General features: G+C 41.2%; 2 protein-coding genes and 1 long non-coding RNA gene across 35 annotated transcripts in view; 1 reads left to right on the top strand and 2 right to left on the bottom strand.

The window, feature by feature from the left end:
* LOC143118678 (L-amino-acid oxidase-like) overlaps window positions 1-3,141 on the bottom strand; it is a 10,595-nt gene extending 7,454 nt beyond the window's left edge. Inside the window, exons 1-3 of the mRNA XM_076279730.1 lie at window positions 3,114-3,141; window positions 1,768-1,958; window positions 529-641 (exon numbers count right to left, since the gene is read on the bottom strand). Coding sequence (XP_076135845.1) covers window positions 529-641; window positions 1,768-1,958; window positions 3,114-3,141 — 332 coding nt within the window. The remainder of the gene's footprint in view (window positions 1-528; window positions 642-1,767; window positions 1,959-3,113) is intronic.
* Window positions 3,142-29,683: 26,542 nt separating this feature from the next.
* On the top strand, window positions 29,684-36,212 carry LOC143127368 (uncharacterized). 33 transcript variants are annotated; one of them, XR_012987626.1, is made up of 11 exons: window positions 29,684-30,819; window positions 31,090-31,264; window positions 31,447-31,679; window positions 31,877-32,007; window positions 32,300-32,554; window positions 33,394-33,415; window positions 33,467-33,853; window positions 33,949-34,043; window positions 34,124-35,305; window positions 35,357-35,487; window positions 35,758-36,137. It is a non-coding gene; the product is annotated as an uncharacterized LOC143127368 (long non-coding RNA). The 33 variants fall into 33 exon arrangements; XR_012987599.1 differs by adding an exon at window positions 32,971-33,043 and having other exon boundaries at window positions 32,300-32,788; window positions 33,226-33,853; XR_012987602.1 differs by adding an exon at window positions 36,171-36,212 and having other exon boundaries at window positions 32,300-33,853; window positions 35,758-36,097.
* A 56-nt stretch (window positions 36,213-36,268) lies between these two features.
* On the bottom strand, window positions 36,269-56,626 carry LOC143127363 (L-amino-acid oxidase-like). The gene is made up of 8 exons (XM_076288824.1): window positions 56,503-56,626; window positions 51,127-51,187; window positions 50,148-50,368; window positions 49,312-49,424; window positions 48,990-49,194; window positions 48,796-48,864; window positions 41,571-41,707; window positions 36,269-37,465 (listed from the first exon to the last, which is right to left on the bottom strand). The coding sequence occupies exons 2-8, from the start codon at window positions 51,155-51,157 to the stop codon at window positions 36,667-36,669; spliced, it is 1,575 nt and encodes a 524-aa protein (XP_076144939.1). The 5' UTR covers window positions 51,158-51,187; window positions 56,503-56,626; the 3' UTR covers window positions 36,269-36,666.
* Between the last annotated feature and the right edge of the window lie 15,463 nt (window positions 56,627-72,089).

Genomic DNA, 72,089 nt, shown 5'->3' with positions numbered 1-72,089 from the left:
ATTACTAATATATATATATATATATATATATAAATGGAATTGAACATTATGTCCAATACTTTAATATGTTGGTTTAATGTGCAGCATTGGGCCCAATATTCAGTATGTGGTTTAATGTTCTGCATTTCTCACTAGTGGGTCACTTTGACACTAAAAGTATGATTCTACGTCTGCATCATGACCCTGTGTGATATCTGTACAGTTCTTTTAAACATGATAATGTAAGGCGCCAGAGTGGATATCACTTGCTGTTGTCTATTCTGCGTCAACAGTCATTTTCGTGATTGATTAAGGTAGACTTAATGTCTCCTGGCTTTGCCACAGTCACTGTATGATTATCTATTTCTTACTGTCGGGTACTTAAACCCTGGATGATTCTGTGTCAAGTCAGAGACGCATATTCTGGAGTACGCTGTGCTACGGGTGTGCCTCTCTCCTGTATACAGCCTAATAAACCTTGCATCTTGATTTGTACTTCTTCGTGACTGGATCTAATATTTCACTTTGGTACATAATATTTTTACCAACAGGTGAAAACTTGGTATCCTCATGGCCCCCAGATCAGCATACCAGCCCTCTTCATCATTCCTGTAGGTCTCCACCCGTCCTCCAACTCTCCCACTGGCATCTAATATGGTTACCTTTACACAACACGGCACGAAGGGTTAGTTACTGTACAACACCTCTAATATGGTTACCTTTATACAATACAGCACGAAGGGTTAGTTACAACACCTCTAATATGGTTACCTTCATACAATACAGCACGAAGGGTTAGTTACTGTACAACACCTCTAATATGGTTACCTTCATACAATACAGCACGAAGGGTTAGTTACAACACCTCTAATATGGTTACCTTTACACAACACGGCATGAAGGGTTAGTTACAACACCTCTAATATGGTTACCTTCATACAATACAGCACGAAGGGTTAGTTACAACACCTCTAATATGGTTACCTTCATACAATACAGCACGAAGGGTTAGTTACAACACCTCTAATATGGTTACCTTCATACAATACAGCACGAAGGGTTAGTTACTGTACAACACCTCTAATATGGTTACCTTCATACAATACAGCACGAAGGGTTAGTTACAACACCTCTAATATGGTTACCTTTACACAACATGGCATGAAGGGTTAGTTACAACACCTCTATGGTTACCTTTACACAACACGGCATGAAGGGTTAGTTACAACACCTCTAATATGGTTACCTTCATACAATACAGCACGAAGGGTTAGTTACAACACCTCTAATATGGTTACCTTCATACAATACAGCACGAAGGGTTAGTTACAACACCTCTATGGTTACCTTTACACAACACAGCATGAAGGGTTAGTTACAACACCTCTAATACGGTTACCTTCATACAATACAGCATGAAGGGTTGGTTACAACACCTCTAATGTGGTTACCTTTACACAACACGGCATGAAGGGTTAGTTACAACACCTCTAATATGGTTACCTTCATACAACACAACATTAGTTTAGGATTAGGGTAAGTTGCAACCCCAGAGTTAGAGTTACAACCCTATATTTTGCATTACTTACAAACTTGTGGTTAGATTGGGTTAAAGTATGATGCAAAATACAAATTATGTGAAGAATTATTACTATTATTGTTTATATAATAATATTATTATTATTATTATTATTATTATTATTATTATAATATTAACACAGTTAAGACAAAGAAGACATTTGGTTTTTCCTTTCTACGAAACGGATCAGTCTGTTACATGTAGCATACCTCATGTCTTGCATCTTTAAGTAACTTGGCGGCTGTCAGGCCAGCCATGCCGGCTCCAACGATGGCAACATGGTGAGGTGTGGGTGTGGGGGGGAGGCCCTTCTTCATGGTCTCAAACAGCTCGTTATGGTCCTTATCTTCCAAAAAATCAGCCAGGTTGATGGGACATGAAGCAGGACCGGAACACATGACTGCAAACACAAATTGGGAAAAACATAAGAACTCAAATATACATTAATATGGTAATACTTTAGTTTAGGGATCTTAGACTGACATGACACTGTCATAAAGTGACATGACACTGTCATAACCCTAACACTAACCCTAACCTCATGGCAAAAACTGAATAACACTTGACAGAAGCGAGAGACAGAGGCGTTACAGTATGTCATAAACGTTTATGACTTGTTTATAATGTTTATGACATGTTCATGACAGTGTCATGTCACTTTTATGTAGATACCTTCAAGTAAAGTGTAACCATTAATACTATTCCACCTTGGAGGCTTAATCCATTTAATCATAATTTGTCAGATTAGACAAACAAAACGTAGATGGGTGATGAATAATAATAAAAAAAATGTAACCAGAATCAGATTCCCCAAACCACTGGACTATAGGGCAGAAAACCAGTATCCCATTGCATGTGTGCCTCCTCTCGTATGGACAGTATTTCTGATACATGTATTTAAAATACAAATATAAAATACAAAATATAATTTTGTAATTTGTATTTGATTGGGATGATGGAAATGCCTTGATATTTTGTATCAAAACACTTCAGTGTTTTGTATTTTTAAAAATATGTACTAAAATATTTTCTGAGACATAGCGTGATGACATCATACCCTGTACAAAATTAAAAGTTAGGGCTGTCCAATTTATCCCTATGTATTGCGTCCTTCTGTCCTCTGCCTCTTCCGACTCGAATAGATGGGGGGGAGCTCTTTTATACATCTCCATAGAGCAGGGCATCACATGGTTTCAAAGAAATCCTTTAGTGTTTAAAGTAAATCCGGAAGGAGTGGTGGATTTGATGATGATAGCAAACATAGCCTATACTGACAGGAGAGAAAGTGGATTTAGACCATTATTAAAAAATTAAAAGTCAGGGCTATCCAATTTATCATTATTATTGGTGGCACAACAAGTTACATTTTGGACCTCGGTATTCCTAAAACCCTGCTTACGGCCATGATAGTCACAGAATATTATAATGTGAATTGAAGATGAACTGAAATGTATGGAATGACAGTAAGACCCTTTCTATTCTGCAATAATTACTCTACGGAGCCATTAGCGCATTAATCTATGCATTAATGCATTGGGCCTCTGAAAGTACTTACTCTTCCTGACGCTCTGGCATAGAGCCATGGTAGAGAACGGAGAGGCCATGGGCACAAACACTAAATAAGAGAGATAGAGAGAAGAGAGAGGGAGAGAAACACATTACAATTTCCTCATTGGTGAAGAAGACTTGCTCAACGCATCATAGAGACGGTACACCCAATGAAACATTTTCCTCCAACCCATTCCTCTTTCATGGGCCAACAAAATATAGATGTTTATGCACACATATCAATTGTACGTGCATTTGAATATTTGAATATCACATACATACACACACGCACACTTTAACCATTTATTATTATCCACATAAAAAAATGGTACAGAGACACAAATATTAGAGGTAAAACACATGTGCAAACTTGTGGATCAGTGGCATATACAGCTGGTCTTCACAATATTATTGAATAAAAATAATACTCAGTTCCTAAGGGTAGTGAGTAGCATCGTCTCTGCCATATGTAGCAACTGCCAATAATAGCAGAGATGGCCCTCTTTTTGGCCATCACTAGTTGTTGCGGCCCTCTTACAACACATGCATACTATCACAATGTACACATATTTCTCTCCTTGAGACCACTTAATAGATTACGTAGTAGCACTGTCCCCCCTGCTGAGTCAGGATTCTGGCACATTCTATACGCTATTCCAATCAATCTCAGACAGACTGTTGGCACTGGAAAAGTCCCTCTTATAAGGAAAAGCCTGGGACCTGTGTGCAGTCGTAATAATGGGAAACCTGTCATTAATCTCCCCCACAACATAAGCTTAACACAAGGCCAAAGGATGTCTCACAGGTGGCACCAAATCCGACAATGAGATGTATTTGAGCTACAACCTTTCAGCTTGCTGTCCTATATATAGCAATCGCACAATAGTCAGAAATTGCCATGCACTGTAATAACAATGATATCAACAAAATGTAAAAAATATCAACAATGTAAACTTTATAAAAAAATCATTGACTTAATACTCATAAGCTGTGTCATCCATTATCCCTACATAACAACAATTTCATCAGGGCTCCACGCAAAATTCCTAAATGTGTGAGTTCCTTACCTCTGGTATGCTGATGTATTGCGTCCTTCTGTCCTCTGCCTCTTCCGACACCCGAATAGATGGGGGGAGCTGTTTTATACATCTCCATAGAGCAGGGCATCACATGGTTTCAAAGAAATCCTTTAGTGTTTAAAGTAAATCCGGAAGGAGTGGTGGATTTGATGATGATAGCAAACGTAGCCTATACTGACAGGAGAGAAAGTGGATTTAGACCATTATTAAAAAGGCCCTCTTTCTCTTTTCTTTTCTTATTTTTTCCATAGTCTAATGGTATATCTGTCATCAACAAACCTCTTCATTTAGAATTTTGTTTTTTGCTGCCGTTATCCATCATGAAAGGTTAAAGTTAACCGTTTACTTTACTTTTTGTGGTTCACCAAATCTGTTTTGCTGTGTGTTGGAGCATTCAGGAGAACAAATTGGCTTCCCTAAACGTTTGTGCACTGACTATTAAAACCTTTGAGGTTCTGCATTAATACTCCGTTTTAAAAGGTTATCAATATGGTAACAATTCATTCTCAAAATGGGTTGTATCGTTTCACACACAATACTTAAAGGAGAATTCCGGTGTGATTTTGACCTAAAGTGTTTTGAAACATGATACCGAGTGTGAACGTATGTCTCATAGCCCATCTCGGCTTGTCCCCTGCACTCCGAAATCTGGCGCTAGTTAGCCGATGCTACCAACAAGGCGGTCAATGGTTGTGCCTCGGCATCGGCATAGCCATGCAAATAAATCACTGTTTTACACCATTTACGAGGCTCAATGTATCTCCACACTTCATTGGCAGACTTCCAAGGGCCCTGACATTTAAAACGAGACATTGAGAACTTTGAAAAAGCACTGGTAGTTTACTTACAAGACGATATATACAGACAGTATCTTCTCGAAGTTTAGCGTTTGCAGCCATCTTGAATTTAGTCACGATAAGTCGAGCGACGAGTAAGAATGAACAGGTATGATAAGGGATCAGATTCCAAAAATAATTCCGTGGAAATGCATGGATTCCAGTTGCTGCTACTGGAAGAAACTGTAATCCATGCATTTCCACAGAATTATTTTTGGAATCTGATCCCTTATCATACCTGTTCATTCTTACTCGTCGCTCGACTTATCGTGACTAAATTCAAGATGGCTGCAAACGCTAAACTTCGAGAAGATACTGTCTGTATAAATCGTCTTGTAAGTAAACTACCAGTGCTTTTTCAAAGTTCTCAATGTCTCGTTTTAAATCTCAGGGCCCTTGGAAGTCTACCAATGAAGTGTGGAGATACATTGAGCCTCGTAAATGGTGTAAAACAGTGATTTATTTGCATGGCTATGCCGATGCCGAGGCACAACCATTGACCGCCTTGTTGGTAGCATCGGCTAACTAGCGCCAGATTTCGGAGTGCAGGGGACAAGCCGAGATGGGCTATGAGACATACGTAAACTCGGTATCATGTTTCAAAACACTTTAGGTCAAAATCACACCGGAATTCTCCTTTAATAGTAAATAATTTCGGCAGTTGCAAATCATATTCAGTTATGCTACATGACATGATACACACAATAGGTAGGCCTACAATGTAAAAAAAAAAAAGTAAACCAGGTTTCTCGGCCAAGTATACTTTCGTATACAAGGAATTTGGTCTCTGCATTTACCCCATCCATGAATTAGTGAACACACAGAGCACACAGTGAGGTGAAGCACACACTAACCCGGAGCAGTGAGCTGCCTTGCTACAGCGGCACTCGGGGAGCAGTGAGGGGTCAGGTGCCTTGCTCAAGGGCTCTTCAGCCATTTCTACTGGGGATTGAACTGGCAACCCTCCGGTTACAAGCCCGAAGCCCTAACCAGTAGGCCATGACTGATCGCAGGGTGGCGCAAAAATCTTTGTAGGCCTACCTGCAGAAAAGGTTTATAGGACAGTGGACAAGGTTTGTAGGTATGACAACTTTATGTAGGACAGCCTATGGTGAACAATGATTTAACTGTAGCCTAATATATTTGTAATTTTTAGATAGCCTATACCTTTTAGTCTGTAGGCTACTTGGAAAATAGACTTATTTGTAATATTGACAATTGAGCTAGCCTACTTGTGCAAATCATTATCACAATTACAAATATTTTCTTACATATATTTTAGGGCTGTCAAAATAACTGATTAATTTTGATTAATTAATTTGAGAAAAAATAACTGATTAAAAAAAAAGTGCAGATTAATCGATTCCGTATGATCTTTGACCCTGAGCCGTTCTTGTCAGTAAAAATAGACTGTAAAATGAAGGAGAGAGAAGAAAACGTGCTGCCTGGATCATTGATTGGAACATTTACTTTTAAAAAATGGCCTGATGGTGTTGATAAAAATAAAGTGTTGAAAATAAAGTCCTCTGCAATGTCTGCAGCAAGGAATTTGCATATCACCGGAGTTCATCAACTCTATAGTCGCACATCAGTGCAAAGAAATAAGTGTTGACATTGAGAGGAGTGTTAATTTATTTTCATTGTGTATTGTGTATTAGGTCATATCATAGATTATTATGGCCATTATTTGAACAGTGAAAATAATAATAAAAGAGTTTTTGAACGTTAATGTCACAAATGCTGATTATTCAATGATTCATTTGAATTTAAATATTTAAAATACTTTCACAGCAAAAAATATATATGCGATTCATTTAGATTAATTAATCACAGATTATATAATTAATTGGATTAATTGTTTTAATCGATTGACAGCCCTAATATAATTGTTACAAGTGTTGAACTAGGATACTAAACACGTGGGACTGCACATTCAAATCATTAGCCTATTGTAGTAGGAGGGGACAAAGCCTATACAATAAAATTAAACAGTTGTTTAATTATCCAGATGATAGCCTTTTAAACCGGTGAATTCATTTTATCAGATAGTGTGTACACGTCACTGGCATTTTAGGAGGCTGTAACCGATAGTTTTTGTAACCAGGTTCCAAAGTGGGATATTTTTTAAACCGCCGGTTAACTTTTGGCGTGTAGAGCCGGCAATTTTATGACGACATAGCCCCTCCCCTCAACTCAGCCACCGCAGTCGAAATGACACGCTGCTTGTCAGAACAAACCAAACCATTGGTTTATCATATTAAAATGTTTTTTCTTTTCCATCATGATTTATGTGCACGATGTATCAACCTTTTGTGGCTAAGTTAGAAGCACACCGCTACCTTAACTTAGTTAAACATTAGCTTACTACAACCTATGACTAACGCATATTAATGTTTTCTCAGAGCCCATTTACGGAAAGCCGGTTCACTCCCTATTAAAGAGGTGGTTCAGGATTTTGGACAAAGGACCTTATTTCCAAGTTAGCAAGTGTGGTATGTATCAGTGGAGACCATTTACAACACGTTTCATCCAGTCCTTCTAGTTGCAGAGTTTGCAGGTGCTAGGCTAGCGCAAGTCAACAGTATGTGTTAGCCTGCCACTAAAAATAATCTTAACCACTTCACAGTACCCCTGAGGCAAATAAATTATAACACCGGACTATCGATGTAAATGTCTTGGAAATGAGGTCTGTCCAAAATCCTGAACCACCCCTTTAACTCAATTGTACCTGCAATCGGTTGCAGTTCTGTTAGGGGCGATCGCGAATAAGTACAAAAACAATGGGGGTCTATGAAGCTAGACGGCTAAATTTGTCTCTTTCACCTGATTGTCGTTGAAAAATTGAAGATTTGATTATAGTTTCTGCAAGCTCAATAAGGATTATAGGTTGAAAGTTGAATGAACGAGTACTTGCGTCCTTTCGATTTTTTACAGGTTGGGGGTCGTGGTGCCCACAACACACTAACTTTTGCTAATGAATGACGTCATTGACACGTTTGTAAGGCTTTTTAGAACAAATAAGTGACTCAAAAAATATAATACTCAGCGGTTTGTATTTTCTTTGCCCCCTCTTTCGAATGCAACATTCAAATTTCTAGACAAAAAAATATATCCTGAGAAAAGTGGATTTTGAGGGGTACAGCTCCATAGACCTCCATTCATTCTGCACTTATTCATGAGCGCCCTCACGTGGAACCAGAACAAGAACTGCAACCAGTTCAGAAACCGGAAATGTTCAATCATCTTCAACCCAAGACTTCAAAGACCAAGGAGATAGTGGTGGATTTCCACAGGTCTGAGCCCACTCTGCTACCAGTCCACATTGATGGGGTCAATGTGGAGGTGGTTAGCACCTACAAGTATCTGGGTCTCCACCTGGACAATAAACTGGACTGGTCAGCCAACACTGATGCACTCTACAAGAAAGGGCTGAGCAGGCTGTACTTCCTGAGGAGGCTGCGGTCCTTCAATGTGTGCAGCAAGCTCCTCAGGATGTTCTACCAGTCTGTTGTTGCCAGCGTCCTCTTCTATGCAGTAGTATGTTGGGGAGGAAGCACAAAGAAGAAGGATGCGGGGCGAATTGACAGGCTGGTAAGGAAAGCTGGCTCTGTAGTGGGAGCTGAACTGGAGTGCATCACTTCATTATCTGACAAAAGGACCCTGAACAAACTGATCAACATCTTGGACAATGAGTGTCACCCACTCCACAGCACTATTGTTAAGCAGAGGAGCCTGATCAGCTGGAGACTTCGCTCACTGCCTTGCACAACAGACAGACTGAGAAAGTCATTTGTCCCCAGGGCCATTGAACTGTTCAATGCTTCACTTAAGGGAAGAGGAGAGATAGACTTCTCTGTATAGTCTGTCTGCCTCTTCACCCCCTCCATGTTTGGATACTGTCTGTCCACTAGCCACTTTTACCACTGTCTTCTGCCTCACTATTTGCGTGCTATATTAGCACATTAGCACATATGCATAACCCCTCCCTCCGTGCCACAGCCGAACTGTGGCCACACTTATACCTTTCTTAAAATAAATAGTTAAATATATAGATATATAGACTTTACTTTATTTCTGCATTGTTGCACTGTTAGACTCAGTCCCTGCCTCAGTCATTGCAAGCGCCTCTGATTAATCACCACTATGTGGATACTGTTTTTAGAATTTACTTAGATTAAGTGTTAGTTAGTATAATTTGTATTTTAGTATATTTATCATATTCTTTATCTTCTACTGTCCTTATTGCTTAGTTGTGTTTTTATATTATATACTTTAATTACTCTTTCTGCTGTTAAAGAATGTGTTTGTGTTGTCTGTATGCTGCTGAGACCTTGAATTTCCCCTGGGGATCAATAAAGTATCTATCTATCTATCTATCTTCTCGAGAGTGGAGGTTCTCCCCTTATTAGACAGTAGGATTGTTCGACTTGATGCAGATCTGTGCAGATCTGACTTCATGTGATGAATGCTGGGTTGAACACAATGCATACAAGGATGGACGCAATGCATACTGGTTAGAAATCCTGTCCGACTTCTGGCAGTCGGGGAGGGACTTTCCACCGTGTCACCATGTCACATGTCCTTAAAAGAGTTGACTTTCCATGGTCTGCACGAGCTGAAACCCGCCCTCATGACGTCAGTTCAAAGACGTGATAGGGCCATTTGGGAGCAATCTCCTCATGACGAGTTTGACAGGTTTCTCAAGCTGCTTCCTTATGTTGGAATATGTGAAAATGAACAGAAGGGATACCTTCTTATATGTGATTTCTGCAACAATGGTAGGCTAGCCTACTGAAAATGTGTGAATATTCTGTTATTTTATGCTGTTGGTTAAATAGATAGACACACATATACGGAGAAAACTTGATATTGAATTTACTATATGTGCTACAATGCAGGCCTGTTAACTGTAGGCTATGACAACAGTGATTTATTTAAACTACATCATAGCAATTTATTTCATCAGTCATCATGCTAATTTTAATGAGATCTAGGGCTGAGACGATTAGTCGACGTAATCGACTACACATAAATTCATCAAAGTGAATTTGTGTCAACTCGCCGCAAGATTTATTAAGCACCAGTGATCTACATTAGCCTTCAGATTTCCACTCGCAGATCAGTCTGGCATCTCTCCGATAGAGAAAATTTGGAGTAGTTCGCCAAACGAACGTCCAATCAGCGTTGGTTTTGAGGCGGGTTTACGTGTGTCCCGATGAGAAGCTACTGTTCAATCCTGGTTCAATCTAAACATCATGGAGACTTCCACGGATGAGATGAGCATAGCTATCGCGGAAGTTTTATCCGAATTAGAAAGTATTCCTGGGGAAGCTAAGAGTCTCTGCAATGTAGCTGGGAGGAATGAATGACACAGACATCCTCCACGTCCAATTCCAGTTAGTGTTTGGTAGCCCTGAATCTTAGTTACTTACCGAGAAGGAATATGCTTTCTTCAGAAGTGTACCATGAAAACTTGGGGATTGTCGTTGATGAGGTTCATTTCACATACAAATGGTAAGTTAAAGGATAATTCTGGTATTTAGCACTTTGAGTCCCTTTTCTGGTTTGTTTTGGATGAACTAGAGTGGTGGACACCGAAATTTCGACGATCGGTCCTGTCTTGACTTTTCTGACTCGTTTTTAAATCGCCTTTGACTACTTCAGAGTGGCTGCCTACAGGCATGCACAAACATTACATTACATTACATTACATTACATTTGGCTGACGCTTTTTTAGCCAAAGCGACTAACAACATGGTAAACAGTTTAAGTTTTAGAGCAATTCTCAACAATTTTAGGACAATTTAAAAAACATTAGAGTACTGTAAGAAGTAAGTGCATCAGTGAGTGCTGTTTTTAACAGTTACTTGTCAGTTTAAGACGGCTGGTGAGTGCTAGGATCAGTAAGACTTGTTGTAAGTGTTGCTATGAGAGGAGATGTTCTCTAAAGAGCTGGGTCTTCAGGAGTTTTTTGAAAATGGAGAAGGATGTCCCTGCCCTTGTAGGAACTGGCAGTGTGTTCCACCAACGAGGAACAACAGATTAGAAAAGTTTGGATTGGCTTGAGCGTACCGGTGGTAGAGCTAGACGTCGTTCGTCAGAGGAGCGTAGCGGTCTGGAGGTAGTGTAAGTCTGTATGACGGCATTCAAGTAGGTGGGAGCCGAACCGGAGACTACTTTGTAGGCAAGCGTTAGAGCCTTGAATTTGATGCGGGCCGCCATAGGTAGCCAGTGTAGCTGGATGAGCAGCGGGGTAACGTGTCCTTTTGGGTTGGTTGTAGACCAGGCGCGCCGCCGCGTTCTGGATCATCTGAAGTGGTTTCACTGCGCAGGCTGGGAGACCTGTCAGGAGGGCATTGCAGTAGTCGAGTCGTGAGATGACTATTGCCTGAACCAGAAGTTGGGTAGCATCTTGAGTCAAGTAAGTCCTGATTTTCCGTATGTTGTAGAGTGCCAAACGGCATGACCGGGCGACTGAGGCAACATGATCTGAGAAGTTTAGTTGGTTGTTGAGAACAACTCCTAGATTTCTTGCAGTCCTGGTAGGTGAAACAGACAGGGAGTCAAATTTGATGTTGATGTCGTGGTGTATGGTAGGTTTAGCTGGGAGGACCAGCAGTTCAGTCTTTGAGAGGTACAGCTGGAGGTGGTGTGCCTTCATCCATGTAGCTATGTCTGAGAGGCAATCCGAGATCCGTGCTGAAACTAAGGGGTCTTCAGGTGGAAAGGACAGATAGAGCTGTGTGTCGTCTGCATAGCAGTGGTATGAGAAGCCATGCGAACGGATAATCTGTCCCAAGGAGGTGGTGTAGATAGCAAAGAGAAGGGGGCCCAGCACTGAGCCCTGGGGGACCCCTGTGGTGAGATGGTGAGGTGCAGATAGCTGACCAAGCCATGATACGTTAAACGAGCGTCCTGTGAGGTAGGATTCAAACCAGGAGAGAGCAGAACCGGAGATTCCCATGTTAGCGAGTATAGAGAGAAGGATGCGGTGATTAACCGTGTCAAAGGCAGCCGATAAGTCAAGCAGAATGAGTACTGATGACCGAGCGGTCGCCCTGGCTTCTTTTAAGGCTTCTGTTACAGACAGCAGAGCCGTTTCGGTAGAGTGGCCGCTTTTGAACCCAGACTGATTTGGATCCAGAAGGTTGTTCTGTGAAAGGAAGTCAGAGACCTGTTTGGAGACTGCTCGTTCAATGCCTTTGGATAGGAAAGGCAGGAGTGAGACAGGGCGGTAGTTCTCGACTTGAGCAGGGTTGAGAGAAGCTTTCTTAAGTAACGGTGTTACCCGGGCCATTTTGAACGCTGTTGGAGGTTAGCGAGGCATTGATCACATGTGTGATAGCTGGAGCGATGGTCGGGCTGATGGATTGAAGTAGGCTCGTGGGTATAGGGTCCAGCGAGCATGTGGTAGGACGGCTGCATGTCAGGAGTCTAGATACTTCACTCTCGGAGAGAGGCGCGAATGCTGAAAAGGATGTTCCAGCAGTTCCTAGAGGTTGTAGGAGTGCGGTATCAGAGTCAGATGCGTTGAGTGGGCATGTAGAGAATTGACTGCTGATTGCCACTTTGTTTGTAAAAAATGAGGCGAGGGTATCTGCAGTAAGGATGGATGGAGGAGGAGGCAGCTGAGGGTTGAGTAGCGATTTGAAGGTTGAGAAAAGTTTTCGAGTGTCTGTAGCGCTGTTGATTTTGTCATTGTAGAAAGCCGTCTTAGCAGCAGTGATGCTGGCTGAGAAGGAGGTCAGGAGTGTCTGGTAGTTTTTGAGGTCGTCAATTAGTTTGGATTTGTGCCATTTCCTCTCCGCGGCTCTGAGTTTGGTGCACTGCGATCGGAGGGTATCATTTAGCCATGGATGAGAGTGTTTGGATCGAGCTGGCCTTGTGGTAAGAGGGCACAGCTCGTCTAGACACGAGGTCAGTGTGGAGCAGGGCGAGTCTGTGGCCTCATTAACCTCCAGAGAGGAGAAGGTGTTGAGTGGAGGTAGACCGGAGGCAACCACAGAGGAGAAGTGCGTTGGAGACAGGTTCCGGATGTTGTGGCGGAACGTGACCATCGGCTGAGGAGCCGGAGGCTGTTCTGTCAGGCTGACGTTGAACTGGATGAAGAAGTGGTCAGAAAGATGGAGAGGCGTCACCATGAGGGTGTCTGTGCTGCAGTTCCGAGTGAAGATCAAGTCAAGCTCTTTGCCAGCTTTGTGAGTCGGTGGGCTTTGAACCAGTTTGAGGTCAAAGGAGTGGATCAGGGCCAAAAAGTCCGCTGAGCCTGGGGCATCTAAGTGGATGTTCATATCACCGAGGACGAGAAGCAGACAGTCATGCTCAGGGATGGAGGACAGCAGAGTGTCAAGTTCGTCCATAAAGTCGCCTAGTTGGCCTGGAGGGCGGTAGATGACCAGCACGTAGAGTTTTGCTGGGGCGATCACTGTGATGGCATGGAATTCAAATGAGACATATTTGTTTGAAGGCAGTAGCGGGGTGAATTTCCATTTGTTGGAGATCAGCAGGCCCGTCCCGCCTCCTCGTCCAGATGGGCGAGGGGTGTGGGATAGTGTAAGGTTAGTGGAGAGTGCAGCCGGGGTGGCAGTGTTCTCTGGTTTGATCCAAGTCTCAGTGAGAGCAAGGAGAGCAAACATGTCCTTAAAACAACCCTTAACGTTTGTTTTCAAAACTGTGCAACTCACCGAATGGTTAGTGGTCCGTGGCGTAGTACAAGTGTTGGTACGGCGTGAAAATGGCATAGGCGCCCAAGCTGTAAGGATCCGCACTCCAGCGTTTCACCACCACACCGGTGCAGAGAGACCTGACGTCGGTGGTGTTGTGGATCAGTGCCAAATCTCTCAGGGTCAGCTCTTTGAGGTCCTCGTCGCTCGCGCCCAGGAAGAGAAGAGACTCATCAGACCAGGTGTAGGAAGCCAGGAGGACGCCGATCTTGTTGTTTCCTGGGAAACTGTGACTGGGGTAGTAGATGTAACGAGAGGGCCGGTCTGTGATGCTCTTTTCCTCCACGCGCTGTCATAGTGGACTGACCTCAGGGCTTCCATCTTTGGGATGGACAGAGGTGGATCGAAGGCCATGTAAAGGGCTGCTTTGGCTGTGGTTGTGACAAGGGCAAAGTCGGCATGAAGGTCAGGCTGCTTATCGTTCTGAAATGAGACAATGACCCCGTCTTCTGACTGGCTGATACGTTTGACCGTGGCGTTCAGGGAAATGGGGACACAAATTTTTTCTGCCAAAGCTTTGGGAAGCAGGTCCGCCCCACCTGTCACTTCATAGTACCTTCAAAACAAAAACCAATAAACCAATAGAATATAACAGTAGTTACTTATTGCATGCACTCTTGCCAAACACTCAATGAATCAGCAGAGGCTTAACCAAACGTATGCATAATATAAGTTTATGTTTACGTCGTCTTGCCGAAAGCCTGTTTTATTGGTCACACACTACTATACACTATTTATTATGCCATTGATGTGAATAGCCTATATGAATATCAATATGAATGTAATTATGATGGTATACCAGACATGTTTGCCATTGATATTTGCATCTGCAGAACAATTATATGAAGAGCACTTTTCCAAAATGCTATAAATCCATTTTTGAAAACATTAATAAGTCATGTTATGTAATTGTGTATTTCAGGTAATATCAATAATGGTGCAGTTGTATTGTTTTGATTGAGTAAAGATAAATTAAATAACAATAACCCAATTACAGTTCCACTGAAATTAGTTGGAAAACAACATTTTAAAAAATGATTTATGAAAATGCATGCATTAAAATGGTAGATATAGGGCAATTCCACGCAAAAGTGTCACATCCATAACGCCAACTAAATACCATGGCCTTGTGTTATGGATGTGACTGTTTTGTGTGGAATTACCCTATAGCATCTTATCTAACGTGAGGGCACTGAGGAACAAAGTCGATGAACTACATGCTGCCACACAACGTGGCTGAATAATACATTGAATGATGATAGTATCTCCCTTCCGGGGTTTGGGTCACCAATAAGACTAGACAGAGACCAGCAAGCCACTGGGAAATCGATTGGTGGCGGTCTCTGTATGTATATTAACACACAGTGGTGCAAACACCATTTCATCAGACACACTGTAAATTCCCCAAACTTAGAACTTCTCTCCGTTTCCCTTAGGCCCACTTACTTGCCACGGGAGTTTGGGCAGCTCTTTGTGTGCTTGGTTTACATCCCCCCCGATGCAAATTACAAAGTGGCTGCAGAGGCTATACACCAACACATACAAGATTTGGAGACAGCCTCCCCAGATACCCCAAAGCTCATTCTAGGCGACTTTAATGGATGCTCCATGTCAACGGCATTGCCCCATTATCAGTTATAATATATATATATATGTTACATGCGCCACGCACGGTTCAAAAACCATTGATCTGTGCTATGGCAATATAAGAAATGCCTACCGAGCTATCAACAAACCACCAATAGGGGAATCAGACCATAATACTGTCTACTTATTGCCCTCGTACAGCCAGAGACTTAAAAAAGAGAAGCCCAAAGTAAGATCAGTGCCTGTATGGGATCCCGGCAGTTTGACAGCTCTGCAAGGCTGTTTTGAATGCACACTGGGACTGGGAGGTCTTTGATTGCGAGGACTTGGACAATCATGTTGAGACAGTTACAGCCTACATCAACTTTTGCGTGGATAGTCTGATCCCTACGAAAAAAGTAAAAATGTTTGCCAAACCAAAAAAACCAAAACCATGGATCACAAGTGATATTAAGAAACTGCTGGTGGAAAAGGAGCGGGCGTTTAAAGCAAAAGATCGTAGCAGGGGGAAATTTATACAAAGGGAGATACAGGAGAAAATTAATCATAGCAAGGAATATATAAATCAAATGTAGAACAATTGCTGATGAATATTGACTCACGGATAGCGTGGAGAGGAATTTATACTATTATTGGACAAAGCAACCAGACACAAATCCCTGTACACACAGTTGAAGAGGCAAATGCCTTGAACAGACACTTCGCTAGGTGGGAGAGGAATCTGCAGGCTATACCAAAGTGGCTAGAAAGGTGCAACAGAATGCGCATCAATCAGCGTCAGCAGCAGGGAAGTCGAGCGGGTGTTTTCTCTGGTCAAACCCCGTAAAGCGGCTGGCCCGGACAACCTGCTGAGTATGGTTCTCAGGACGTGTCACGAACAACTCAGCCATGTTTTCTCTGACTTGTTCCAAAGGTCATTGGATACACATACGGTACCGAAAATTTGGAAAACGGCTGAAATCCTGCCTCTGCCAAAAATATCCAAACCGTCTGATCCAAACGATTTTAGGCCAGAGGCTCTTACCTCTGTAGCAATCAAGTGTTTGGAGCGGATCGTTTTGACCCACTTAAAAAACCAAACAGTAACTCAAATGGACAAACTCCAGTTCGCATATAGACAGAAAAGGGGTGTTGAAGATGCAATTACTACTATGCTAAATGGAATATACAAACACTTGGAACTACCTTCATCATATGTACGAATCTTGTTTGCTGATTTTTCCTCAGCTTTTAACACCATCCAATCACACATTTCAATTGAGAATTTGAGAACAATGGGAGTAAACCATTCTCTTCTGAAATGGATTTTTTATTTTTTAACTGACAGAGCCCAATATGTTAAGGCAGGTAATAGTCAGTCATCCATCATTACTATAAATAGGGGTGTTCCCCAAGGGAGTGTCCTATCGCCCCTATTATATATACTGTACACTAATGACTGTGTGAGCCACACCCCTGGCTGTTCTTTTATTAAGTTTGCTGATGATACTGCCATAGTGGGTTTGTTAACAGGTGATGAGACAGGCTACAGACAGGAAATAGACCAGTTTTATGAATGGTGTAATGTAAATTCCTTGATTTTAGAAAAGACAAAAGAAATGGTAATTAATTTTAGGAAAAGGCCCCCACTTAAACCAGTCTCTGTAAATGGGAGTGATATTGACATGGTAGAAGAATATAAGTACTTAGGTACTATAATTGACAATAAGCTCACATGGAAGGCAAACACTCTAGCAAGATACACAAAGGCACAACAAAGATTTTATTTCTTAAGAAAACTGCGTCGCTTTAATGATGATACAGCGATTTTGAGGCTGTTTTATTTAACTTTTATACTGAGTGTTGTGACCTTTGCAATTCAGTGTTGGGGGGGTGGTCTTTCTGTTCAAAACAGGAATATGATAGACAGAATTACAAAACTAGGCAGGAAAATAACTGGATCAGAAGTGAAAAGTATTTCTGACGAATACACCATTAATTTGGCTGTGAAGATACTAGATGATCCATCCCACTCCCTCTTCTCTGAGTACTCTCCTCTTCCCTCAGGACTCCGCTATAGAATGCCACATGCAAAAACAAACAGAGCTATTACATCTTTTGTGCCAAGGAGCATCCAGTTGTTAAATAGGTTGAATTCAGACAGGTTGATACCATCCTAAAGCATGCATACACACTTTTTTAATATTGTATGTTTTTTGGATTTGTTTGTCATTCTATGCATCAATGTGTGAGTCTGTAAGTGTCATTCTATGTATCAATGTGTGAGTCTGTATAAGTGTTGTCTAGCTCTGTGTAACTTATGGCTCCCAAATGCAAGACAAATTCCCCCTTGGGGCAATAAAGGTTTCATTCATTCATTCATTCATTTTGGAAAAGAGCTCTTCATATGTACCAGCTAAGCTCTGGCACATGATGGCTTAATGGTAACTGATGCATTAAACACATAAACAAAGGTGAGCTACGTGAACGGTTGCTTCACCAACAAGAACATGTTGCATGCTATGCATTGAGCCACTGAATTACTAAGTACTTAGTTGACCAGGGATAAGTCCAAGTACTGCGCTAACAGAGCACATTGAACTCATGAGTACATTGTAGAGTTAGGGTTTGGATTAGGGTTTGGTTTGAAGTATTGCTTGAAGAACTGCTTAGGCTAGTCGATACAGTTTGCTCAGAAGGTTACTGTTATAGGGTATAGTCATGAGTACAGTTAGAGTTAGGGTTTGGATTAGGGTTAGAGATCATGATTAGGGTGAGGGTTCATGTGTCATGACAGTGTCATGTCACTATTATGTCGATACTGTCAAGTAAAGTGTTACCAAAAAACCTTTACCAGAATCCTGCTCGTCAGACTCATTTGGAAAAAAGTGTGTTTGTGTGTATAAGTATATATACTGTTTTGATCCCGTGACGGAAATTTGGTCTCTGCATTTATCCCAATCCGTGAATTAGTGAAACACACTCAGCACACAGTGAGGTGAAGCACACACTAATCCCGGCCCAGTGAGCTGCCTGCAACAACAGCGGCGCTCGGGGAGCAGTGAGGGGTTAGGTGCCTTGCTCAAGCATGCATGCATGCATCTGTTAGCGTGCTGGGGGATTGAGTGAGGGGATGGGTGGATCTAGGAAGAACGATTTAGCATATATGTGGCATATACATACAATATGGTTTGTACATAATGCATACAATTTTATACTTACAATATATTGACACCGGATGAAAGTGGAGAGAGCAAACTTTTGAAGTATTGCTTGAAGAACTGCTTAGGCTAGTCGATACAGTTTGCTCAGAAGGTTACTGTTATAGGGTATAGTCAGGTGACTGCAGACCCTTATATTCGTTTTTTTTAAACAAACCTTTCAAAAATGTTGGGTCACCCTCAGTCGAAAACAGATCCATGTCCAAATATTGGATTTCTCCTTTTTAATAAAATTAGACACAAAGTACAACATACTCACCTAGTGTCCATTTCACAGCACCAGGCTCCATTTGGTTTCTCTTCGTTTTTTCTTTCCTGGTATGAAGAGGAAGAGGAGGAATACCAGAAAAAATAAAAATGGCCAAAGTGCTTCTCTGACCCTTGCGTCTGACCAACATAGGCCTATTACAGGAGTGTCACACAGAGTGCCTTGACTATGTGTCATATATATTATTATGACCGCCGCGCAGCGAAGCGGCGGTCATATAGGTTTAGTCAGATTTTTTTTTTTTTTTTCTTTTTCGCATGCCCAAATTTCTGTCAATGAGTCCCGGGACACTGAAAGACCGGGGTAGACGAAACTTGGTGGGCATGTAACCCCATATGGATAGCATGGAACCATCGTTTTTCGTTTTGATCTGTAGCCCCCCCGCTGGACTGCACCCCCCGAAAGGAGGGTAGGGCAGACACAGTTTTCTGTGAATATCTCGAGAACCGTAAGGTTTAGGAGGACCATTTTTTTTTGTATGTTGATCTCAAGGGGCCATGTCAACCCATTCCATAACCACTCATTTCATGTATAGCGCCACCTAGTTAAACACAAAAAAGTAAAAATGAGGTGTTGTAATCGCAGGTATCTGTGACCTAACATAGTCAAAACTGCACGAAATTGGAAGTGTAGGATCATTATGACACCCTCTGAATGCACGCCAAGTTTCGTGGAATTCCGTTCATGGGGGGCCACACAATAAATTAATTTATGTTACTATACACCAACTGGCCTGTAGGTGGCCGGAGACAGTTTTCTGTGAATATCTCGAGAACCGCAGGGCCTAGGAGGTCCACCTTTTTTTTGTATGTTGATCTCAAGGGGCCATGTCAACCCATCCCATTACCACTTATTTCATGTATAGCGCCACCTAGTTAAAAATTAAAAAGCAAAAAATTAGGTGTTTTCATCACAATATCTCTGGCTGACATGGTCAAAACTGCACGAAATTGAAAGTGTAGGATCATTATGACACCCTCCGAATGCATGCCAAGTTTTGTGTACTTTCGTTCACGCTGGACTGGACCCCCCGAAAGGAGGGTAGGCCAAACACAGTTCTCTGTGAATATCTTGAGAACTGTAGGGCCTATGATGACCATTTTTTCCGTATAGTTGCCTCCAGGGGTCATGTTAACCCAGTTCATGTGCACACATGTGCACAAACAGATACACACACACACACACATTCACAGTAATCATGACACATACTCACACAGTAGACATATGTACGCTTCCATGCACAGGCACATACGCAGGCACGCACACACAGACACACACACACACACACACACACACACACTCACACACACACACACACCCACACACATAACATAAACATAACACAAACAATCAAGAATTTCTCATAATTATGAACAGGCAAGATGGAGGTGGGGTTGTATAAAATGAATTTTACATGTGAAATCTATGAACTAATCATGTTTTGGTACTTGTTGTCTAGCAGATACCAGTGAGAATTGAGTGTGGATAATGCAATTTAGTGAGACAGTTAGAATCATATAGGCCTTTCAGCGTGATTTCTTTTTGTGGAAAAAATGTGCTGGACTGGGCGGCGGTCATATTTTGTACCGCTCTGCGGTACATCTAGTTCATATAGCTGAGTAAATTGACAATTTACTTGTGAGAAACAGTGGGCCTCACATTTATTTATTTGTGAAATTAACTCTTACCCTCCCTGTATCCTGTTCATGTTATCTGTACTGTGCTTTCTTTCTTTTATTTTTTTCTCAGTACATACTTATGTTCTATATTTATTACCCTCCTTTCGGGGGGTCCAGTACAGCGGGGGGGCTACAGATCAAAACGAAAAATGATGGTTCCATGCTATCCATGTGGAGTTACATGCCCACCAAGTTTCGTGTACCCCGGTCTTTCAGTGTCCCGGGAATCCTTGTTGGTGTACGGTAGAGGGTGACAATTTTTCGGGACTCCCGCGGGTCACGGTATTCCCGCGGGTTTCCCGCAGTACGGGAGTAAATTTCACTGTTGGTAACGTGATTGGGACGGGACAGGAAATAATAAACGGGAGCTGGCGGGAAGCCAGAGATTATTAACTTAAAAAATGACGCTGCAATGCAGTGAGTGCGCCCAAAGACGTGAGGCATTTCGTTTTAGAAAAGAGAACCAATTACAACCCACAATACGTTTGTTGTTGATTGGTAGCCTATCAGAGCAAGACAAGCAGCTGCCCTGTTCACAATCAATCAGCTTCAGCGATAGGCCCTAAGGCAAAATGGATGCAAAGAAACAGTTACAGGCGAAAGTATCAGCAAAGGACAACTCTATTCAATTGCACGAGCTGTCCGGGAAAGCGATTCTCGTTGAGTTTAATGTGTCATGCAATGTTGGGGCATGACACCTTGACGATCGCATTCCTCAATATATGTATCGCATAACCCTGGCGGAACACAAAAAATTGTTTTGTTTACTCATAGCAACGTTGCTATGCTTCGCTGGTTTAACGTGATGAGAACGGTGCAAACTTAACTGATGGGATGAGATCTAACTATGAAATGATTTAAGCATAGCCTACAGCAAAGTACTGTAAAATATGTAATTTTAATATAGCCCAAAATGATCGGCTATTAAAGAAAAGTTAGACAAGGCTTTCTGCCCTACCAAAATGTATGGTCACCGCACGCTACTGTAGCCTAACAGTCGGATAACTTTAGACATCAACATAGGGAGCGGGACGGGATTCGGGAGTCTTTCTCTCGGGATTTTGCGGGACAGAATTTTTTTGGGGGGGCTGTCACGTGATCGGGATATGACGGGAGTATTTGTGCGGGCTCGGGATGGGACGGGAGTGAAAATTGCTTCCCGTGTCACCCTCTAGTGTACGGTCACTAAATGTACACATAAATTATTTTATTGTAAGGCCCCCCATGAACGAAAGTTCACAAAACTTGGCATGCATTCGGAGGGTGTCATAATGATCCTACACTTTCAATTTCGTGCAGTTTTGACCATGTCAGCCAGAGATATTGTGATGAAAACACCTAATTTTTTGCTTTTTAATTTTTAACTAGGTGGCGCTATACATGAAATAAGTGGTAATGGGATGGGTTGGCATGGCCCCTTGAGATCAACATACAAAAAAAAGGTGGACCTCCTAGGCCCTACAGTTCTCGAGATATTCACAGAAAACTGTCTCCGGCCACCTACAGGCCAGTTGGTGTATAGTAACATAAATTAATTTATTGTGTGGCCCCCCATGAACGGAATTCCACGAAACTTGGTGTGCATTCAGAGGGTGTCATAATGATCCTACACTTCCAATTTCGTGCAGTTTTGACTATGTTAGGTCACAGATACCTGCGATTACAACACCTCATTTTTACTTTTTTGTGTTTAACTAGGTGGCGCTATACATGAAATGAGTGGTTATGGAATGGGTTGACATGGCCCCTTGAGATCAACATACAAAAAAAAATGGTCCTCCTAAACCTTACGGTTCTCGAGATATTCACAGAAAACTGTGTCTGCCCTACCCTCCTTTCGGGGGGTGCAGTCCAGCGGGGGGGCTACAGATCAAAACGAAAAACAATGGTTCCATGCTATTCATATGGGGTTACATGCCCACCAAGTTTCGTCTACCCCGGTCTTTCAGTGTCCCGGGAATCATTGACGGAAATTTGGACATGCGAAAAAGAAAAAAAAAAGAAAAAGAAAAAAAAATCTGACTAAACCTATATGACCGCCGCTTCGGTCATAATAAATGTGTGTAGCTCTTACCGTTTGTAGATCGTAGAGGACCAGATCCGGGAAATGCACTGGACTTAAATTATTACATGGGCTCTTATATCATGGGATACAGATAACACTATATCTATTTATTATGACCACCGCGCAGCGAAGCGGCGGTCATATAGGTTTAGTCAGTTTTTTTTTTTTCTTTTTCGCATGCCCAAATTTCCGTCAATGATTCCCGGGACACTGAAAATAACTTAAAGAAAAAGGATGTTGCATGGAGTTGGACAGAAGACTGCCAGAGAAGCTGGGAGAGCCTGAAACAAGCACTCCAGTCCCCTCCAGTCCTTGCTCACCCAGATCTGGAAAAACCCTTTAAGGTCTCCACTGATGCCAGTAATGTAGGCCTGGGTGCCGTGTTGACCCATGTTGATGGTGAGCATGTGATTGCTTTTGCATCACGCCTACTGAACGCAGCTGAACGAAACTACTCTGTTTCAGAGAAGGAGTGTCTGGCCGTTGTCTGGGTGGTGGAAAAGTGGCAACATTTCCTGGAAGGGGTGCAATTTGAAGTTGTGACTGACCACGCAGCTCTGTCCTGGGTCTTCAATACTCCAAAAACATCCTCTCGCCTCACACGCTGGGCCCTCCGACTCCAGCCTTTCACGTTCACTGTCCAGTACAGGAAGGGGACCTTGAAAGCGTTGTGCACTATGAAGGGCAGTTAGCTGAGTGCAACAGATGTGTTTTGACATGGTTAGGTCAAAAGGTCAAGCCACATAATAGATTTAAAGCATTTAAAGCATTTTTTTATATTAAAAAATATTTATAAAATCAAAGAATGGATTTTTGGGAAAAAGAAGCTTTGTGTACTATATAGAGCAGTAATCCGAGTTCACCAGATGTGTTTTGACATGGGTAGGTCAAAAGGGCAAGCCGCATAATAGATTTTAAACATTTAACATTAAAAATGTATAAAATCTAAGAGTAGGTTTTAGGGAAAAAGAAGCTTTGTGTACTAGAAAGGGCAGTAAGCCAAGTTCAGGAGATGTGTTTTAGTATGGGTAAGTCAAAAGGTGAAGCCGCATAATAGATTGAAATCTTTTATCAGCCTAAAAAATTGATAAAATCAAAACATGGGTTTTTGGACAAAAGAAGCTTTGTGTAATATAGGCAGGCCTTGTTTAAACACATTAAAGTTGGTTTGACACAAAATTGACTCCTCACCTTTCGGCGAAATTCGCCGTTTTGAATCCAAAATAGGGGACTTACATGGTTCGCACAGATCCGATGAGAAAATATTGTAGGGGGGGGGGGGGGTGGGGTATGGGGTCACAACTGAGTTTACAAATCACTCGCAGACGCGAACGCATCTTGATGCGTTGTAAGACAAGAGACCAATTAAAAACTTGTCTGATCCAGCAACGATTATGTGAATGCAGCCCCTATGCATTTAGCCTATGAAACAGTGGAAGCTAAATTTTGCCGCGGATGCGCTGGAATAGCCTCCCTGTCTGTGTGACTACAGATATATGCGTCTGAAATGTCAGCTGGAATGTGAGCCCGGCGAGGAGAGATGCTTATTGATGTCACAGGTGGGCTAGTTGAAACGTTCAACTTCTGTCAGAAAAAGACATTGAGATTGGTGTAGCAACGTAGCATAGGCTGTTGTTAAAGTTAGCGATATTGGACAGAACTATAGACATAACGAGTTCATTTGATGAAGAATACGTGCAGTTTGAGCCATCTAGATCGACAAATGGTGAAGCAAATAGGCATAGGCTACTTTATCAGTATACCAAAGGCTAATGTGAATAACTAAATAGTTGAATTAAATGCTCCTAAACTGGGCTGGTGCGTTTTGTCAAGTTCAGAGACAAAAACAGTGTTTGACATGGTAATGCCGTCTTTTAAGAAACACTCAGTGGCCTGACACACTAGCACAATGCCACAATCTGTAAGTAGCCTAGCTGCAGGTTAAAACATTTCAAACCAATTTTACAAATTAAAGCCTAGTCCAGTGTTTTTCAACCACTGTGCCGGGCAATTGTTGCATTAAATAATTTATAACCACATGCCCTCATTAATTGTATGATTGCACTATTTGTGGTATGCAGGCATTGTACAACGGGGGCCCCATATCCAGTATTCACAGAATCATCACATATCCAGTTCATAACAACAATTAAATTAGATATAGTCACCTACAAATGAAACAGAGGGCGCTTGTTTTATTGAGCAGGTCTTGCATAGAAGCCATAATAAGGCCATATCTGTGTATTATTTGAAATTTTAGGCTATGGTATGTTTATTTTTTCTTCACACAGGATGTTAGTGTACCGTGGGACATTTTATGTGTCAAAAGTGTGCCGTGGCACAAAAAAGGTTGAAAAACACTGGCCTAGTCTACCCTACCCAAGTTTATTTATTACCTGGTTTGGTCCAACAAATATTCAGACTTATTCTAATAGTCTACTATGAAGTGTCCATTAGGCCTATGAAATCTTCAGAAAACTTCAGGCACAAAGAAAGAAAGAAAACTCATGTAGATTACTGAGGAGAGGAGGGCCAGGCTGAAGCATGTTGCCAAACAGCGCAAGTGGGCCCCTTCACACTTAGGCCCAAGCCAAAGAGAAGAAATAATAAGTATTTTTTTGTAAAAATTAGTCATTTTGTAGTTTGTTTTCTTCATAAATCTCTGGTTTTAGGCAACTTCATACTCCATGGAAGCTATGCACTATTGACAACAATGTCACTCGCGCCTGTTTTGCTATGAAACGGCCATTTCCCACTTCGCGCGCCCTTCTCACCTTTTTCACCCCTGACCCGTTTTCATGCCTGCTGAATAGTTTTACGTCTAGCCCCCATCATGTTCTCATCCGTTTCTTGCCTGTCTCTCTCCTCCTCCTCCTCCCCCTGCCTGGTACTGGACTGCCCAGCCTGTGCTCTTTCTCCCCTCTCTTCTCCCTCTCTTCGACCTTCTCCTCCTCCAGCACTCTCTCCCTCAATTGTTGTAGCAGCCAATATCCAGCAACATCCAAACACATAGGCATAAGTAGGCCTATACTCACTGCATGAATTTAATAGGCTTTCCTACTAACACAAGGGAAGCTTATTTTTAGTCAAAATTGAGATACTTCCCTCCCAGGCAAGGGTCCTATAGACATCCTGGCAATACTGCAGTTCTTTGTAGCTTAAATAGCCTACTAAAGCCTTCATACTGACTTTTGGTGATAATTAGCAAATGTAGCCTATAATAATCTACACAGATGTCTATTCTGATTCTTAGGCTACATTTGCAAATGCAGTAAACTTATTTAAGTTTGCCATTAAACAATTAATCAAATCACAGCACTGGCCATTACCAGCATAAATGTTAATGTTACCGTTAATGTGGGCAAAATTGTCATACCTCCCTCATCCTCCTCACTGTTCCTCTCCCTCTGCCTCTGTTCAGGAAGAATTTTCTGATGTCCATCTCTGAATAGTTTATCAGAAGGCTATGTTTAGTTTTACAGTAGGACAGCTTCACAAACAGTATAGGCTACTTTTACAGGACTCTGTACAGTATACGTATAAATCATTATTAATTGTCCGCATGTGTGCATGCAGCCTACTGTAGCATGGTGTGTGTGTGTGAGGGATAGAGCACAAGCTGGTAGGTAAACTGTTGCTAAATTTAGGCTACAATGACGCTAAGCATTGAAAAACAGATGCTAGTTATGTGGGCAACACTCTCTAACAGCAAACAAGTTGTGAATTTGTTGTAACATTAAACAAGGGACAACTTACTCTGCTCAAAGTGATGTAACGCGCTCCAGCGGATTCCACAGTGTATGTGTGTGCAGTACAACGAAACACTCGGAAGAATCATGTGAACGATTTTCATTGGTTGTTGCGTTCAATCTTACCCAGCTACGGAGGTGCTATTTCCTGATTGGCTATTATGGCCCCTTTCTTTATTCCTTGTTTTTTTTTTATTGGCTGGTAAGTGACAGGCTCGAGTCATGACTAAAGCATGCACGGAGATGCGCTCATGAATGCCGTTTCCAGCGAGAGCCGCGCTAGAATTTTACTGGGGCACTGGAGACTTTCACTAAGGCACGTGCCCCAGTGAATAAGGTCTAGTGACGCCCCTGATATTGTGTAACGTATAGGCTAGGCTAGCCTGTTGATGTTGTTTCATAGCCTTTTGCTTGTGTGTAGTTAGGCCCACTGCTAGAATTTGACAGGAGCTCGCGATATCGCTTTAAAGTAAGCTATTTGGTCTCACACAAGCTGTCAAACACTGTCCACTCATGTGGTGCACCCCTCTGGTTTATACATCCAGTGTTTATGTTAGCTAACTGTATCTGGATGTGTTGCTATCAGAGCAAGACGTTAGAGATGGCGCATGACATGCAGTGATGCCTCGTATTAAAAAAAAAAAAAAACGCTATTTAAGCACCGAAATGAGGCACCGAAATCCACGTTGTGATTCGATGCAGTTTAGAGCCCGACCGATTTATCGGCGGGCCGATATTATCGGCCGATATTAGGCATTTTCCAAACTATCGGTATCGGCATTTATAATGGCCGATAAATGAATATTTTAAAAATAAAATAAAAACGGACGAAACACCTTTCAACCATGTCATGAGTGTTGGCGTTGTATAGTTTGTCCACCAGAGGGCACTCTACACCGTCCCTGCTGGCAACACTCGTGTATAACGCGCCACACATCCTGCAACCTGATGATCCAGCCAGAGTCGGGAGAGAACCAGTTATGAGATCATGAAGTGTGTTGGTGATTTGGTCACGAGACGTACATTGCTTGAATAACAATTAAAAGAACATCCCCATCAGTTCTCTTAACTCAAATAAGCATGACAAAATTCGTGAAAACAATGTCCAGTTTTGCTGCTGTTAAATAAGTCGAGAGTGCAGCGGAATTAGCTAGTAATTACGTTACGTTGTTACAGTGTAGTTGACTGTCTGTCCTTTTAACTTTTGACAATGTGACTGAAGATGTATTTCTTTAATAGCGTGACAGTTATAGCAGTGAGACGTATCCTCTCTCCCCGGCCTGTTATTTTGAAAGCGTATGTTTTACAATTTGCAGTATGACGTTATCCATTGCTAAATTATGGCTCATCATAGCTAACCACAAAGCTAGCTAATGCCATGAATATCAGTGGAAGACCGCTAACGTTAACATTAATGAGCTTGGAAACCACAACGAACTTATTCTGCCTAAATAAAGTAATGATTACTGTATTTATAACTAGTATATCTGTAGTTACAGTCCCTGCATTGTAAAATGTAAGTTAGACGTGCGAGGAGTGAACATTTAGACATAGAGAAAAAGTATCAAACGTAGCTTGTGCAAAACGTAACTTGTGCATAAAAGTTAGCTTTTCTTTTACACGTGCCAATGACGCCAAGTGTGCGTTTCAGACTGTCGTTCAGCCGCAGCATTAACGAGTTAGGCTACATAATGGATTTAGATCGATCACTAAATAAGGCTACATAATGGATTTAGATCACTAAATAGTAGGTTTTAGAAGGCAGGCAGCAACTGATGATTGAAAATGGTTTGATGTAGCTTGATGGAAATAATTTTAAAAGTGCAGGTAAAGGGATAAGCAAGCTGACATTGTAATTATAAGGTAGCTTATAAGGCAATAGGGACTAATTATTAGGAGTGACCTTTATCTTGTTTAATGATAATGATAGTAATAATGTCATCATTATTTTTTGTAATTATTAAGTCTTAGTTCAAAGTTATAAGCTTACCAAGGTTTTTAATACTGGTAACTTTGATTTGGTTGTTGTTGTTATTGTGTTTTTGTTCAAAAGACTAAAGTTTCACATCTTAAGTTTCTATTTTTATACATTTTATTTATCAGAACTTTAATATATTTCGATGATCCTCTGTTTCACTGTGACAATATTATTTAAAAATAAACAAGTTTGTTTTTAAAATGCATTATCATATTATTTTAGTCAATACTCATAAATAACTACAAATAACTAATGTTAGGGAAATCTGTTAATGTTTTGTTGCTCGTTTCTGAAAAAAAATATATATATCGGCCGATATATCGGAATATCGGATTTTTAAATCAACAAATATTTGTATCGGTATCGGCCTCCAAAATCCTTTATCGGTCGGGCTCTAATGCAGTTACTACCGTTTGTGTCGGCACCGGTGCCATATTAGAACCGTGTTTCGGTGCCCAACCCTAGCTGACACGGTGTCATACATTTCAATCGTCATGGTGTCATACATTTCAATCAGCCACGATTGTTGTGCTCTCATGTTGTACATTCTAAGGCTACGTTTATACGGTGACGATGATAAGAGAAGACGCAGAAGTGGCGTCTCGTCTTCATTTTTTTATTTGCGTTTAGACGAGCATTCTCAGGGGGAAATCTTTGTTTATATGAAGACGCAAGAGTATGTGATATTCGATTGGATATGCATTCCAGACCGCTGGGTGGTGGAGTGATAGAACCCCGATACGTCACTCGCAGACATTCTAATTTGACAGTTTAGATGGTTTAGCCGTTTAGACGGAGACGCAACCCGGGTCGTCTTCAAAACTCTACACTCTGGAAGGAGTCTTCAGATTTTTGCGTCTTCAAGCCCCGATGGCGGGGTCGCCGTGTAAACGAAAGGCACTTATGATAAAATATTTTGTCGTCTTCCTTCGCATTCGTTCTCGTATAAACGCCCCCTAATTTCTCACACTTCGACAAAAATTGCACAACAGTTAAACTGCACAATAAATAGAATGGGAATTCAGCATGATTCTAAAGTGAGAGGTAAAACAGGGTATTTCACATAGAGGTTATAGAATAATATTATTTACCAAGAGGTTATAGAATAATAAAACGTTGATTGCTAGTAGGCTAAATCATTGAACATTTAGCATAATAATCTTGCGGCACTTGCTACTTGGCACTTGTTACTACTGCCCCTGTGGCAGACATGCCACATGTATAACCATGCCCACAATGCAGCCAAAAGATTTTCTTTTGCTATCTTTTGTAACGTTTCTCACACAATACTTCCACAAAGACTTGATTATGTATCCAAAGGAAAGAGTTGGGTTATTCCATGCACACCAGGAGGGGGAAAAAACCCTTAAAAGGACACCCAGACAAGGGAAAATGTCTTTATAACTTCCCCTCTGGAAGTAGTTTTATTTTATTTTTTTGTGTCCAATATATAAAAAGCATACAAGTGAAAAGATTAAAAGTCAAAAAATACTAGTAAAAAATTATATAAAGAAAAGAACAATAATCTGTAAAGCAAATTCACTCAAAGTCACTTTACATGAACAAAAGGAACATGACTGGCTCTCAAACCCCCTTAAACTCTACTTATATGTGAACACCACACTATATGGTATGGTTCCCCATTCCTACTGTAGTTTCTAGTAGTTTATTTTAATTTTAAAAGTTAATTTTAAAGTTGATTATGTTGCATACATGTTATGCTCAGCAAGGTTATATTTTGAATGTATAGCACAAAATAGCAAAACAAGGTTATTTGTTTGTAAGGCTCAAAAATAGTAAAGCATAGGAAATGGCCGTCAATGGGCACCTTACCAGGTGGGCCTACAGAGCTAATTGAAATGTACTATCAGGTTCATCCAGACTATGGGCCCTCTTGACCAGTTTTATCCAAGCTAGAAAACTAATAACAACTCTGCACAGTCTCCCCTACTGTGGTCCAGCCTACCTCAGGAATGTCTGCCCTAGAGAGACCTGTACAGAATGGAGAACACAGTACAGAGAATGACTCCTTCTGAGATTGCCTATTCTGTGGAAACCTCCTGTTTTGTGGAGAACTATCCATCTGCTTTGTAAGAGCAATGGAGTAAAACAGAACTATTGTCAAATGCTGAAAAGTGCTGCTACTATTTTGTCCTTGATACATAAAAACAACAGTCCGAACAAACCTTCAACATGGCGGAACCTATACACAACACACTAATTCCAGCCAAATACCTACAGGTGCTATTAGAGGTGCACGGGGCAGAGGGAAGCGGTGAGGTAAAGCAAAACTATTGTATTGATAAGAGCACCAAGGGGAGAAGTGCATAGATAAGAGGGGAGAGGTGCATTGATAAGAGGGGAGAGGTGCATTGATAAGAGCACTAAGGGGAGAGGTGTATTGATAAGAGGGGAGAGGTGTATTGATAAGAGGGGAGAGGTGTATTGATAAGAGCACTAAGGGGAGAGGTGTATTGATAAGAGCACTAAGGGGAGAGGTGTATTGATAAGAACACTAAGGGGAGAGGTGTATTGATAAGAGGGGAGAGGTGCATTGATAAGAGGGGAGAGGTGTATTGATAAGAGCAGTAAGGGGAGAGGTGTATTGATAAGAGCACTAAGGGGAGAGGTGCATTGATAAGAGGTGAGAGGTGTATTGATAAGAGGTGAGAGGTGTATTGATAAGAGCACTAAGGGGAGAGGTGTATTGATAAGAGGGGAGAGGTGTATTGATAAGAGGGGAGAGGTGTATTGTTAAGAGGTGAGAGGTGTATTGATAAGAGGTGAGAGGTGTATTGATAAGAGCACTAAGGGGAGAGGTGCATTGATAAGAGCACTAAGGTGAGAGGTGTATTGATAAGAGGGGAGAGGTGTATTGATAAGAACACTAAGGGGAGAGGTGTATTGATAAGAGCACTAAGGGGAGAGGTGTATTGATAAGAGGTGAGAGGTGTATTGATAAGAGCACTAAGGGGAGAGGTGTATTGATAAGAGGTGAGAGGTGTATTGATAAGAGGGGAGAGGTGTATTGATAAGAACACTAAGGGGAGAGGTGTATTGATAAGAACACTAAGGGGAGAGGTGTATTGATAAGAGGGGAGAGGTGTATTGATAAGAGCACTAAGGGGAGAGGTGTATTGATAAGAACACTAAGGGGAGAGGTGTATTGATAAGAGGGGAGAGGTGCATTGATAAGAGGGGAGAGGTGTATTGATAAGAGGGGAGAGGTGTATTGATAAGAACACTAAGGGGAGAGGTGTATTGATAAGAGGTGAGAGGTGTATTGATAAGAACACTAAGGGGAGAGGTGTATTGATAAGAGCACTAAGGGGAGAGGTGTATTGATAAGAGGGGAGAGGTGTATTGATAAGAACACTAAGGGGAGAGGTGTATTGATAAGAGGTGAGAGGTGTATTGATAAGAGGGGAGAGGTGTATTGATAAGAGCACTAAGGGGAGAGGTGTATTGATAAGAGGGGAGAGGTGTATTGATAATAGGGGAGAGGTGTATTGATAAGAGCTCTAAGGGGAGAGGTGCATTGATAAGAGGTGAGAGGTGTATTGATAAGAGGGGAGAGGTGTATTGATAAGAGCACTAAGGGGAGAGGTGTATTGATAAGAACACTAAGGGGAGAGGTGTATTGATAAGAGGGGAGAGGTGTATTGATAAGAGCACTAAGGGGAGAGGTGCATTGATAAGAGGGGAGAGGTGTATTGATAAGAGCACTAAGGGGAGAGGTGCATTAATAAGAGGTGAGAGGTGTATTGATAAGAGGTGAGAGGTGTATTGATAAGAGGTGAGAGGTGTATTGATAAGAGCACTAAGGGGAGAGGTGCATTGATAAGAGGTGAGAGGTGTATTGATAAGAGGGGAGAGGTGTATTGATAAGAGCACTAAGGTGAGAGGTGTATTGATAAGAGGGAAGAGGTGTATTGATAAGAGGGGAGAGGTGTATTGATAAGAGCACTAAGGGGAGAGGTATATTGATAAGAGCACTAAGGGGAGAGGTGTATTGATAAGAGGTGAGAGGTGTATTGATAAGAGCACTAAGGGGAGAGGTGTATTGATAAGAGCACTAAGGGGAGAGGTGCATTGATAAGAGCACTAAGGGGAGAGGTGTATTGATAAGAGGGGAGAGGTATATTGATAAGAGGTGAGAGGTGTATTGATAAGAGCACTAAGGGGAGAGGTGCATTGATAAGAGGTGAGAGGTGTATTGATAAGAGGTGAGAGGTGTATTGATAAGAGGTGAGAGGTGTATTGATAAGAGCACTAAGGGGAGAGGTGTATTGATAAGAGGGGAGAGGTGTATTGATAAGAGGGGAGAGGTGTATTGATAAGAGGTGAGAGGTGTATTGATAAGAGGTGAGAGGTGTATTGATAACAGCACTAAGGGGAGAGGTGCATTGATAAGAGCACTAAGGGGAGAGGTGTATTGATAAGAGGTGAGAGGTGTATTGATAAGAGGGGAGAGGTGTATTGATAAGAGCACTAAGGGGAGAGGTGTATTGATAAGAGGTGAGAGGTGTATTGATAAGAACACTAAGGGGAGAGGTGTATTGATAAGAGGTGAGAGGTGTATTGATAAGAGGGGAGAGGTGTATTGATAAGAACACTAAGGGGAGAGGTGTATTGATAAGAGGGGAGAGGTGTATTGATAAGAGCACTAAGGGGAGAGGTGTATTGATAAGAACACTAAGGGGAGAGGTGTATTGATAAGAGGGGAGAGGTGCATTGATAAGAGGGGAGAGGTGTATTGATAAGAGGGGAGAGGTGTGTTGATAAGAACACTAAGGGGAGAGGTGTATTGATAAGAGGTGAGAGGTGTATTGATAAGAACACTAAGGGGAGAGGTGTATTGATAAGAGCACTAAGGGGAGAGGTGTATTGATAAGAGGGGAGAGGTGTATTGATAAGAACACTAAGGGGAGAGGTGTATTGATAAGAGGTGAGAGGTGTATTGATAAGAGGGGAGAGGTGTATTGATAAGAGCACTAAGGGGAGAGGTGTATTGATAAGAGGGGAGAGGTGTATTGATAAGAGGGGAGAGGTGTATTGATAAGAGGGGAGAGGTGTATTGATAATAGGGGAGAGGTGTATTGATAAGAGCTCTAAGGGGAGAGGTGCATTGATAAGAGGTGAGAGGTGTATTGATAAGAGGGGAGAGGTGTATTGATAAGAGCACTAAGGGGAGAGGTGTATTGATAAGAACACTAAGGGGAGAGGTGTATTGATAAGAGGGGAGAGGTGTATTGATAAGAGCACTAAGGGGAGAGGTGCATTGATAAGAGGTGAGAGGTGTATTGATAAGAGGTGAGAGGTGTATTGATAAGAGGTGAGAGGTGTATTGATAAGAGGTGAGAGGTGTATTGATAAGAGCACTAAGGGGAGAGGTGCATTGATAAGAGGGGAGAGGTGTATTGATAAGAGCACTAAGGGGAGAGGTGCATTGATAAGAGGTGAGAGGTGTATTGATAAGAGGTGAGAGGTGTATTGATAAGAGGTGAGAGGTGTATTGATAAGAGGTGAGAGGTGTATTGATAAGAGCACTAAGGGGAGAGGTGCATTGATAAGAGGTGAGAGGTGTATTGATAAGAGGGGATAGGTGTATTGATAAGAGCACTAAGGTGAGAGGTGTATTGATAAGAGGGAAGAGGTGTATTGATAAGAGGGGAGAGGTGTATTGATAAGAACACTAAGGGGAGAGGTGTATTGATAAGAGGGGAGAGGTGCATTGATAAGAGGGGAGAGGTGTATTGATAAGAGGGGAGAGGTGTGTTGATAAGAACACTAAGGGGAGAGGTGTATTGATAAGAGGTGAGAGGTGTATTGATAAGAACACTAAGGGGAGAGGTGTATTGATAAGAGCACTAAGGGGAGAGGTGTATTGATAAGAGGGGAGAGGTGTATTGATAAGAACACTAAGGGGAGAGGTGTATTGATAAGAGGTGAGAGGTGTATTGATAAGAGGGGAGAGGTGTATTGATAAGAGCACTAAGGGGAGAGGTGTATTGATAAGAGGGGAGAGGTGTATTGATAAGAGGGGAGAGGTGTATTGATAAGAGGGGAGAGGTGTATTGATAATAGGGGAGAGGTGTATTGATAAGAGCTCTAAGGGGAGAGGTGCATTGATAAGAGGTGAGAGGTGTATTGATAAGAGGGGAGAGGTGTATTGATAAGAGCACTAAGGGGAGAGGTGTATTGATAAGAACACTAAGGGGAGAGGTGTATTGATAAGAGGGGAGAGGTGTATTGATAAGAGCACTAAGGGGAGAGGTGCATTGATAAGAGGTGAGAGGTGTATTGATAAGAGGTGAGAGGTGTATTGATAAGAGGTGAGAGGTGTATTGATAAGAGGTGAGAGGTGTATTGATAAGAGCACTAAGGGGAGAGGTGCATTGATAAGAGGGGAGAGGTGTATTGATAAGAGCACTAAGGGGAGAGGTGCATTGATAAGAGGTGAGAGGTGTATTGATAAGAGGTGAGAGGTGTATTGATAAGAGGTGAGAGGTGTATTGATAAGAGGTGAGAGGTGTATTGATAAGAGCACTAAGGGGAGAGGTGCATTGATAAGAGGTGAGAGGTGTATTGATAAGAGGGGATAGGTGTATTGATAAGAGCACTAAGGTGAGAGGTGTATTGATAAGAGGGAAGAGGTGTATTGATAAGAGGGGAGAGGTGTATTGATAAGAGCACTAAGGGGAGAGGTATATTGATAAGAGCACTAAGGGGAGAGGTGTATTGATAAGAGGTGAGAGGTGTATTGATAAGAGCACTAAGGGGAGAGGTGTATTGATAAGAGCACTAAGGGGAGAGGTGCATTGATAAGAGCACTAAGGGGAGAGGTGTATTGATAAGAGGGGAGAGGTATATTGATAAGAGGGGAGAGGTGCATTGATAAGAGCACTAAGGGGAGAGGTGTATTGATAAGAGGTGAGAGGTGTATTGATAAGAGGTGAGAGGTGTATTGATAAGAGGTGAGAGGTGTATTGATAAGAGCACTAAGGGGAGAGGTGCATTGATAAGAGGTGAGAGGTGTATTGATAAGAGGGGAGAGGTGTATTGATAAGAGCACTAAGGTGAGAGGTGTATTGATAAGAACACTAAGGGGAGAGGTGTATTGATAAGAGGGGAGAGGTGTATTGATAAGAGCACTAAGGGGAGAGGTGCATTGATAAGAGGGGAGAGGTGTATTGATAAGAGCACTAAGGGGAGAGGTGCATTGATAAGAGGTGAGAGGTGTATTGATAAGAGGTGAGAGGTGTATTGATAAGAGGTGAGAGGTGTATTGATAAGAGCACTAAGGGGAGAGGTGCATTGATAAGAGGTGAGAGGTGTATTGATAAGAGGGGAGAGGTGTATTGATAAGAGCACTAAGGTGAGAGGTGTATTGATAAGAGGGAAGAGGTGTATTGATAAGAGCACTATGGGGAGAGGTATATTGATAAGAGCACTAAGGGGAGAGGTGTATTGATAAGAGGTGAGAGGTGTATTGATAAGAGCACTAAGGGGAGAGGTGTATTGATAAGAGCACTAAGGGGAGAGGTGCATTGATAAGAGCACTAAGGGGAGAGGTGTATTGATAAGAGGGGAGAGGTATATTGATAAGAGGGGAGAGGTGCATTGATAAGAGCACTAAGGGGAGAGGTGTATTGATAAGAGGGGAGAGGTGTATTGATAAGAGGGGAGAGGTGCATTGATAAGAGCACTAAGGGGAGAGGTGTATTGATAAGAGCACTAAGGGGAGAGGTGTATTGATAAGAGCATTGATAAGAGGGGAGAGGTGTATTGATAAGAGGGGAGAGGTGTATTGATAAGAGGGGAGAGGTGCATTGATAAGAGCACTAAGGGGAGAGGTGTATTGATAAGAGGGGAGAGGTGTATTGATAAGAGGTGAGAGGTGTATTGATAAGAGCACTAAGGGGAGAGGTGTATTGATAAGAGGGGAGAGGTGTATTGATAAGAGGGGAGAGGTGTATTGATAAGAGGGGAGAGGAGCATTGATAAGAGCACTAGGGGAGAGGTATATTTGCTTGACTGCTGAGATCAAGGGCCCTAATTTAAATGCTGGGAAAAGTGCAAGTCAGTCTATGAGCAAATGTCTTTTTCATGAACTAATGGCTGTGAGACAGCTTTTAACCAAATATCAACAATCTTGCTCCAGTATTGCTACTTCTCTTTAAGTCTAAATCAAATTATATGCAAGCATTGATGGTTAGAAATGGAAAATAAAAGACATAAGAAAACAGAATGTGCCTGACGTATTTCCTACAGTTAGCCAAAGCAAAAACGAATAATTAATTTGGAAAGTAGGCTACTACTATTTTTAGAGAGAGCTCTCTGAGACCACAACAAAGTTTGAAGAAAGAAAAGGATTAACAGCTCAACTAAATACTCTAAAACTCGTCTCGGACTGCATGTCCAACTGATTTGTCTTCCGTTGCCACTTGGTTGATGTTCTTCGCCGCCCTGATTGCCGATTTCATCGCTGCCTCTATCCAGCTGTGAGGGAAAGCCGTGTGCTCCCCGGCGAAGTGCACCTTGCCTTCGCTCTGAAAGAGGTCCTTGGCGTAGTACAAGTGTTGGTACGGCGTGAAAAGGGCATAGGCGCCCAAGCTGTAAGGATCTGCACTCCAGCGTTTCACCACCACGCCGGTGCAGAGAGATCTGACGTCGGTGGTGCTGTGGATCAGCTCCAAATCTCTCAGGGTCAGCTCTTTGAGGTCCTCGTCGCTCGCGCCCAGGAAGAGGAGAGACTCATCAGACCAGGTGTAGGAAGCCAGGAGGACGCCGATCTTGTCGTTTCCTGGGAAACTGTGGCTGGGGTAGTAGATGTAACGAGAGGGTAGGTCTGTGATGCTCTTTCCTCCACGGATACCGTCCTTCTCCCAGAACTTCTCACTGAAGGTGAGGATGATTTTAGTCGAGCTGTCGTAGTGGACTGACCTCAGGGCCTCCATCTTTGGGATGGACAGAGGTGGATGAAAGTCAATGAAAAGAGCTGCTTTGGCTGTGGTTGTGACAAGGGCAATGTCGGCATGAAGGTCAGGCTGCTTATCGTTCTGAAATGAGACAATGACCCCGTCTTCTGACTGGCTGATACGTTTGACCTTGGCATTCAGGGAAATGGGGACACGAATTTTTTCTGCCAAAGCTTTGGGAAGCAGGTCCGCCCCACCTATTACTTCATCGTACCTTCAAAACAAAAACCAATAAACCAATAGAATATAGCTGTAGTTACTTATTGCATGCACTCTTGCCAAACACTCAATGAATTAGCAGAGGCGTAACCAAACGTATGCATAATGTAAGTTTATGTTTACGTCGTCTTGCCGAAAGCCTGTTTTATTGGTCACACACTACTATACACTATTTAATATGCCATTGATGTGAATAATCTATATTAATATCAATATGAATGTAATTATGATGGTATACCAGACATGTTTTCCACTGATATTTTCATCTGCAGAACAATTATATGAAGAGCTCTTTTCCATTTTTGAAAACATTAATACGTCATGTTATGTAATTGTGTGTTTCAGGTAATATCAATAATGGTGCAGTTGTGTTGTATTGATTGAGTAAAGATAAATTAAATAACAATAACCCAATTACAGTTCCACTGAAATTAGTTGGAAAACAACATTTTAAAAAATGATTTATGAAAATGCATGCATTAAAATGGTAGATATAGGGCAATTCCACGCAAAAGTGTCACATCCATAACGCCAACTAAATACCATGGCCTCGTGTTGGCGTTATGGATGTGACTGTTTTTGTGTGGAATTACCCTATTGCATTTTGGAAAAGAGCTCTTCATATGTACCAGCTAAGCTCTGGCACATGATGGCTTAATGGTAACTGATGCATTAAACACACAGACAAAGGTGAGCTACGTGAATGGTTGCTTCACCAACAAGGACATGTTGCATGCTATGCATTGAGCCACTGAATTACTACGTACTTAGTTGACCAGGGATAAGTCCAAGTTGGTACTGCGTTAACAGAGTACATTTAACTTATGAGTACACTGAAAAATGGGTAACACTCCATAACAAGGTGCCATAATAAATAGCAAACTAGTAATTACCTAACCATTTGTTAATATTTGTTAATTGTTACTAACATATCTATTTGGCACGAGTTAATCGTTTTTTCATCATCAATTAAAGGTAAACTATGCAGTATTGGCAATTTCCTTACTGTTTTTTCAGTTTTTGCTTCTTTTTCGCTGGCTCTGTCATGACAAATGTCTGAGAAACTCCATCACTACCTTTTTCTAGCCGGTGCCTGGCGTGTATATGTATTTGAATGCAGTAAAGCAATTCGTTACACTCGTTATACTTCCTGACACTGAGGCCGTCGGCCCACGGGCCCACAGTTGCAAGGGTGGTTTTTCCTCTCACAGGTGCTAGGTGGAAGCGAGACGGCCACCATTCAACCCGAAAAAAGTCATATAACCATTCCAATGACTCTGAAGCTGTTAAATGAAGGTAAATTAATACTTTATTGATCCCCAAGGGGAAATTCAAGAAAAAAACACGGAGCTACCTTGACATGCTGCCACTGTTGTCGGCGCCGGAACCGCTTGCAATAAAGTTGGTTAAGCTTAATTAATATATTAGTAGTATATAGCTATAAGCGTGGGGCCCCTTATAATAAAGTTGGTTAAGCTTAATTAATATATTAGTAATATATAACTATCAGTATGGGGGACCCTTATAATAAAGTTGGTTAAGCTTTATTAATATATTAGTAATATATAATTAGTCAGACGGTGAAGGGACTGAGACCAAAACTGGCTTATCACATTTATTCCTTTAGGACAGTGATTCTTAAACTTTTTGTCTGGTGACCCCACAAAAAAGTATGGCGAGGTCTGGCGACCCCACTTTCCCCAAACCCATTCTAAATCCTTACTCAAATACCCCCCTCAAACTTTAACAACTAAATCAAGCAAAAACTAGAAAGTCATTTGTTTTATTTACTTCATATGAACAAGAACCGAGAAAACCAAACAATCACGATTAAACAAGTGTAGGCTGCCGCCATATCAGATCAGATCGCTATGTGCGTACCGCGCGCACACACAAGCACGCACATGCAGCATTAGGCCCACAACGTTACATTAATTATATTTATTGCGATAACAATAACAATATTTTTTTATTTCCCTTTTCTGGTTTACTATCTTTAACAATTTCAATGGGAAGGGTGGGCATGCTTCCGTGAACATAGCAAGTTAATTCTAGGAGGAATGCTGCATACGGCGACACGGAGATTTTCCTCCACGGTGCTGAGCCGACATCTGTATTTTGAGATGTCGTTTCATTTTGACAGGTTTTAAGCTCTCATTCGCCAGAACATCGCCGCAAATCACACATTGTGGGTGGTCGAGGTTATCTTTAACTTGGCAAGTGAATGCATATTTCAGAAATTCTTTCTGATAAAGCCGACGCACCGTTTGTTCTTTTTTATTTTCACCGGCCTGTAGACTTGTCCCATCTGAGGATGGCCCTTCCGAGGTTTTGTTCAATTTTTTAAGCAGCCACCTGTCCATTTTGGCTAGTAGGCTACCTATGTCTTTTGTTTTGTTTTACTTAAAATAGCAGGAACAAGTTGAGTTTGCATAGTGGGAGCAGATAGTTACATTGTTTCTATCAGCGGACCAGTAGCCCATAGTTTGAACCAGATCTCGTTGAAAGACGAAAATATTTCTCTCTTCTCTTAACTGCGTGTAAATAAGAAAAAGGCAGAAAAGGCCAATATTATTTTCCTTAGTTTCACCTAATAATAATTTCAGACTGAATACAGAAAATAATTGGCGACCCCACGGAAGTTTTTGGCGACCCCATTTGGGGTCGCGACCTCTAGTTTAAGAATCACTGCTTTAGGAAACGTTAAAACAAAACAACAAGTAGTTGAATGGGCTATTACATGCATCATTCCTATACCATCACTGTCAGCCCTACTAGCAAGGGAGACATGCGACATGGAATGTTCAGGTGCACAGAACGACAGTTTATTAATATTCTGAGATTCACTAAACACTCACAGACGTAGACCATACGGTGGTAATGCATAAACATAATGCTAAACTAAATGTACATTAATTTCCTGCTAGACTGAATTGCACTTTCCATGCACACTAAGCTAAACTACACTGAATGCATGGAAAGTTGCTAGCGGAGTTTACAGCTAGTCACGTTAAACTCAGTGTGTATGAACTCGTGGTCATAATGAAAACATTAATAAACGTTCTCTAAGTTGCTAGAATTGCACCCAAATCTTAACAATACATGTAAAGTAACATAATACAGGTGGTATATCAAAGTTTTCAACTTAAACAACATTTTACAGTTACAAAATTAAAACAAAGTGGGGAGAGCTTTATACAGTCAACCTACGCAATGCAAAGCATACCGCTTCTGATCGGCTATGGCAACAATACAAGGACAAAACGCAGCAGAGCTGCAGTATAGCATTTCTCCAAAGGGGGCTCCAAAACACCAATCTCAATAAAGCTGCTTAATTACGGCGAAAATCACCTACAAACACTAAACTGCATTTCTAACTCTGTTACCCTCCCCTGAATTTCACCAAATTCAAGCAGCAACCAAATAGTACTTCCAAAGGCAAAGAGTACACTACTTTCAAACACTAGACAGAGAGTCACCAATTACAGGACAGCCAACCACAGAGGTATCCAATAAGGATGAAGTGGAAGAAGAGGAGCGCAAACTCACACAACCAACCACTGGCAGTAGGGTGCCTTATACACCCCACAAGACCATAAAGCCATAAACCATAAATTCCATAAATTATCCACAAAGCTAATCAGAAAAGCTAGATAAATAATAATATGTCACTAACTTTTATATTAGCATATAGTTTGTAAATAAACATTTAACATTTAAATTATGTAAGAAATAACTGTTAATTAGTGCCAAAAATATATTTAGTTAACTATTAACATATATTAATACAATATTAGTTAATAGATTTGTTAAAACATTAACATACAGATTTTATGCAAACAACTAATATTTAATTAATGATGAAAAAACTTGTGCCAAATAGATATTTTAGTAACAATTAACAAATATTAACAAAGGGTTAGGTAATTACTAGTTTGCTATTTATTATGGCACCTTATTTTGGAGTGTTACCGAAAGATGTCCTTCAGTTCCAATAATGAAAAATGTGGTCTCTCGTTCTGCTGATGCAGTGAGATGTAACTTTGAACTCTACTGTGAAAGAACAGTTACAGCCATTTGGAATCATTGTCAGGCCTTACTTGACGTCGTCTCCGATGTCGGACTGGTCATAGATCATCTCAGTCAGTGCTGTGTACATAAGGCTCTGCTCATTGAGCAGGTCTCCAATCATCCTAATGGCCTCAGAACTCAGTCCAGACTCTTCTTCCAGGTACCCCTACCAAAACAAACAATGTTTTACAGTCAGGGTGGAAAAGGAAGAAGGATTATGCTTCATTTTCAGCTGATCACATAATTCAGATCCAATCACAATCACCAACAAGATGCAAAATTTGGTTACACTTTACTTGACAGTATTGACATAAGAGTGACATGACACTTTCATGAACGTGTCATAAACAAGTCATAAACGTTTATGACATAACGCTTCTCTCATTAAGTTTCATTCGGTTTTTGATATAACAAGTTAGGTTAGGTTAAGTTAGGTTTAGGGTTAGAGTTAGGGTTAGGGTTTGGATTAGGGTTAGAGATCATGATTAGGGTTAGGGTTCATGTGTCATGACAGTGTCATGTCACTCTTATGTCGATACTGTCAAGTAAACTTTTACCAAAAAACCTTTACCAGAACCCTGCTTGTCAGACTCATTTGGAAAAAAGTGTGTTTGCATGTGTTCGTGTTTGTGTGTGTGCATATGTGTGTGTGTGTGTGTGTGTGTGTGTGTGTGTTCAAGTGTGTGTGTGTGTGTGCATGCATGGGTGTGTTAGTGTGCTGGGGGATTGAGGGAAAGGATGGGTGGGTCTAGGAAGAACGATTTAGCATATATATGGCATATACATACAATATGGTTTGTACATAATGCATGCAATTTCATACTTACAATATATTGACACCGGATGAAAGTGGAGAGAGCAAGCTTTTGAAGTATTGCTTTAAAGAAGCCCTATGCAACAATTTTAGCAAAAATGACCTTCATTATGCAGGTTGAGAGTCGTTCTGATGGTTCTACAACACTTTTTGGGTCGTTTGGTGGGTGCTTCGTCAAAACCGAATATGCAACTTTCTGGTCATGGTCCGAACAAATCCGGATGTAACTCAGCGGAAGTATCTAATCGCGCCTCAGATTGTAGTTTCTAAGAAGACTGCAAAACGGACTCCGACTTGGCTTTGTTGCTGTTGAAATTGTAAGTAGCCTATCCTTGGGTGAACTTCGTTTTTGTAATGTGGTTTGATAGTCTCTTGAACAATGTGTTTGCTCGACCGTTTTATTGTGAGCCCTGTATGTGTTTAGCTTGGTTTCTTGATGGCTAGCTCGCTAGCTAGTGGGCGTTTAGCGTAGCAGTCACTGGCTACCGAAGCTGCAGGGGGAGCTATGTCGTGGAAAATGTGAGCCCAAGTCAGGCGAAAACCCAGAAACAGCGAAGGAATAACCAGACCTGTATAGGGTTTCTTTAAGAACTGCTTAGGCTAGTGGATACAGTTTGCTCAGAAGGTTACTGTTATAGGGTATAGTCAGGTGACTGCAGACCCTTAAATTCGTTTTTTTTAAACAAACCTTTCAAAAATTGTGGGTCACACTTTACTTGACAAGACAACTTCTGGTAATGTCACTTTGACTAATGTCAAATTGTCATAATCAAGACAACCCAAACAATGTCAACAAAAACGGAATGACACTAAATGACAGAACTCATAAATGTTTATGACTTGTTTATAACATTTATGACACGTTCATGACAGTGTCGTGTCATAGTTATGACAGTCTCTCATGTCACTCTTACTCAAGTTGCTTAAGTAGCTACTAGGTCTTTAAAGGTCCAGTATGTAGGAAATAATGGAAAATAAACTGTAACCATTCCAAAAATGATCACCATATGTTGTCAGAGAGTGAGGAAACACGATGAATTGAAGTAATGGCTTATTTGACAACATTACTCTAACCTGTGAAACCCCGTAAAACCCATGAAAAAAAATCAGTTACGGGGCGGAATCTCTTGGAATTTTCGTTTATGTTTTGAACGATTAATTCTAGAATAGCGTATTAATAATGGGCTAGCACGTCCTCCTATTTAGGTTGCCAAATTAGCAAAGGCCAACTGTCAACAGCTGTCAGTTGTAGTCATGAACGCCTACAAGAGGCAGGCAAATTTCCGAAATTAAAACAAGAAACAAATTAAGTGGACATCGGAGGAGCTTCCTGAGATGGTGACGTCTTCATCAAACTAAGAATATCAAGTCTGACTCAGAGCTGGCCATATTTCTCCACAACAGGTAGCCTATGCTAAACTTCATCTGCATCGCTAACTTCAGCTAAATATGTTACGTTGGTTAGAGAGGTATTTTTTGTTTTCACTGTTTCCGTAATGTGTAGCTGGGTCATGGTTGGAGAAACGTTAAAGCAGCTGCAGGTCAACTAACGTTAGCTAAGTCTTCATTACATCTGGCAACCCAGAAGAGGCTCGCGTCTAGTAGTCTTGAGAACCTTCACCAGTGTTTTGATTTTGGCCTACAGAACGTTCGTTAACAATCCTACAAATCGCACCTTTAAATTGCTTGCTTTTGTTAATTGCATTGACAACATTTCAATTGTTAATGGTGCAATGTAGGCCTGTAGCGACGCGTTAATGATGTTGATGCGTCGATGTTACAATTACGTCAACATCCTATTTTTTGCGTCGCCGCTTCGCCACAGCTCGCCACACACATGTGGGAGAGCGAAACGTTGCAGAATCGAGGACATAACAGCAACTTTATCACAGAATTCCCAACAAAGCCCTGCAAAAAGCCCAAATAAAAGCCCCAAATAAAAGAAAAAGTCCTAAAAAACAGCTCGCCCAACATCATCGAAGGTATGGGAATACTAATTTAGTCCCAAACATAAAAGGTGTCATTATTTGCGCTCTTTGCAAAATGGAGTTGGCATACCACAACAGCAGAGCATCTGAAACGGGGGCACCCTCAGCTACTAAACAGTTGCTAGATCTATCTAACGGTAGCAAGCAGATTGCAGTAGCTTTTAACGTTATCTGTCTAACGTTAGCTAACTCACAAGTCACGACTTAACATTAGTTAGCGTTAACTCATGCTGTGGTCGTTTACTAGTCAAATACATAACATTAGACTAACGTTAGGCAGCTTATAGTATCATGATTCAGTACGCTAGTTTGCCAATGTCAACTAATGGCCACCTTACACCAAACAACTTTGACAAGGTTAGGGAAAGATTCTTGAAAGATTGTAGTCTTTTAACTAATGCCCCCCCATTCAAGATTTATTCAAAAGACTCCAATCTTTCAAGAACCTTTCCAATATCTTGTCAAAGTTGTTTGGTGTAAGGAGGCCATAAAGGAGCCAAGCAATGTCCAGGCAAGGGCTGCACATAAGCTGGTGCGCAGTGCTCATGAATGAATGAATGTTGGGACTGTAAAACTGAAAACAGGAATTTTATATTGTGTTAAACACTCTCAGGAATGTATTTACCAAGAAAATAATGTGTATCACAAGTTTATTATCTGTTTGGGGCGTTATATTGATGATGTATGTCTTTTTTGGTCTGGCTCAGAAACAGAGTTGAATGAATTTCATGGTTATCTAAATAGCATTAACCCAAACATCAAGCTGTCTTTAGAATATAGTAAAGTGTGTATTCATTTTCTTAATTTGACTATTTTAAAAGATAACCAAGGAACTCTGCATACATCAGTGTATAGAAAACCAACAGACAGAAACACAATTTTACACGCCAAGAGCTTCCATCCAAACTGTCTCAAAGAGAATGTCCCATATGGGCCGTTCCAGAGAGTGAAGAGAATCTGTGACCCAGACCATGTTTTTGAGAGTAAATCACTAGAAATGATGTCACGATTTAAGGAAAGGGGATATAGAAGTTCTACTCTCCAAAAAGCTTACACCAGAGCCAAACATGTATACAGGTCATCACTACTACAAAGGATTACACCAAAACAAACAAAAGAGAGGCCTGTATTTGTTACAACATACAGTACAGAGGCTGAACAGATAAAGCGAATCATACAAAAAAACGGGGTATTATTGAGAGGGATGAGGTACTAAGTCAGGTCTTCCCTGAATCACCTCTCATTAGTTTTAGAAGATGTCCCACCCTACAAAATAGACTGGTTTACAGTTATCTTAAACCAGAAGGCAAACAAACATGGTTGGGCCTTAGGACCAGAGGTTCTTACAAATGCCATCACTGTAACCATTGTACTAATGTAAGACAAACAAAAACTTTTTAGAAGGAATTCACTATTAACCATAACCATTTCATAAACTATCAAACTACCTTTGTCATTTATAGGTTGGAATGTCCTGTGTGAAGTATTTTATGTAGGAAGAACAAAGCACAGGAAACATCAACTATCCCATGGCAAGACACTACATGGATGCAGGGGAGTATTGTTGCGCTCAGATGATCTAGAGTTTAGCCAGGTGCGTTTGAACCAAGAGTTGAAGAGAGAGAGAGGAGTAGTTTGCACACTGAAAGAAATGACTTAAACAAAGTCTTCAGAAAGGAGTTTTTACATTTAATTTTGGGAGCAAGCTTATTCAAATTAAAGGAACCGTATGTAAGAAATGTATTTCACTTAATCATAAAATGGCCCTGATATGTCACTAGACATTAAGAAATCATGTTCATTTCAAATACTTATATCACTGACAACAGTAGTCCGGCCAGGATATTGTCATTTAAAAAGTGAAGTTGCAGCCCTCAACTGATGTTGATGTTGTGTTTTCTCATGTCATGTCGTGTTTTGGCCTGATGCGCCACCCTCCACCTAACTACTAATCACAAAGTCAGTAGTGTTTCGGCATCTGGGTTGGCAACCTCGAGTCAGGGGGGAGGGGGAGGGGATACACCGCCCTACAGTAATTTGAAAGTGATTGCAATACCGGTTTTGGCCACAATCTTACATATGGTTCCTTTAACCCTTAGAACCCGATTGACGCAAAGTGCGTCAAAAAACACACCCTTTCTTCTCTGTTACATTGCTCCGCGACTGTTTATCGCAACGAGATAAAACCTTTATTGCATGACAGAGAAGAAGTGGGGCTTTCCAAAGAGACTACGCACTTGTCTGTACGATCAAGTATGAAAATTAAAAAAAATCATGAAATTAAATCAAATTGCATCATATTTACAGTCTATACTTCTCTGCGTTCACCTGCGCACGCATTACTTTCGTTTGAATTACTCGCGAACCCGTGATCGCATAGATATGGCAAGCATATCAGATGAAAGAGGAGAAACAGGGCTATCCATTGGTACCATGGATATCGATCTTTCTTGCTTATAAAAACAGACGAAGTGACTGCAAAATATTAACTTCATGTACACAAACCAACACTGCACACCCATTACTCCTTGAGTAATTACTCGCGGACCCGTGATCGGATATATATGAAAAAACAGACGAATTGACAGCAAAATAATAACTTCATATAGCTGGACTTACCCCACGTTTTTGTCTGTTCTTGTGGCAAAGCATGTTTATAATCCAATGCTATCATGTGTTTCTCTATGTCAAAGCATGTTCATAATCCGGTTTTGAGATCCTAGCAAATTCCTGCATGACATCCAATTCAAGGCTCACATTGCATCCCAATTTGTTCAACAAAGAAACACCTTTTTTGCCTTTACTTTGTTCATGGCAATGCAGTAAAAAGTTGAGAATCATCATGAGTGCATACACCATAGTCACACATGCTAACAGGCAAACTTGGGTCAAGTCAGGTCAGATCAGTTCGTGTCACAGATATGGAGCGCAGAATGGTCATTTTTCAACGCTAAATAAAAAATGGCATTTATTTCCGTAAATCACACACCACATATTTCTGTAAATTGCTCAGCCCCAGAGTATCCCTCCAACATGGCAATTATATTGCCCGTTTCAGGACAGTCTGCCCTACACACACGTGAAATGCATGTAGAGCTATGAGCTTGCTGTGGTGAGATACAGGTCAAAATATAAGAATTTTTATAATATGATTTTTATATTTTAATTCTTTAAAAATCAAAATAAAATCAATGCTAGTACTAATACATGAAATGATACAGATCTGGATAGCCTAGACTCTGCTGAAAAAAACAATATAATATGTGTGTGTGGCACTTACAATGACCAGAATAAATCCTTATGAATAAAGGTAGTGAAAATGCCCTAAAAACAGCTTAGGGTTCTAAGGGTTAAATGGAAAAACTCCTTTCTGAAGACTTTGTTTAAGTCATTTCTTTCAGTGTGCGAACTACTCCTCTCTCTCAAGACACTATGGAACATCACAACAGTGACCCCTCCACCTTACAGGCCTTTGGGATTGACCCCATTCCTCTGTCCTTAAGAAAAGGCAATAGGCAAAGGCAGTTAAATCAACGGGAAGCTTTCTGGATATACCGCTTGCAGGCTACTAAATATCCGGGCCTGAATGAGGAACTTGACCTCAGTGTTTATCTTTGATGTTCTGTATTCTTATGGTTTGCTTGAAATTCATACACTATGCTTGTATTTTAACTTTTACATGTCACCTATTTGTGTATGTTCTTTTCATGAATTTATTTTGTGTACGAAATTGATTTGTTAAGAAGTGGAAATGATGACATCTACTGTCTCTTGTGTGTACTAACACTTGTAACCTTAACACGTTAGTTGCCAGATGGAGGCTTCTGATTGGTGGACTGTTAGTTCATAAGAAAGTGATCTGCTTAACTCCCGGAAGAAGGCATGTAGCCGAAACGCGTTGGAGTTTTTTAGAAGGTTAACTTGACCAAGCCATAATAATAAAGGCTTTTTAACTTTTTCAATAGAGAGTGCCTTGGAGTTGTTTTTATTCTTGGCATTTAGTTTCCCATCCAAAGAGCACCTCTGACTTAACAAAACTTTAGAGTCTAGGAAGCGCTCCTCTACCCCCCTTTTTTGTACAACTTTTGAATTTTTTGAACAAGAGAGTTATGTTGGTACTGTGAAAGAGTAAACAGGCTGGCCTTTCATTTTGTATAACAGTACAAATGTTTTAATTATTTTATTTAGTCTAAAGCAGAAGATTTTTTGCTGTACAAAACTGTTTAATAAAGTATATTATTAAGATTTTTTTGGTATTTATTTGAGATAGATTATGGTTTTTATTAATCGAGCAACAGAAAATCATTAGATTAAACGTCTAATTAGTTGTTAGATTAGTCGACTAATGGATAAAATAATCGCCCGATTAATCGTTTAATAAATAATCGTTTACCCCCAGCCCTAGTGCAATGTATACAGTACATTAAATAAAATTCAGATATTGAACTTTACCTTCACAGAATAGCGGTCAAATCTTTCCAGTGCAGCTTTACAGCCATTTACCATCACCTCATGTCTCACCTACAGAAAAAGAACACAAAGAATCCTCACAAAGATGTTTTCACCGTCTTAACTGTGTTTTAAAGTCATTGTTTTTAACCTGCTAATGTCTGCCGGTAGCACGCTCCCTCCCCATGCAGACTTACCTTCTGTAACGCCTGCTGTAGCAGCTCGTCAGCGGATTTATCCCTCTCCTCTGCTGACACATTGTAATTCAGGATGTTTGGGTTGTCTTCTACCTGGAATGTCTTTTGTCGTGGTCCTCCATTCACCAGGCAATAGGTTTGGTTGTCAGCCATGATGAAGTCATTCAACTTGAGTTTCAGGTCACGAGCAAGCCAGCGGACGATACTGTTGAGAAGTGGAGTTAGTTTAAGACTGTGAAGTCCACAGTGGAAGTAGACTAAATGTAATGTTTACTGTAATCAGGAGCAGGTCTATTATATGGAAAAAAAGATTTATACTCACTGGTGAAAACTTGGTATCCTCATGGCCCCCAGATCAGCATACCAGCCCTCTTCATCATTCCTGTAGGTCTCCACCCGTCCTCCAACTCTCCCACTGGCCTCTAATATGGTTACCTTTACACAATACAGCACGAAGGGTTAGTTACTGTACAACACCTCTAATATGGTTACCTTTACACAACACGGCACAAAGGGTTAGTTACTGTACAATACCTCTAATATGGTTACCTTTACACAACACGGCATGAAGGGTTAGTTACAACACCTCTAATATGGTTACCTTTACACAACACGGCATGAAGGGTTAGTTACAACACCTCTAATGTGGTTACCTTTACACAACACGGCATGAAGGGTTAGTTACAACACCTCTAATGTGGTTACCTTTATACAACACGGCATGAAGGGTTGGTTACAACACCTCTAATGTGGTTACCTTAATACAACACGGCAAGAAGGGTTAGTTACAACACCTCTAATATGGTTACCTTTATACAATACAGCATTTAGTTTAGGATGCACAATGATAAAAAAATTGAATCTAATCTAATTTAATCTAATCTAATCTAATTAGTTTAGGATTAGGGTCAATTGCACCCTAGGGTTAGAATATGGTTATTCTAACCCTAGGGTTACTTACTGTACAAACCTGTGGTTAGGTTGGGTCAAAGTAGCATATAAAATACATTATGTGAAGAGTTCAGAAGCATTATTATTATTGTTTTTATTATTATTATTATTATTGTTTATTATTATTATTTTTTTTTTAATGAAGAAAAAGAAGACATTTGGTTATTCCTTTTTACAAAACAGATTGGTCTATTACATGTAGCCTACCTTATGTCCCGCATCTTTAAGTAACTTGCCGGCTGTCAGGCCAGCCATGCCGGCTCCAACGATGGCAACATGGCGAGGTGTGGACGTGTGGGGGAGGCCCTTCTTCATGGTCTGAAGTAGTTCTTTATAGTCAGTATCATTCAGACAATTTTCCAGATGTTGTTTGAGGCTGAAGACACAGTCGCTGTGGCTCATGGGAAGCAGGAGCACACTGACCGCAACTGCAAACACAAAATGGGAAAAACACAAGAACTCAAATTTACATCATTAATACTGTATGATATACAGAATTTTAACTAGCGTCGGAGGCTTATTAATGACAATTTAATCATAATTTGTAGGATTAGACAAACGAAACATAGATGGGTGATGAATGCAAAAAATGTAACCAGAATCAGATTCTCCAAACCACTGGATTATAGGACAGAAAACCAATATCCCATTCCACGAGTGCCCCACGAGGGCAGCTACAGAGTGTAGCACTGTAGCTGCCTGGTAGCCCTAGCTGTTGGCTGCAGCAACTCGAGCTAGTACCAACAGTGCTCAGTGGCCTCAGTGAAAAACAGATCCATGTCCAAATATTGAATTTCCTCTTTTTTAAAGCAACACCAAAGAGTTTTTTGTACCTTAAAATAATGTTTCCAAAATCGTTTCAGTCGTTCATCAACTTGTAACAGGGTGAACGGCACTTCTGCATTCGCCTCGCGGCCCTCTATCAGCTAAAACCGCATGTAAGTTTGCCAGATCGGGTAGCGGATCTGTAGTTCAATGGAATGAGACATAAGAAACTACAAATTTGACTTGCATCTGATGTCGCAATACATCGTGCTTTCATAAATCGTGCAACATATTCTACCTTGTCTGTGGACATCGTTATTTGCAAAGCCGGTGCTGGACAAACAAATAGCATGCGTGCGACAGAGGGAAAGTTCTTTGGTGTTGCTTTAATCAAATTGGACACAAAGTACAACCTACTCACGTAATGTCCATTTCACAGCACCAGGCTCCATTTGGGCAAGTTTGTCTTCGTTTCTTCTTTGCTGGTAAGAAGAGGAAGAGGAGGAATACCAGAGAAAATAAAAATGGGTAACACTTTCTTTTACAGGGTCCTTGTTCCAGTGTAGTGTGTAATATCACATAGGCCTACTTATGTTGTCCATACATAATGTATTTTGTGTTCCTACAGATCATTAGTACCCGTGTAATAAGAAGTGCTTGTTACAATACTTTGCCAAAGTGGCCTCTTTCTTTGCCGAAGTAAAGAAAGTGGCTATGGGGTGAAGTTTGGGACTCCTGACACCCTAACATTAAAGCATAACTCCGGAGTAAAAACAACCTAGGGTCTATAACGGTAATGAACAAGTTCAAACATTTGATTGAGAGCAAAATTACGTTAATTGAGTTTTGAGCAAGACCATTTTTTGCATTAACAATGAATGGGCTTGATACGCCTCTGCTTGTTTCCTGTAATTGTAAAAAATGAAAGACCTGTTGTGTAACTAACGTGAAGATCACATTTTTTTCTTGTTACCCAACGTGAAAATTGTTATATACTTAACAGGAATTTAATGTTATGGTAGTCTGCCGTTAAACAACGGGAAGCTCCTGGAAATCCTGCCAGTTGATTCCTGTTTTTTTACGGGAAATTTTCTTACAGTGCAGTTCATCCAGCCGTTCTCTGAGTCTGACAGTAGCACTTTTAGCTCCAGCTCATTGAATCAGATTAGACCATTCTGATTCAATGAGCTGGAGCTAAAAGTGTTAGCTGCGTTTTGACGGGTGCAATGTGAGGCTACTGTGCAAGACGGCGGGCCAGTCTTTCCAGACTTTCTGCCAACTCTCTTTCAAAAGACAGTAAGCTATTTAACTGCCGTATGTGCAATGAGCACCTAATGGGTGTCTTCACAGAGTGAACAAACAACCATGCATGTAGCCTAATGAGTGTCCGAGGTAAGCTATTAATGTTTTGCTCCTTATGATAAGCTATTATGGTTGGTTTTTGTTGACACTACAGCAGGTTAGAATGTCAAGAACAGACAAGCATAGCCGTGAGCCGAAAATATTTTAGGGGTGCCAGACCAACGATTGGATGTTACAGGCACACCCGGGCATATGGTTATGGTATTTAACAGACAGAAGCGACATACAAATAACAACAATACAAAGTTAAATTATCCGTGGCTATGCCACTGCTTTGTGTAATGGAATTAATGAGTCTTGAAGTCTTCAATAATTTGTTTCCCTTAAACTAAGCATTTACATGAAGCACATGATATGCCGATTGAAACGCATTCAACTCAAGATAGGCTACCAGGCTCATAATTCAGTTTTAGTTGCATAATGTCATTACATGCTTCCATTTCCAAAGCAATGGAGGCTGTTTATACCAACTTAATATTATACATATCATTGTTAATATTGTGCTATAAATGTGGCACAAACAATGCTGAGTTTGTGGATTAGCCACAATCTATATGTGAATGGAGCTGGCAAAAGATTGTTATGTAGACTCAATGTGAGTCTAGATAACCATTAATAAAGTGACAATGCACCATTTATAAAAAAAAGGTAAACAGCATCAAACTACTACTTTATTTTTTCTGCTTAGGGCGCAAATGGCCTAACCTGACTCTCGCCAGATGAATTTTGTTCCGCTTAGCTCCGCCTAGCTCTACTCACATACATCTTGGATCGGTTCCGTTGAGAGTGATTTCAGCACAAGATTGTATGGTAGAGCCAATCAGGACGCAGGGCGGGAGTTTCTGTTTCTGTGAGACTGTTCTCAGCGTCACGGGTTGGCTTCGATGTGAGTGGTTGAAGTAGCACGTCAATAGATGACGGACAAGTGGCTTATCCAATCTTATGCAAGGATTTTTTAATAAGGCCCAGCCTTCTGAAGCACCACTCCAATGGATCGATCCTAGATGGTTGAGTGGAGCTAGGCGGAACGAAATTCATCTGGCGAGAGTCAGGTTACAAATGGCCAGCGGCAGCCCTGATACCAGCCTCAAGTTTCTTGAGAACTTGAATCATCCAATCGGAAGATATGGAACCGGCAACCTGGTCTCATTAGGGAAACGTTCCCCTGGGAACGTTTTTGCAAACCCAGCCAAACGTTCCAACAGACACGTTTCTGAGGTGCAAACTAGCCAAGCAACCCAGCGGGGGTGCTAAAGAGAGACGTTTAGAAGTTGTTTACTACAGTTAGGTCTGGTCAAACTAAATTTTAGCTTACACAAGCTCAGCAGTATTCTTTGGTTAGCAAACCAAAGTTTTGGATTAATAGTGCCTATATCTCGCTACGTTTCACAAAATATAAGGGCACAAACCCTGAACTGCCGTCTATGATTAGCTGCCACATCTTGGTGGGGTTTTTTTTTCGCGAGCAACCCGGGGGATTTTAGCTCAGTTGTCAACACGCTCGACTTCCGCTCCGAGGGGCAGCTGTTCGCAGGTTCGAATCCGGCTGTGTGCAGGGCCGAGCCGTGCAATTCAACCCAACGCACGAAGACCAGAGGACCAGGCTGCGCAGACTGGGCTTGCGACGAAGACCAGACTCAGCACACAGCCGGATTCCTTCAATTTATGAGTATGGTGTTTGCGTCTGGTTTCCCTAATGTATTTGTGCTAATTTCACATCTTGAGCCCGTTTCTGTTTATCTGGAAGTTTTGCCTCATGCCACCAATCAGTTGCTGGCTTTCAATTACAAAGCTATTCTGCCATTACGAATCTCTGCCGCTCGCACAAGTAAATTTTCTGCAAGTACATGGACAAATACCCAGATAGCAAGAGTCTGGCAGACCACTGTCGGTCCATTGCCGGCATTTCTGGCGGTCCGCTGGCGGGTTGCAGACAAATTGCCCAATATTTTGCCACAATTGGTCTAAAATATTTTTCATTTGTTCAGTTATACTCCATATATCATTTGATTAACGTTTCTTAATATTCATGACAAGTTAAATTTAAAGAGATGGTGGTCCAACGGCAGACCACAGGGGGCTATGGCATTTACTTTTTGATAGGTTATTTTGCTAATCTATACCAAGGTCCACATTACCAAGGTATTGATATTAATTTGGGGCAGCCATGTCTTACTGGTTAGCGCTTCGGACTTGTGACCGGAGGGTTGCCGGTTCGAACCCCGACCAGTAGTGAAGTGCCCTTGAGTAAGGCACCTAACCCCTCACTGCTCCCCGAGCGCCGCTGTTGTTGCAGGCAGCTCACTCGCTGGGATTAGTGCAGTGTTTCTCCAACTTTTTTTCTGGGGACCCACTTTTTAAAAATGACAGACTATCGCGACCCAACTCGTGACTGTGGTAGTTAACAAACTAGATCAGTGGTTCTCAAACTTTTTCTTTCATTCCCCACTTTGATCAAGGGGGCATTCTCGAGCCCCACCTGTCCCTCATCGCTCTAAGAAAGTGGTAGGTCAAGCTTAAAATTGTCAACTTTATTGAAAGTTCTAAATATATCCTCTTCAACAGAGTTAAAATCAGCTGGTGCTGCAGATATAATAATAAATAAATACATAACACACATATATCTGTTTTCCAGCAACATATTAGGAAGCATAGGCCATTTTACAGCATTGTACAATATATTTAATGAAATACCAACATGCTGCATTAAATGGATCCATAATCCAGTCATACTGAGCACTGCTGGTTGGGAAATATTTTTGAAATAAACTTTGCAGGGATGTGATGTAGGCCTACTGTTTAATACATGGGATCACAAGAGTGCCTCCCAATCAGACGTTTCAGCGATTTCGCTCAGAAATCTCAAAAGCATAATACTGTCGCGATCGAGGCGCCTGTCCCATACTCAAGTTTTTTTGGTGAATGCAGTAATCTTATTTGCTAGGTGAGGTAGGTGCTTGTCTTTGCCTTGTAACTGGACATTTGACTCAAATGTATCGCTAAGATATATCAAATATATCGCTAAGATAGGCCAGCTTCGTCAAGAAATGTTCATTAGTGAACGTGCTTGCAGATTCAAACATGCGCTCTTCCAGGGGCGTCGCTAGACCTTATTCACTGGGGCACGTGCCTTAGTAAAAGTCTCTAGTGCCCCAGTAAAATTCTAACGCTGCTCTCGCTGGAAACGGCATTCATGAGTGAGCGCATCTCCGTGGCTTTAGTCATGACTCGAGCCTGTCACTTACCAGCCAATAAAAAAAACAAGGAAAAAGAAAGGGGCCATAATAGCCAATCAGGAAATAGCACCTCTGTAGTTGGGTAAGATTGAACGCAACAACCAATGAAAATCGTTCACATGATTCTTCCGAGTATTTCGTCCGCTGGAGCTCGTCATATCACTTTGAGCACAGAGTAAGTCATCCCGTTTTAATGTTACAACAAATTCACAACTTGTTTGACAGAAAAAATGACAAGTTGATCGCTGTTAGAGAATGTTGCCCACATAATTACACAAGACTAACTAAGCTGCCTTGACACGAGCGCTTCCCTGTGAATAACACAGTGCGTCCATTGCACATCGGGTGCTACCTGGGCCCAGGCTACAGATGAAAAAAATAAATAAAAAAAACTCCTGTTTTTCACGTCAGTTCGCGCCCCACCTGGCATGTCTCCGCGACCCAGTAGTTGGTCGCGACCCACAGTTTGAGAAACGCTGGATTAGTGTGTGCTTCACTTCACTGTGTGCTGAGTGTGTTTCACTAATTCACGGATTGGGATAAATGCAGAGACCAAATTTCCCTCATGGGATCAAAAGAATATATATACTTATATACTCATATAAATCAGCTTTGCACAGACACTTTGGACATTGTCGCATCAACACTAGGCTATATGTGTAGCACAAAGTTGTCCTATAAAACATTATGGATGTAACATGGCCATGGAATTTGCTGACTTATAAACAAGAGCCTTATACAAATTTAAGGAGCTGTGCTCTTAAAGGCAAGCTGAGCATACACATTGCGCCACCATTCCCTTGTCAATCTGGAATCTGTCAAATAATGACAATGTGTTGGAACCCTGAGTCCATTTATTCCCTTTTTAAATATGTATAATATTGCCATGTGAAAAAATTTTGTTTCTGTATGGTTGCACACCATATTCATGATGTAAAAAGAGTGCAATTCTCCATCAAATTCAATCAGATCAGTTACAAACAATAAAATATAGACCTAAATGAACATTTTAACAACATTTCTATTTGTGTGTGCACAACTTTCTTTCCATGGTAAGGATGACCTTTGCATGGAATTGCCCCAGTATTTTAAACTACAAAAATAATAAACACCTATAAAGTACACTTTATGAAATACGTATTTTGAATACATGTATCATAAATACTGTTCCTCCCTGATCAAGAGAAAACAGTTCTTACCTTATACTAAAGGACCATGTGTCACACTGTCCACAAATGACTAAGTTCAGTCGGTAAACGTTGTGTGATGTTACTGATATTTTTGTCACGCCTTCCTCCTACCCAGCTCCACCTGTATAGAGTCTGCCTGCTTGTGCCAAGGGCATCTTACACCTAGCTTTATACTGGCAGGGGAGACCGGGGACAGTTGCAACAGGGGATGGTTGCAACATGTCAATTTTCTCCAATCAGAAACAAGGTAGAGCAGCGTTTCTCAAACTGTGGGTCGCGACCAACTACTGGGTCGCGGAGACATGCCAGGTGGGGCGCGAACTGACGTGAAAAACAGGATTTTTTTTTATTTTTTTTTTTCATCTGTAGCCTGGGCCCAGGTAGCACCCGATGTGCAATGGACGCACTGTGTTATTCACAGGGAAGCGCTCGTGTCAAGGCAGCTTAGTTAGTCCCGACCTACATGAGATTTTGAACGTTGCTGCAGCTGGCATCTTTAGGGGAAACTGTACTGTTGCAACTGTCCCCGTACAGTCCCGTACAATGCATAAATATGATAATATAAAATATATATTTTTAAAAACATGTTTTACATGACAATAGTCTAAATAAAAGTGAATTGCCTCCCAAATTGTTCCATTCTTCCTATGTCACTAAAGTCCTACTGTATTTTATATCAATTTCAATATTTGACATCTGCACATAAGGCCTACTCATCTAGACAAATCTATAATTGTCATCTGATCAAAGCTGGTGAATAAATAACACTGTGATATTATTATAACTTACATAACTTGTATTTACATACAAAAATAATAATTTTGCTGCACTGACATATATTGTAATATATTGTATTTTTAACATGTTGCAACCATCCCCAAACAATGTTGCAACTGTCCCCGGGCCCGGGGTCAGTTGCAACATCTGACTCCTTACATTCAAATGCAAATTGTGAAAATTATCTTTGTAATCTGTAATTATCTTTAAATGGTTTAGACTATTAACAGACATATGTAAGTGTATTGTATAAAAAATTGGTTTGTCTAATCCAAACCGTCTCTGAGCAGAGCCAGAGCCAAATGCAAAAAGTGTTGCAACTGTCCCCAGTCTCCCCTACTTAAGCAAGCTGAACCTTAATGATTAGTTTTTTTCAACAGCTTACACACTAAATCTTTGCTTGTCACACAATTTTCTAAACATGTCTTTCAAACACCATAACCCCACACCAAATCTGCAAAACCATACACTAATTCTCAGTGTTTGACTCAGTTTTCAATTTCCTAAAACACACTTATTCACACTCAGTCCTCAATGTACAAACACTTATTACTTTACTTAACACCATCCAATCATTGGCTTAATGTGGCAAGAGCAGTATTTTAGGTAGCCTGACTATGCCACTCTGTGAATTTCACCCAGAGAAATATTGATTCAATTGTAACAGGATTCAGTAACGGGCACACAAGTTAATTTACTCAAAATGCAGGAGACGTGGTTCCATCAGTATGTTTATTAACAAACGAGTAGTGGTACAAAACAATAAAGTAGACACAAGACAAATAGGATTCACCCACACCAAACAGATGAGACAGGTACAGGGGAAGGACATCAGGGCTGAGGCTTATCGGCGGGGAGGGAGGTCACTGTAGGCCAGGAGGGGTCCTGGTAACCAACCACTCACATGTGCCACACACACGGCAAGTAGGATACACGTCCCAAGAGCACACGTGAACACAGCACACAGGAATGAGGCAGTGGCGGAGCTAGGGGGTGGCTTAGGGGGCTTAAGCCCCAAATCTTTTTTCAAAAGCCCCGAATCTTTTTTTAGTGTTTTAAATTCCCAGCAACTCTTATTTCCAATATAACTTCCCCTCGGTTTCTCCATAAATGTCACAAAAATAATTTGGCTTGCTACACGATTTATGCCAGGTCTCTGGGCTATCCGCTATGGTGATTTCAATGGTTAGATTGATTTGTTTAGATCCAGTGAAAATGCTGCCTTGACAACGCTACGTCATGGCTTCGGTGTTCCAAAAAGCCTCTGTCAGAAGTCTGTACACTTTGTGTACATGTTGTTGAAACGTTATGGATATTAGAACGTTTTTCAAAAGACCACCCAGCTCTGTTCAAGCAACAGCATCGCCCAGTGAACTGACGGATGGTGTTGTTTCAGGTTGGTGATTTCACGTTAAGAGCTTTCAGTCAGTTAGGCAGGCTAACGTTAGGCTACTTGGCTAGCTCCCTAGTTCTAAATGCTTAACGTTAACGTTAAATGTCCTCGTTTGTCGGCGGAAAAGGCAAATTCAGTACTCTCATAGGCTAGCTAAGCCTACTGCAGAATAAGAAATTCCAGCTCCCAAAACAAAGTGATCCTCGTCTTGTAATAAACTATATGTACCGCAGAGCGGTACAAAATATGACCGCCGCCCAGTCCAGCATATTTTTTCCACAAAAAGAAATCATGCTGAAAGGCCTATATGATTCTAACTGTCTCACTAAATTGCATTATCCACACTCAATTCACACTGGTATCTGCTAGACAACAAGTACCAAAACATGATTAGTTCATAGATTTCACATGTAAAATTCATTTTATACAACCCCACCTCCATCTTGCCTGTTCATAATTCTGAGAAATTCTTGATTGTTTGTGTTATGTTTATGTTATGTGTGTGGGTGTGTGTGTGTGTGTGTGTGTGTGTGTGTGTGTGTGTGCTTGTGTGTGTGCCTGCGTATGTGCCTGTGCATGCAAGCGTACATATGTCTACTGTGTGAGTATGTGTCATATGTATGATTACTGTGAATGTATGTGTGTGTGTGTGTGTGTGTGTGTATCTGTTTGTGCACATGTGTGCACATAAAATTGGTTAACATGACCCCTGGAGGCAAACATACGGAAAAAAATGGTCATCCTAGGCCCTACAGTTCTCAAGATATTCACAGAGAACTGTATCTGTCCTACTCTCCTTTCGGGGGGTCCAGTCCAGTGGGGGGGCTACAGATCAAAACAAAAAATGACGGTTTTGTGTACCCCGGTCTTTCAGTGTCCCGGGAATCCTTGTTGGTGTACGTCACTAAATGTACACATAAATTATTTTATTGTAAGGCCCCCCATGGACGAAAGTGCACAAAACTTGGCATGCATTCGGAGGGTGTCATAGGATCATTATGACACCCTCCGAATGCATGCCAAGTTTTAGTCCGAATGCATGCCAAGTGTATACACTTTTAATTTCGTGCAGTTTTGACCTTGTCAGCCAGAGATATTGTGATGAAAACACCTAATTTTTTGCTTTTTAATTTTTAACTAGGTGGCGCTATACATGAAATAAGTGGTAATGGGATGGGTTGACATGCCCCCTTAAGACCAACATACATAAAAATGGTGGACCTCCTAGGCCCTACGGTTCTCGAGATATTCACAGAAAACTGTCTCCGGCCACCTACAGGCCAGTTGGTGTATAGTAACATAAATTAATTTATTGTGTGGCCCCCCATGAACGGAATTCCACGAAACTTGGCGTGCATACAGAGGGTGTCATAATGATCCTACACTTCCAATTTCGTGCAGTTTTGCCTATGTTAGGTCACAGATACCATCGATTACAACACCTCATTTTTACTTTTTTGTGTTTAACTAGGTGGCGCTATACATGAAATGAGTGGTTATGGAATGGGTTGACATGGCCCCTTGAGATCAACATACAAAAAAAAAATGGTCCTCCTAAACCCTACCATGTTCGAGATATTCACAGAAAACTGTGTCTGCCCTACCCTCCTTTCGGGGGGTCCAGTCCAGCGGGGGGGGGCTACAGATCAAAACGAAAAACGATGGTTGCTGCGCGGCGGTCATAATTAGGCTACACTGTTTTAAAATGTCAGAAAAACCCATTAACAGTTATCTGCCCATGTCAACTTTTCAGTGTCATATGTTGCACAAAAGAATGTTAACTGTTAGCCTACCTTAAAACCTTGTTGATATCCTATCCACCACCACAGATCTTATAATCCAAGAGTCCACATAAATATAAAAGTCATGTTATGTTGTTTTGGCTGCCTAACTAATTAGTAACTAAAAAAAACATTACAATGACATATTGAGAGGAAAGGGGACTTTCCATAAGTGTGTTAATCAAGCACCATGCAGTCTGCATTCATAATCTAGGTGCTTGATTTTATGCACCTGTGTAAAGGGACCTGATGAAACCTATGAATAATCTTGCTAAATTACAAAATTAATATAATTTAGAAACGCCTATGTCAAGATGATAATGCATTCCTTCTAAAATACCCTTGTATCATGATGACTGGCCATACTGTATAATATTATGTATATTATAGTATAAGATATTCTATATATTTATTCAGAACCAGCTACTATGACCACTGGTGATCTGCAGCAAGACTAGAGACTTTCTAATGAGACACAGCACTCAACTCCTCAAATGCATGGGGTTTGTTTGTAACACAGTTGTCTAAACATATCCTACCCCTTCCGCGGCAAAACATCGACATGTGAATACATAGAGCCAATCATGTTATGAATGCATTGAGCCAATCATGTGGTGTGTTGTGAAGACATCGTGTTGTGATCACATCGTGCCAATTATCAACATAAAATACTCAAAATACTTTTTTCAAGGGACCATGGAATCACTTCGTAAATCAGCTTTTTATTATCCCAAACATTTAGCCTATTAAAACTATAGTGGGGCAATTAAGCAGAAAAATGTATTAGTTTGTGATGAAAACCATCAAATTTGGTATAAAAACAGGCATTTGGTATTAAAGCAGGCATTTTTAAAAATGGTCGACAAATATGGGATTTGTTAGGTGAAAAGGGATTGAAAGCAGGAACTAACAAATCAGTTACATATTTGACCATAAATCTTTCTCATTCTGCACACATACTCAAGGTACTTAAATATTAAAATATTTAAAAATAAAACATGTATACAATATGGCCCCTGTGATAACAAATAGTATTCGGTATGCAAGTCCATGTAGTGTGATCAGAATTTGTGTAGTTAGAATTAAGAATCATTCAAGAATTTACATTTGCATTTAATCATTTAGCTGACACTTTTATCCAAAGTGACTGACAGAGCTTTCAATTAACCACATTATAATCAGTAGGCCAAAATCATATGTGTGTTTTTTACAATATCTGTGCCCGAGGTTCCTAATTCAAGTCCGGTGCAGAACTGAACAAGGAAGTTCCAGTATGTGAGGAATTGATGTGCCTACTGTATAAGGCTTAAGGAGGACGTTATATGCTTAAGGAGGACGTGATATCATGCATTATTATACGGCTCTTCACAATGCTAGTAGAACGCTCCATTGACTTGAATGGGATTTCCCAACGTTCTACGGTAAAATATTTTCATGTAATTACCGCTGCAAACATATAATTACCGCTGTCAATGGCAACGGGTTTTGTGCTGCTGATTTAAGTTTTTCATATCACTCCGCAAGTAGTCTACAGAAACAAAGCCAGCCTCCCTATGGAATGTAGGAAACAAAGCCGTTTTTATGTCAGTTCTAGACTATGGTGATGTGATAGAAATGCTAGTGCTTGCTCACTTAAAGCCCTGGACTTAGTCTACCACTCTGCCCCGAGATTCATTACTGGTGATGGCTATAGCACTCTGTGTCCTCTATGGTAAAGTGGGTTGGTCATCTTTGACAGAGAGGAGACATAATCATTGGTATCTGTTTATTTACAAAGGTATTGTTGGAAAATTACCAGGTTATATTTCAAACATGCTTGTTTGGAATTCTGGTCCCTATCAGACCAGATCAAATGACTATTTGATGCTCAAGGTTCCTAGTATCCACACTGAGTTGGGAAAGTCAGCCTTTTGTTATGGTACCCCTACTTCCTAGAATAATCTTCAATGTAACATAAAAATGAACTCTTTACTTTTCTATAATCAATTCAGATCTGTAATCACAAACCTTCCTATGTCAAATTGTACCTGTTTTATGTAAATGTTATTTTATTATTGTTATTATGGTAACACTTTACTTGACGGGTGAGTTCATAACACATTCATAGCAGCTGTCATAAACTGGACATAAAGCATTCATGACTGTTTCATGAGACATGACTCAACATTCACACCAAACCTTTCATGAATGTGGAAGACAGAACGACGACAACTTGTCAAAATAAAAGTCCAACATCGAATTTGTGTAACCTGGATACCATTAATTTAATCTTTCCAGCCTTTGTAAATATTTCATGAATATCTTATGAAGTCTACATTGAATGTCACTTTACTAGACAAGTTGTTTAGTATTCGTAATCACTGAGTTTAACACTGGGAGGTGAACTAGCCTACATTCAGCTGACCCATATTTGTGTAACTTGGAACGGTTGGACATGATTTGCTTGACCATGTTCTGTTGTTTTGGCACTGGAGTAGCCCATTGACTCAGATGTGACGTGATCAGGTAAGAGGTTTAGAACGAAAACGGCAATGCTGTTTTGCGATCGTAGGACTTTTATTTTGACAAGTTGTCGTTGTTCTGTTCTCCACATTCATGAAAGGTTTGGTATAAATGTTGAGTCATGTCTTATGAAACAGTCATGAATGCTTTATGTGCAGTTTATGACAGCTGCTATGAATGTGTTATGAACTCACCCGTCAAGTAAAGTGTTACCGTTATTATTTTATTATCAATATTTTCTGTATTTTAATTTTCCCTTCCTCCTTTATAATGTTATGTAGGTTATCTTATTATTTGTTTTATTTACCACAATTATTATACTATATCTCATTTCATTGTTACTATATCTCATTTCATTGGCGACAGTCCTGCGACAGTGAACAACAAGGAAGGTGGCTATGGCAAACGAAGAGCGGTTGTTTGAATCGGCGTTGGCGTCAACTTTGGAGGAGTTGGACTTGTGCTTTTCTTTGAAAGTAGAGCAACACAATGCACTTAAGTCATTCCTTTCAAAGAAGGATGTATTTGCCGTTTTGCCGACCGGATACGGATATGGTCGTAGCGCTGGCCTATTGCATGCCTAGGCAGTTTGAAAGACAATTCTCTGCCCGCCCCTTGGATTAAGCGAGGTGAATGGCTCGATTCCAGACTATACATTTCAATGATATAGGATGGCCCGCCAGGCTAGTTTTTTTCCCCATTTCACCTTGCTTGCGGGCTAGTATAATTAAAATTGAAGACCTTCGTTTAAAAAATTAAGACTTTGGCAACGGAATTTAAGACTTTTTCAGACCTTAATTAAGGAACATGACATTTAAGACCGTTTAAAGACTTTTAAGACCCCGCGGCTACCCTGCATTATGTCAGGAATACCAAAAGTACTTCTATACGGCTCTGGGCTATACTTCCCTGTCCATAACTCAGAATTGGCTGTGCCACATTTTCTTTTTCCTATGAACAGCACACAGTGATTTCCAACAAGAGCTATGGATCAATTCATACCGGATTTGTCCTTTAAGTGATTTGTAAACAAGGAGTGCTTTAGGGTCAATCCGGTAAATCAAAGACAATGACTCAATATTACATCTAAATTAGCCCAAAACATTTAGCTCTGATCACTCAAGAGACACTGACAATTGTCAAGAACAAAAACAAAATACAGAAAATACAGTATACACAAGGGGTATTCCATTAATCTTCAGCGAGGTCGTTACGGAAAATTTCCTCAAGCAAAGGTCCGGAGCATCATAATGTTTAGGCTATGTATATGTATGTATGTATAATATATATACAGGGGCGGAGCCAGAGGGGTGGCTCCGGGAGGCACAGGCCACCCTTGAGATTCGATTGGCCACCCCAGGTGCCACCCCAAATCCTAGTCTACGATTGGCCATTAACATGGTGTAAGGTGGGACCTTTCTTGATGCACTTGCAGCAGTGTGAAGTGTCAGACGTCAGAAATGTAAGTGGCAAACACACTTGCCTTTATTGGCCTGCGACACAATTGAACTGCGGAACGAAAGGTTTCCCCGATCAGGAAATACTCCTTAATACGCAACTTTGTGTAGGCTTAACAGAGGTAGCCTAAATATCGTGCCTATGACGATGACAGCTTTAAAAAAAAAAACATTTATTTCACTTGTCTCGCTGGATTGAAGGCAGAATGTGGGCTGTTGCGCAAATAGATGAATGAGGGTCGGGAGATTCCGTTAACAAAAACCTAAAGTTTTGCTAACATTTTCTCGATTATTATCGTAAAATATGTCTCCATGCAGGGCAGGGCTGGTTCTAACCTAGGCTAGGCTACTATATTTGGGTGGGCTGGTAGAAATTTTGGGTGGGCAACATAGCAAAGCTGTCAAATTGGATCAAAACTAACATAAACACAAAACAAACAGAAAACAATCAGTACTACCTAGCTTGAGTTGCTGCAGCCAACAGCCAGGGATAGGCAGTATGTCTGATACATGTATGTAAAATACAAAATAGTATGTTGTCATTTTTATTTTATTTAGTTGGAAAAAAATGGCATCATATTTTGTATCAAAATACTTTATAGGTTTGTAGTTTAAAAATAGTGCCAAATTATTTTGGTAAAACCAATAACCTACTTTTGGTGATGTGATTATAAAAGTGCAAAACAATGAATGCAGCACTGGTGCTGACTTGTAATTTGCCCAGAGTTGTTGTGATCAGAATATTGAGATTCAGGGAGATACGTTTCTTGAGAACTTTAGTCATCCAATTCAAACACATGGAAGTCATCCAATTCAAACACATGGAACCGGTTATGTGGTTGCCCTGCAAGAGCCCCGCAATGTGTGCAAGTTTGCACACATCCACAATACACTCCTTCATACCAACCTCAAGTTTCTTGAGAACTTTAAAGTTCTCAAGAAACTGATGATTAATCATCTAATCGGAAGACATGGAACCGGTTATGGTTGCCCTGCAACAAGTTACCCCACATGAAAATTTTATTAATAATTTGCCCAGACTTGTTGTGATCATAATATTGAGATTCAGGAAGATGAAATTGCTCACATACACAATACACTCCTTCATACCAACCTCAAGTTTCTTGAGAAAATAAACAAATAGACAAAAAAGCAGGTCAAATTATTGTAACAGCTACAAAAATAGATGGCCATAGAGTGGGGGAAATGTCTTGGATGAGTATATTTTGTATATCTTCATTTACAGTAATATAATAAAATTGATTATATTTTAATGTCCCCATGATGGAATTTGTTTTAGAACAGCATAGCCCAGTGACAGACAACTTAGATAATTAACTTTAATATGTTTGTATTAAATTTTATTCAAATACAAAGACATTTTATGTGAGAGTAAGGTATTTGTGTTTTTTTGTCCTTCAATTTATGAGTATGGTGTTTGCATCTGGTTTCCCTAATGTATTTGTGCTAATTTCACATCTTGAGCCTGTTTCTGTTTATCTGGATGTTTTGCCTCATGCCACCCTTGAATCAGTGCCTCACTAGTGCCACCCTTGTTAAAAATGTCTAGAATCGCCACTGTGTATATATAATATTAGGATGGATGGATGGAGCCTAGTTGTAGATAGATAGATAGATAGATAGATACTTTATTGATCCCCAAGGGGAAATTCAAGAAGATTGTAGGCCTAGGCCTAATGTTTAATGTGAAATAAAATAAGTAGCCTAAAAGGCAACATTCGAAATGAGGAGAAATAAGGCAAGATAAGAGTGATTGGGGAGAAAAACTGAGTAGCCTTGGCTATTTTAAAGATCTTAACGTGAACTTAAAATAAAATTTGAGCTGAGACAATGCTGGTTCCTTGAACCCATTAATCAGCAAGTTTAATTTAATTTTTTTAGTTTTTTTTATGTTGACCCGAAATCCTGGAAACCCAGGAACATCACGTTGTTGGGCAGTGAATGCATGTCGGCTTAACTAGATTGTGGTGGATCAATCATATTGCCTTCTTAAATCGTAAAATATTCTGTGGTCTCAGTTCACTGTTGAATGGGCCTAGCCTACCCTATGCTTGCTCAATATGCTTTGTCTAGTAGAGGTGCTTCAAATTGGCACTTTTAAAAAATCGCCTGTCTCAGAATAGAAGAGGTCCAGGGCAATTCTGCGCAAAACTGTCACATCCATATTTAGCCCTAGTTGGCGTTACGGACGTGACAGTTTTGCGTGGTATTGCCCCCGTATCGTTATATAAAGCTCTGTTCTCGCTGTCAATCTCCCTTCTCTTTGAGCAATCGATGACTTGAAAATAACTTTTTTTATTGTGTGTGCATGCTGTTATATAGTTATTACCTCCGCCAAGGAGGTTATGTTTTCATCGGGGTTTGTTTGTCTGTTTGTTTGTTTGTTTGTCTGTGTGTCTGTGTGTCTGTTCATCTGTTTGTTCGCAAGATAACTCAAAAAGTCTGGATCACCGTCTGGATCCAGGAGGCGGTTATGTTTTCGCTTGGCAGACGTAATGTCTACCGTAGTGCTAAGTCCACGTTCTACAGTAGACAGTTTGGTTCTCGGATTGGCCCAGAGTCTACCTTCACTGTCTACGATCGCGGCGGCCAACGTAGACTACCAGTTAAAGTAAAGGGGCCTGACTCAAGTTCGCAGGCTTTTGGCTCGTCATTGACCCAGAGTCTACGTTCATCGTAGACTTGGAACATACCAGAGAGCAGAACTCATCTTTGGCGGTCGTTAAGTAAGGGATAACGGCCGCCGAGGTGTCCTGTTATACGGAATTAATGGACGAGGGCGAGGGGCAAAAACTCCCCGACGCGCAGCGTTGCCTCCGCCCAAGTCCATTAATTCCGTATGGACACACCTCGAAGGCCGTTATCCCGCTTATCACCCGGTTGCCACTGTAAACACGCGGTTCTGTGTAAAAAGAAGCTCACTAGTTCAGCTTGTTGTACAACTTTAGCATGGACAGTTAGCTTGTTTACAGTTGATTCCATTGTTGGGAAGCCTGCAACCAAAAGATTCTAGAGCGCTGCAACCGTCGTCCTACTATGGTTGTTATAGTTACCATTCATAAGCATTGATATGGAACGGTGTCCTGTTATTCAGAATTAAAGGCCACCCGCCAGCCAATCAGAAAAGAGTATTTCTTCTCTCCGGGTGATAACGTTAGTTAATAGGGTGTGGGCGTCATGACATAATTACTCCGCCATGTTGATTGCCTCCTTTACCGCTACTCAGACTACTGCCTATGACTACTGCGTAATGTACTCCCTCTCAGCCGTTAATAATGCTGATTTTGTCAACATACCGGTACCTGGCTTCTCTATTGAATGCGTCCCGGTAAATTCCAGATCCTTTTCGGGATTATTCCAGATCCTTTTCGGGATTTTAACATATTTTTTCTATCTATTTTTCTATGTATTCTTTCTCAACTCTACTTCTAGCTACATCTCTTCATTCAACAACGTTATGTCAGAGTTATTTTAACGTTCGCGTAGCCATCAACATGGCCGCCACGTCCCACAATGCAACGCGGATCCCACGCCCTATAGTCAGCCTCCGATAGAGCTGCACAGTCCCGCCCACAGCCAAAACGCGGTTAGGTGCCGGATGTAAGATTCCCATTCATTTGTCCCATTGACGTTTGGAAAAATCCGTATCTAAAGAGTTTTACAGCATGTCTTAGGCTAACCAGCTACGGCATAACTCATAAGCATACAACATATCATTTCGAGTGAAAAAACGAAGAGAAAATCCAAAAAAAGTCAAAGGTACAAGACTGTGTACATATTTTCATTTCCGAGCGAAGGAACTACTCATCCCATAAACCACCGGGCCTCACTGAAAAATATATAAGCAGCACGAACCAGCGCGAAATCGTTCATTTCCAACCGGCGACAGCAGCGAACCCTTTCCTCCAAACAGTGATTTTTATATAGTGAATGTGCAGTTAATAGCAGTTATTTCAGGAGTAATCGTGTAAATAATAGTGTTTTGATATTGAATTTTATATTTATCATCGTGTATTTTATATTGTGTGTGTGAAAGCGGTTAACGTTAACGGCAGTGCTTCGTAACGTTACCTGACTCATCCTATGCTGTCATCACTGCTCAGTCGGGCTGATGCATGGTCTGCTCTTGGACCACCATATTCAGTTTATTAATTTGCCGTGAAATATTACACAAAATGTTCATTAAATGCACGAAGTATTCCTAGGTTAATGATTCATATGAATCATACAGTATGAAGGCTACAGTAGCCTAGCTAATGTTAACTAGCACTGCTAGCAGCATTAACATTACAACTCACCACAACTTTGTAGGTCTTGTCCCTCATGCTGCTGACCCTTACAAAACCCACAAACTGACTCTCGGACACACAACAGTCAATAATGTGACCCGATTTAAAGTGGCTTTCACCCCTTTGGACACTCACTAAAACATAATATTCATACCTGTGTTGCAGCATGTAGGCTAATGTTAGCTGCATTATGTAATGACATACAATGTCGGAAATGAGGTTAGCCTGTCGGCTAGTGCTAGCCTACCTGAAAAGTTTGAGTGTTTAAACTAACATTTACAGTGGTCTATTTGATAGTGTATTGGCCCTGACTAAGTTAGTGTGATGTATAAACCCCAATCCTTGTTGATACAAGTACCAATATTCGTCAAGAAAGTTTTTAATCACATTAAGATTTTCGCCATAGGCAGTAAAAAACTCCTCCATCTTTGTCAATATTTTTCCGCTGAGAAAGTTTCAAACTATGACCATAACGGCCTTCCCACCAATCAGAGGCATCACTGTGGGATTGTGGGATTGTTCAGGATTGTGGGTAATGAAGTACTTATCCAAGAGATCGCGAATAAAAGGCATTTATCTCAAAACAAGGTTAGTGCCCCACGAACTCTTGGTGTCTATAGGAGCATATACAATCGCTTAGTACAACCGTAGCTGGTTTTAAGTCTATCACGTGCAGTTAAGTTTTTATGGCTTACACCGCAATTGTCAATGGAGAAATTGCATTGACTTTTTACATCCGGCATCGGCTGTGGGCGGGACTGTGCAGCTCTATAGACCTCTCCAGAATATATCCCGCCTCCTAACTTCCGTATCCATCCAACTTCCGGGCGTGGATTGTCTATGGGAAATAACATGGCGTTTTGAAAGATCGTACCTGTCAAACTCTGTAGGTGACAAAGTAGAAAAAGCTGCTGGGCAGATTGGCCTACACACTTCTGCCATCTAGTTTCCACTGGATTTTTTGATTTTCGGTGCCGTTTGAGTAGTATAGTCTATAGTATACTACTTAAACGGCACCGACAATCAAAAAATCCAGTGGAAACTATATGGCAGAAGTGTGTAGGCCAATCTGCCCACCGGCTTTTTCAACTTCGCTACCTACAGATGTTTTACCGGTATGATATTTCGAAACGCCATGTTATTCCCCATAGACAATCCACGCCCGGAAGTTGGATGGATACGGAAGTTACGGAGGCGGGACTTATTCTGGAGAGGTCTATTGCGCCAGAGTCTACGTTTATATCCAATCCGATAGCGAGACTGTCTATAAAAACATTTCAGGCAGGTGCACATACCCTTTCATCTACCTGACGAGAACCCAAGCAACGGCAAGACGAGTCAAAACAGCAATCAAATTCTACAAACACATACCGCAAGGTAATGACTATTATGAAGCTAATTCTTTCTAAATGAATGTTTAAGTACAGGAATGATAACTTAATTTGAAAGAAAGGTTAGCCTACCTGCATGCATCCATCCAATGTAGCATAGCATTTATAACTCTGCTATTACATGCTCGACATGCTCAGTTAAGGGTTTAATTTGTTTAAGCTCATTTATGTAGGTATTCATTTTTTCTATAGTGTTTGCGTTGTAATTAGGTTTTATGCTTACCTTGGTGACCAATTTCAAAGCCAATTTCGTTAGCACGTTAGCGCGGGAAAGCCATAGTTGGGTAGTTGAGTAGCAGCTAACGTTAGAGAGAGATGCTCTCAGTAGGGAGAATAAGAGCGCGCACTGGTTATATGTTGACTAACATAAAGTAAAGCATAATGACGAGTAAAGCATAATGATTTTAATGTTTTAATGTTATTTGACTGTTACCAAGTGACGAGTAAAGCATAATGATTTTAATGTTTTAATGTTAATTGACTGTTACCAAGTGACGAGTAAAGCATAATGATTTTAATGTTTTAATGTTAATTGACTGTTACCAAGTGATGAGTAAAGCATAATGGTTTTAATGTTAATTAACTGTTACCAATGTCAGATATGGATCCACTGCTGCCAGTGTTAGAGATGCTGGACACTAGCGTGCCAGTAGAGAGGCAATAATGCGTGCTACGGGCCTCAAAAGAGGCCAAGGCCGCGCAGGGCAAAAGCCTGAGTGTTAACAAGCTGCTGCGGGAGCCAGAGACGGCCTACAGAGAAGGTAACATCATGGCATAATGACAACCTAATGCACTGCAGTAGAGCTTTTGCTGGCTTGCTCACTAAGGTAATAAAATGTTCAAAATGTTTTTTTTTGTCTCCAGCAAAAAAGCGCCGTCACATTGACAACCCTACGGAGGCCCAGTACCTGGGACAACTGGTTCTGACATTCGGCTGGTACTTTGGGAGGAGCTTCAAGTGGCTGGTCGAGAATGATGTCGGCTACATCAAATAGTAAGTACATTGCAGAAAACATTGAAGAAAACCAAACCAAACAGCGTACAGTTGTCCGTTTCTTAAACTAACCATGACGTGTGTGTGTGTGTGTGTGTGTGTTTCAGTGTTCTTGACCGCCACTTGGAGGAGACCCAGGACTCAAAGAGAAAAACTCCCATCAATGACGGGTGGCTGAAGGACAGCCTGATGAGCTATGTGACGCTGTTCCCCCCCGTCTCTTGTCACCTTGAGGTCAACGTGGATTTACGGCCAGGGGCAGTTCAAGTCCTTCACCTTCCTTGAAATGTGGATAAACGCTACCAGGCTGACCCACAAGCTGGGGAGTGAACAAGAAAGAAAGAAGGCGCGGGATGCTCATGCTGCTGTGAAGCAGTGGCTGCTTAAAAAGGAGGGTGACATCACCACCAAGTCCCTCAAGCGCTTCCGGGTGTACATTTTGGAGAAAGTGGTATGCTTGTTGAGTTGTCCTAATTCTCCTAATAACACTGTAACATCTGATGCATAACAGAAAACATAAAGCTGATACCTACCTGTATTTCACAGAAGTCTCCGTCGGGCGCCGCTCATCTTACAGCCACTCCGTCTGCTCCTCCTGCAGCCACTCCGTCTGCTCCTCCTGCAGCCACTCCATCTGCTCCTCCTGCAGCCACTCCATCTGCTCCTCCTGCAGCCACTCCGTCTGCTGCTCCTACAGCCACTCCATCTGCTCCTCCTACAGCCACTCCGTCGGCTGCTGCGGCCACTCCGTCTGCTCCTCCTACAGCCACTCCGTCTGCTGCTCCTACAGCCACTCCGTCTGCTGCTCCTACAGCCACTCCGTCTGCTCCTCCTACAGCCACTCCGTCGGCTGCTGCGGCCACTCCATCTGCTCCTCCTACAGCCACTCCGTCGGCTGCTGCGGCCGCTCCATCTGCTCCTCCTACAGCCACTCCGTCGGCTGCTGCGGCCACTCCATCTGCTCCTCCTACAGCCACTCCGTCGGCTGCTG

Source organism: Alosa pseudoharengus, unplaced genomic scaffold (assembly GCF_046254945.1).
Source record: "Alosa pseudoharengus isolate Yale_2024_CS ecotype anadromous, Long Island Sound unplaced genomic scaffold, YU_APseudo_1.1 YU_APseudo_1.1_scf_1, whole genome shotgun sequence".
Lineage (NCBI taxonomy): Eukaryota > Metazoa > Chordata > Actinopteri > Clupeiformes > Clupeidae > Alosa > Alosa pseudoharengus.
This window is presented reverse-complemented; position numbering and strand designations above follow the sequence as displayed.

Coding starts and splice junctions, on each gene's coding strand:
- LOC143127363 (XM_076288824.1), bottom strand. CDS start 51,157: ATGGAGCCTGGTGCTGTGAAATGGACATTAC. Junction 49,425..50,147: donor TTAAAGATGCGGGACATAAG/GTAGGCTACATG, acceptor TATTGTGTAAAG/GTAACCATATTAGAGGCCAG. Junction 49,195..49,311: donor AGGATACCAAGTTTTCACCA/GTGAGTATAAAT, acceptor ACTTCTCAACAG/TATCGTCCGCTGGCTTGCTC.